Source organism: Microtus pennsylvanicus, chromosome 20, assembly GCF_037038515.1.
Source record: "Microtus pennsylvanicus isolate mMicPen1 chromosome 20, mMicPen1.hap1, whole genome shotgun sequence".
NCBI classification, from domain to species: Eukaryota; Metazoa; Chordata; class Mammalia; order Rodentia; family Cricetidae; genus Microtus; species Microtus pennsylvanicus.
The window spans coordinates 3419316-3490809 of record NC_134598.1 but is presented as its reverse complement, the minus strand read 5'-3'; the positions used below and the strand labels follow the sequence as shown (position 1 = coordinate 3490809).

General features: G+C 45.2%; 1 protein-coding gene across 3 annotated transcripts; it reads left to right on the top strand.

Annotated features, from left to right (window-relative positions):
- The first annotated feature begins 24223 nt into the window (after positions 1–24223).
- Positions 24224–52937, top strand: Mdm1 (Mdm1 nuclear protein). 3 transcript variants are annotated; one of them, XM_075954379.1, is made up of 16 exons: positions 24239–24388; positions 25271–25385; positions 29218–29591; positions 30616–30750; positions 33513–33680; positions 34781–34875; positions 34954–35053; positions 35225–35320; positions 39915–39944; positions 40249–40424; positions 40835–41134; positions 41955–42064; positions 42563–42672; positions 48536–48749; positions 50355–50414; positions 51834–52801. In XM_075954379.1, exons 1-16 carry the CDS (start codon positions 24371–24373, stop codon positions 51944–51946), a joined length of 2214 nt encoding a protein of 737 aa, XP_075810494.1. In that variant the 5' UTR covers positions 24239–24370; the 3' UTR covers positions 51947–52801. The 3 variants fall into 3 exon arrangements, with proteins under 3 accessions (XP_075810495.1, XP_075810494.1, XP_075810496.1); XM_075954380.1 differs by lacking the exon at positions 35225–35320 and having other exon boundaries at positions 24224–24388; positions 51834–52937; XM_075954381.1 differs by lacking the exons at positions 35225–35320; positions 39915–39944.
- Positions 52938–71494: the final 18557 nt, after the last annotated feature.

The following is a 71494-nucleotide window of genomic DNA, read 5'->3' as shown; positions in this document are numbered from 1 at the left end:
TAATTCATGTTCATGTTCAGTTGATATTTTATTGAGCATATATTGTGCACTGTACTCCTTCCTGTTCAAGGCAGTCTTCACATGCACTAGCAACTTGACAAGCACAGGTCCCTGTGAAGTGGGTATTTGCAGAACCAAAGTTGAAGGTCTGAGCTGAACAACCTTTCCCAAGGTTGATGGGCTTGTACTGAGGAAACAGCAATGGGAATTGTATCCTTGAATCTGAAGAGCCACAGCTACTCCCCAAAGTCCTCATCAATGCTGGACTTGAACAAATATTCTGAATACTCTTCTTCAGTGTCCTCAAGACGGGAACATAGGGAACTGCCTAGCTAGTCCCAAAAGTTTCGCATCTAGAGTGGGAACCATGGAATAAGGTGTGACCTGAGGGAGGGTCTTATTGATTTTCACAGTCTCAGAAAGGATTCTTGCTGAATGCTTGATGTATATTATCCGCACACGAACACCAAGAAAACCATACTAACTTAGTCTCACTTTACAGATGGGGAAAATGAAGGTTAGAGACGTAGGTGGTGCCAGGCCACCTTGCTGGCAGATGGGAGGCAGACTTAAGCCCAGCATGTCAGATTCCAGCGCCTCCTAGGACTTCTTCACAGCTGTTAGTGTCCTGCTGGGGACTGTCTAGTGACAGTCACAGGTCCTAGCCCTGTGGATGCAGTGAGACAGGAGGGTGGAAAGAGGTGATGAGAGACACTAACGTGACACATTGTCCAGAAAGAAACGAGCCCCGAACAATGCCATGTGCCATAAAAACAGCGCACAGGGAAGCAGACCCACAGGTCTGATGTGAAAAGCTCAGAAAGCAGTGCTGAGCTGTTGATTAAATGGAATGAGTTTTGCATTTTTTTCTTTCATGTAAGCAAAGGAGAAGCAGAAGTCACTTTGTTAGAAACAAGGGTTATTTTTCTTCTAGTACCCCAACAGAGAATGATAATACATTTCCAAATAGAATTTGCTCGCAAAGCTCATCTTCTCATGAGCACCAATAAAGCAATGTTTATGTAGATTATCCTACAGGTTTATACTTCCAGAATGAAACACAGTCTTTTGAACATAATGTCTATTTAAATTGGTCCCATTTTGGTCTCTAAATCTCCAATAAAAAAACAATGCTCCACACTTCCTGAGAGTTATGCATATGAATGCATAAACACCAGGAGCTTAGGGAAGACTGGAAAGCCGGCCTTAGAAGAGAGCGCTCTCCTACCCTCCTCCCTGTTCTGAAGTCCATGCTCTGATGGGGACAGTCTAGTCATCACCATGGAAACCAAAGCCTATGCCATCTATGGCCTATGCCACTTCTTTCTCTGGGTCCTTCTTTCCCTCCAGACAGCCTAGAGGGCTGCCACCAAGGTGAGCAAATCTTACTCTAACCATCCTTATGCTTCTTTAGCACCTGGGTGATACTTTTCACTACTAGGCATTTCATGAACATGTCCCTAACCCTGTGTCCTGACATATATCTTCCACCTTCCCCTTCCCTCATCCTCGTGGCTGCAGCTCTGAACTGCATAGCTTGCTGTCCCTTGGTTTTCTCTTACTGGGTTCTTCTTTCCACCTTTGCATGTGGGTCCAATCTTTGCTGCTTCAACACGCTGTTCCTCATCCGTATTAATACCTGCATGGAGAAGCCAAGCCAACTTAATTGTCAGCTCACTGCTACTAGTCGCCCAGGTTTCGGTGTCTGTGCTTCAGTTATGAAAAGACTGTGTAAGTGCCTCCTTCTAGGTTCCCGAAGACATGTGACATCAAATTATGAGTTCCAGCTTCTAATCTATGGACATTCAGATGGTTGCTATACCGAGTTTCATTTTAATGCTTGCTTGCGTACTTGTTTGTTAAGGCAGAGCCCCCTAAGTAGCCCAGACTGGCCTTGCCTTTACCAACCCCTGCCTGGGCATCTTGAGTGCTAGGATTCCAGGCATGTCTACCACACCTCTAGGTTATTTCTAGGTGAAACGTGTTGTATATGAATTGAATTTGAAGAAGTGATTTCTCTTCTTTGTTCTCTTGAGAGATTATTCGGCATGTAAAGACAGCGTGTCCTTTAGATGGCGGTTAATCTGGCCCCACAGGGCATTCGAATTAGCTAATGAGTATTTTAAGTGAATTTCCCTGTGTTTTATCAAGTAGTGTTCAGCTAATTCATGGAGACCTGCCCCGCAGCGAAGGAAAACAGTTACCCTGCATGAGAACACCCGGAACTGGTTTCCTAGTAGCTGTTAGTGCTCAGTATGTTGGCACTGAATTGTCTCCACCCTTTCTTCCCTGCACACTCCTGAGTCACTTAGCAAGAGAAGTGGGCCAGGATGGGATTTAATGTTTTTTTTTTCCCCATCCTTCAAATAATCCCCTTGTAAAACCCTTGCTGTCACTTTAACTTCTCTCTCCTAGCAGGAGGCTCTGGAATTAAGTGCCCATCTCCCCACAAGACTTAGAGCATTCAAGAAGAAGAAAGGGACCTTAGGAGCTACCCCGAAGCCTCTTCAACAAAGAAAGAGCTTCAAGAGTGGCTATGAAGTGGGTGTCTGAGGACAAGAGCCCTCGTCTTTAGGAGGTCTGTTCTCGGGGTGGTTCAAGCGGGATGTTAAGCCCCAGCGGGAGCGAATCTAGAGACTGCCTTCAGCTCAGGGGCCTGGGGCTTCTGTCCGGCACCACCTTTCATCTTGGTAGCTGCTTTGGGCCTGGAAGTGGAAGAAGCCTTTATACTGGCATCTGTCTCTAAGTGTGCTGTGGGGGCGTCCTATACATTGTCTTTCTCTCTTTGCCAAGTGCAGATCACCCCTCTAGTGGTTAGTACTGCCAATGCCCACCTGGAGCCTGTGTAGGTACAGATGACCCACACAAGCCCGGTGAAGCCTCATTCAGTCCTTGAGGTTCTATAGCAGCAAAGAAAGAGGAGTTGAGTCCAAAGTTAAAGCTAGCTGGGTGTTGCGGCATTTCACCTGCAATCTTAGCTCCCCAGAGGTCAGGGCAGGAGAACTGCTTTGAGCTTGAGTCCAGACTGCTGCATAGAGAGAGCCTGTCTCAAACAAAAGAAAACAAAGCAAGACCAAACGACACCCAAATTAACTAAACAACTGGATTATAGTAAACCATTTACTTTGGTGGCCTCTGTGATCTTATTTTAACGAACGAAGGACAGAAGAGGGGCCATGGCTCTCAGGCCTCACAGTAGTTCAGGTTCCTTTAGCTTTGCCTACATCTCCCTTCTGCTTCTCTCACTGATGTGAACCCTGCAAACTTCCAAGCCAGCCTGCCATCAGGAATCTACATGGAAAAATAAAGATTTCTCTATTCTTTGTTTATGCTTGTGAACTTGTTATTGCTTTCGGCATAATGCCTAAATGGTTTCCACTCCTTCCAGGTAATGAAGGTTAAGAAAGGAAGCCAGAGGCTAGAGAGATGGCTCTGTTATGCATGTTTGCTATAAACCATGTCCAACCGAGTTCAGATCCCAGCACCCAGGTAACAGGTTGTGTGTGGTCTCATGTGCCTGTAACCACAGCACTGGGAGAGGGGTGGAAAAGGAAGATCACGGGGGCTTGCTGGGTGTGAAGCTAGCCAGAAAGCAGTAGCTCCAGTTTCAGGGAGAGACCTTGCCTCAAAGGCGTGTGACAAAGAGCCATGACGGAGGACACCTGACAGCCTTTACAAGCATGCGCAGATGCACGCACTCGCATGTGATATGCACACACATACGCACACACACAAGACAGACATACACACAGAGAAAGAGACAGACAGACAGACACATCCAGAGAGGGGGGAAAGAGAAAGGGACACAGACAGACAGACAGACGCACACACAGATGGGAGGAGGAGAGAGTGGGAGGACAGAGAGTGAGAGATAGACTCACAAGAGACAAGCATGTGCACATGCTCACACACAGACACACAAGAAAGAGAGACAGAGGGAGAGAGAGGGGGGGTGAGAAAATTATTTAAACAAGGATGCTTCACAAATTGGTCTGAATAAAGTACCAGAAGCAAGCGGGATAAATCCCAGCTCCATTCGGATCACATGTGGCCTCTCACCTGCAATGCGAAGAATACAGTCTTTATTGTAACTCTGTCACTGTATTTCTGCAGATGCTTCCACATAATTCCATGATTACTTTTGCAGATATAGTGCATGGAGATTGATAAATAGATTTTACAGCTTATTTACTAAGCAGACATTTGACAGTCTAAGGAGTTTGTCTCAGCTTGGCAGAAACTCCAGGCTGGGAATAAAGTAAGTGTTTTCTTTCTTTAAAAAAACCTTTTAATTATTCTTTGAAAATTTCATAAATATAAGCAATACAAATACCAAGAGCTGCACACACTTAGGCTATTGCTCTGAGATTCTGAATTTTCTTGCAAATACAGTACACATACAGTAGCCAAATGCTTGATAGAATTTAAGAAAAAGACATCAACATAGCTGTGGTCCGTGCAACAGGACTGACTACAGCAGGCCAGGGGGCAATGCCACCAAAGTCAGGAATGTCCCGGAAAAGGCTGTGTCCTAGTCTGCAGGTTTGATGACTCAATGTGAAATATTTCCTACTTTATTGTAGACTTCAGCTTCCTCAGAAATATCTGTTGACCATAATGGTGTTCTGTGGGCTGTAGTAATTACAGTATCTAGAACCTATAGTTTGCCAACTACTATTTAACTATTTTACTTACATTAGGTAAATGCATTATTAGACATCTCACAAGGTAGGCACTGTTTATATGTGTGCATTCCTGTGTGTGTGTGTGCATGTGTGCACGCAATAATGTGGGTACATGTGCATATTTTGGGGTGTTGATTTCAACTTTGGGTATCTTTTTCAATCACCTTTACCTTATTCTTTTAGAGTCTGAGTTGCTCACTGAACTTGGGGTTCATTAATTTGGCTGGGCTGGCTGGCAATGACTTTTAGGGTTCTGCCTGTTTCTGTCCCCTTACCCAGTATTGGGGTCACAAATCCATGGCACAGCACCTGGCTCTTACAGAAGGCGTAGGGACTTGAATTCAAGCCCTCACACCTGTGTGGCAGGCACCATATTGGCTGAGCATCTCCCCAGCCCACAGCTACTATTTCTTTGCCCGGGTTACAAATGAGAAGATAGGCAGGTGGGCACTAGTGACCTTTCCCAGGATCATACAGAGAGCATAGCAGGACCAGATTCCAAGCCAGGAAGTTGGCTCTAGTATGTGGTTCTTCATTACTAAAGCACATGGCTCAGCAAAGACTGTTCTGGCTGTGTATTACCAGGGGGGAGAGGACCAGAACCCAGAGTCACGGTCAAACAAGGGAGAGAGTGCCCCAGCTGACCTGCTTCTCAACAGGAATCCACAGGGAAAATGAAGATTTCTTCAGTCTCTGTTTACATGGAAGAAATTGCTCCTTCCCATGTGAGTAAATGATTTGCACTCCTGTCAGGTTATGAAACTTAAGGAAGGAAGTTACCTAAGAGGAAAGTCTGGGGTCTTCATATGTTTAACCTGAATAAAAGACATGAAATAGAATGGGAAAATACCAATTCAACTTAGGTCATATTTGAATGTTCTGGAAGGCCTTGTTGCTTCTTACTAATACTTTCACTGAAAGGGAAGCTCATGGGTTTTTAAAAAGCTTTTATTTTTATTTATTTATTTACTTTTAACTTTTATTTATTTTACATATCAACCACAGTTCCCCCTTCCACCTCTCCTCCCGCTCTCCCCAACCCACTTCCTATCCACTCTTGGAAAGGGTTAGGCCTCCCATAGGTGTCAACAAAGCCTGGCACATTACCTTGAGGCCGGACCAAGCTCCTCCCTGCATCAAGGCTGGAGCAAGGCATCCCACCATAGGGAACGGGCTCCAAAAAGTTAGCTCATGTACCAGGGATGTATCCTGGTCCTACTGTCAGGGGTCCCTCAAACAGAACACGTTACATAACTGTCGCCCACATGCAGAGGGCTTATTTGGGTCTCATACAGGCTCCCTAGCTATAGGTCTAGAGTCTGTAAGTTCCCATGAAGCCCATGGGTTCTTTCATGGGTTGGCAGTGGTGCACTTACAGAAATAAGACCGCCTTGTGCCCTTCTTCCCATCTTTTGGCTTGCTGCTCATTGCGAGCTAAGTTTCAGTGAACCAGATGGACTCATTGAGAGAGGTGACAATCACCTATTAGCTCACCCCCTAGGGAAGAAGCAGGTGACAGGATTCAGGCAGGAACATGAGCCTGAGAACAAAAGACGGTGTCATTACTTGGAGCCACAGAGCTGCTTCGGTTCCAGCAGCTCTGATTCCCAGACAGGTTGCTCACGAGGACAATTCTGCCCGCTCCATTTCCTTAAGAGGTTCTGTGCCTACAGCGGGGCTGCTCTTTATGTTGTTGCTTTCTGAGATTTGTTTGGCCTCCCTGAGCTATGCCTGCTCTATAAAATCTGAGAATGCAAACACACAGTACCGTATGGTAATTGAATGAAACGATACTCCTAGCGCAGTCCTCTGGGACCAGTGAGAGTCTTGATTACACCTTGGTTCCTGACTGTCTTGGGGAGCAAACACTTGGGCATTCATATACCTGGGAGGGCTGTAATGATAACATGTAATGATTACAGGCTCCAGCGTTGACTCTTATGAGAGAGAACTCACGGGTGTCAGGCCAGAGGTAGACAGTCTTTTTTGTTTTTCCAAGGGAAATAAAAGATACGGTTCCACTTTACTGTGTGAAAGTAGTCCCAAAGAAATCAGGGCATGATGGCTATCTTTACAGCAGCTAAATGGCAGTCAGTGAGAGAAAATGACAGCGGGAATGACAGTCCTCAGGACTAAGAGACAGGTGACACCTGGGAGTCTCGGTGTGCTGAACCAGCAGCCCACGCACCACAGCCGTCCAGGCTTATATTATGACACAAATGATTGGTAGTAATATTTGACAAGGTTCATTATGCTAAGTGTATAAATCAAGCTTCTGGACTTGAAAATCAGTGACGCTTTCTGTTCTGGGCGCTGCAGAGTTGAAGGAGCTTGATAAAATATGCTGAAGGAGTCCATCTGTTAGCTGTTATCAGGTTTCTTTTGAACATACTGTACGAGCCCCGCACAGGTAGAGAGAGTCTCTCTGAGAGATTAAAAACCATGGTTACATTAGCACACATCTGTCTCTGGGGAACCCTGCTTTTCTTTTGTAGTGTGCATCTGTTTCCTGCGGCTGTTCTGCTCAGCTTGATGTCTGCCTTTGGAGTGTGTGGTGTCCCACGTCTCTTCTGGGAGCGCTGGAGTGTGTAGGCGTTGTGGAGACAGAAGAAATGCTAGAGGCAAGTCTACAGTGTCCCTTCTCACAGAAAGTTTGCTGGTGGTAGATAAAATGTAGGTGGCTTCTGTAAAAATCATCTCATTTGCTTTTTAAAATGAACTCTGCAGCCTTTGCCCATATGGAATCCAACTGAACTTACAAAAATGTTCAAATACTAATGACTTGGGAATAATACTTCTTAAAGTAGCAATGTTTCTTAATTTCCAATTTCATTTTAAAAGAAATACTACAGCTACCAAAGAAAACCCCTTTGAAGACTTTGAAGCTAGATTCCCCAAACCTCCATGAAGCTAGAAGGAAACAGAAGGCTAGCTTCTCTCTGGGCAGTGCTTTCTGAGGTAGCAAGTCACTGTTTCCCCCTTTTTCTTTAACAAACAGTGAAGAGATAGAATTTCCTGCTTGGGTCACAGGAAAAATGACAGAATTGTTCATCCCTGTGATTCGCTGACACAACCTCTCTTTCACAGTATGGGGTGACGAGTGTGAGAACCCAGATTTGGGCTGTCACCTTGGACACTCGCTCCCAAAGAGTGAGACCATGGGATTCAGGTAGGTGTAGACAGGCTGCCACTTGGGGAAACATCTGATTCACTTTATCAAGGACACAGGTTAACCCGGAGAATCATTATTTGTACATGTTCAAAACTGTTTCTGATGACAGCAAGGAAGACATGCTTGAGCATCTGATTCACTTTATGGAGGACACAGGTTAACATGGAGAATCATTGTTTGTGCATGTTCAAAACTGTTTCTGATGACAGCAAGGAAGACATGCTTGAGCATCTGATTCACTTTATGGAGGACACAGGTTAACATGGAGAATCATTGTTTGTGCATGTTCAAAACTGGTTCTGATGATAGCAAGGAAGACATGCTTGGGCTCTGCCCAGCACATGCCACCTCCCGTGTGCCTTTTAGGGCAGGGCAGCTGCCAGTTAAAAGGGTCACTTATTTCATGGTACCCTGAGAGTAATCTCTGTTACTTTATTTACAGAGCAGGGAGAGGTTACTGGTTATCCCTCCTTGCCCAGTTTTCTTTTGATTTATTTAGACACAGTGGTATAAAGGGAGGACAAATTGCATCTTAAAACAATACAATCTCCTTGTTCCTTTCAGTTTACAGGGGGTCCTTGCATGTCTTCCCAATGTGTTTTCACACTGCAGCCTTTCCGAACTCCATCTGGCCTCACCTGCTGTAGCTCAGTCTGCAAGGATCACTTGCGGGTGGTGGTTAATAGTGGACAACTTACTTGACCTCTCTGGGCCTTGGTTTCCTTAGTCATAAATGTGATAGCAGTGTTTTTACTTCATGGAATTATTGTGAGATCAAAGCAGGTTAATAGATGTAAAATTCCTTAGAACAGAATTCAGTATGCGGTGTACTGGAACATTATCATTGGTACCATCAAAGGATTCTGAGCCTTTCCCAATATTTTTAACTTTAAATTTTATTATTATTTTATGTGTATGGGTATTTTGCCTACACGGATGTCTGTCCACCGTGCAGGTGCTTGGTGCTCAGGAAGCTGGAAGAGAGCATCAGATCCCCTGGACTGGAGTTACAGACGGTTGTGAACTGCTCTATGGGTGCTGAGAATTGGACCCAGGCCTCTGGAAGAGCAGCCAGGGCTCCTAACCTCTGAGCTCCCCCTCTAGGGTCAGCAGTGGAGGGTGAAGGGTGCGGTGAAGTGCAGGACCATATGGCAGGGTACAGTCGTAACCCCATAGCGAAACTCAGGGCGGTGACCTGTAACCTGGGCAGAGGCTGGTTTAAGTAGGCTTCTGTACCTTAGGGGCGACAGAGGTGGAGGACCAGGTAGGCTGAGATGGAGGAGGACAGTGAGGAGGGTGATTCAGATACAGACGTGAAAGAACAGGCAAGTCAGAAAGTGAGACTAGTGGGGGGCAGTGGGGAGCAGAGCAGTGAACTGGGGATATTGTTGTTGTTGTTGTTATTACTACTACTTGTTGTGGGAATTCATTCCGTCAATAGATTTGGGGTACGGGCCTTAGGGCGTGGCTTCTTGTCTTCGGAAGTGACCTCATAAGGAAAGAGGAGGGCAGTCGCGCTCTTTCGTGGTGGTGGAGGTCAGACTGCTGCTTCATCCGCTCCTCCCTACAACTGCATCTAACTACTGTGGCTTAAACAGAGGCCGCACATGTGCTCAGCAAGCACAATACCACTGAGCTATATTCCCCAGACCTTTACAAATATTTTACTTTTTATTCTGAGATGGTGTCAAATTAGGTTGGCAAGGCAGGCCTCCGATTTGCCCAGGTAAGCCTTGAACTTGAGATGCTTCTGCGACAGGCTCTAGAGCGATTGGGAACACAGGCTTTGCCTGGAGGATTCCCCACCTCCTGAGGTAATGAAACAGGATCACTGGAAATTTCCTGAGGGAGGGAAAGGATGGTTATCGGCCTCTGAGGGTTTCCTGTGTCGGGAGTGGAGCCTGGAGCCCGCCTGTCTGCCTGCCTCGGGTCTCTCACTCCACCAGTGTTGTTCCTGCTATCGTAGGAGACTGGGAAGCTTTCTGCCAAGCAGAGGGATGAAAAATGAAATAAAAAACAGTGACAGTTCAAAGGGAAAACCCCACAAAACCCAGCAGGAATGATCAAGGCCTAGCTGCCAACTGATTGGATAATGGACTTGAATTGGGGGCCAGGTCAAAGGTCACTGCGCACATTCAGTTCTGTGGGTTTGAGAATTAGAGACAATGGGGGAATGGGCTGAGAATTGACTCAGGCAGGGAGCAAATGAGACCTTGCTCTTGGAGAAACTGAGTCTGTGGCTCCCCCATCCTGCAGCCGCCATGACTTCTGTGAGCTGTTTGAAGAGGGAGGTGCAGACAGGAGAGACGCTGCGAGAAGACAGATGTTGGGAATGATGCCGAGCCCAGGAAGCGGAAGGAGGAGGGAAGTGCGAGCTGAGGACAGAAACTTTGTCCAGGAAGGCAGGGACCAGTGGCTGTTGAGTCATCAAAATGAAAAGTTTCTTTGCCGCTTTTTCCACCACCTAAACAGGACAGACCTAGGGCTAAGTCCAGCATGGTTCAGGGATGGCCCTGACGTGAACTCTCTGTGTAGCTGAGGATGACTATATCTCCTGTCTCAGTCTCCAGGTGCTGGCATTGCAGGCGAGTGCCACCACTGTGCTAAGCATCTACTGCGGTTTGGGATTGAGCCCAGGACTTCCTGGATGCTGGGCGAGCGCTCTACCAATGACGCTTTGTCCCCAGCACGTGTGTTCTCATTCCTGAACAAGCCGATGATGCTGTCACCTCAGGACCCCTCTCATGTTCTCCTACACGGCGATTCACCTCTCCAGTACGTGTTTGCTGACTGCTTAGTATACAGCCAGGGCTGTTTGTAGGAAGTTGCAAATAAAATAGACCCCCCAAAAAAATATGTGGCCTTTCTGTTTGTAAATTATCCCCCTCAGCATCTCTCACTCCTGTTTAGACATCACTTTATTAGAGAGGCCTTTGGGAGAACCTTGTTCAAACACCGATCCTTGCTTCTCACCTCACTGTCCCCCATTTGCTTTGCGTGGGTTATTTTATGTGGTAGTTCTCAACCTGGGGGTAGAATGACCCTTTCACAGGGGTCACCCTAGACCACCAGAAAGCACAGGTATTAACATTATGATTCATAACAGTAGCAAAATTACAGTTATGAACTGGCAACCAAAATAATTTTGTGCTTGGGGGTCAGCACAACAGCAGGCACCATATTAGAGGGCCGCAGCCTCAGGAGGGGTGAGCACCACTGTAGCCACTGTCGAGAGCCGTCTGACACTTCCTGCTGTTTCCTTTTCTTTTCTCTAGTCCCAACACGAGACAAACTCTCTAGGAGAGAGCTGATTTTTGTCTCTGCTGTAGTTCCAGAACAGGGGTATGCACACAGTAGGGGATTTCAAATACGGAAGGAATGAATTAAAGCTGTATTCAGAGAACACTTTTAATTTGGAAGCTTAGGTCTTTATTCTAGAACGATTGCTTATGTTGTGTGCTGTTCTATGGTCATTTCCTTCTCATCCTGTTTTCTTTCCAAACTCCTATCATGGCCTCAGATTCTGGACATTTTCAAGTGCCTGCTGATGTTTAGTAAGCCCCCCCCCCAAAAAAAAATAAACTCTTGCTATCTTTTCCTGGGCTGGACCCAAACTCCTGGACTCAAACCATTTCCCTGCTTCAGTCTCTCAAGAAGTTGGCCCTGCAGGCCATTTCTTGGACATTTAAAAACTTGTACCAGCTGATTGTAAATTCTACTGTCATGTCTTTAGTTTCTAAGAGTGCTGTTGTGTCCTACCGTGTATTGGCACAATCAATTTACAAGCTAGACCGAGCAGGGTTCTTTTTCCAGCTCTCTGCTAAATCCCATTCCTGGCTATGAAACTCACTACCTCATCTAATGCTCAGACATGTTAGTTAGTCTTAGAAAATAAGAAATGCTGGTCACCTTTGGGGACATGGCAGTGATTTCTACAGTCCCCAGACAGCATGCAGCTCTAATCCAGGCCCCTCTTTCCTTCCCCTGACTCAGTCCTGACAGCCATGCCCACTCAGGGCTCAGGTTCATGAAGATGGGACTACATAGCAGGCCTAGCTTCTCTACACCTCTGCCTTCACTTTCCTGTCTACTGTCTAAACCAAGGCTTCTCAAACTTTTGCACTAATGACTTCTTTTTGACTGAGAAATTTTTACATGACCCTGGGTATGGAATTTTTACACAACCCTAGGTATGGGCATGGAAGTACACAAATCAAACAATCCTTTGGTATGCACAAATCTTGCTGTTCATTAAAAAGCAACGTAAGTTTGCATACTAATGAGATAGATGCTATGCTTGTTTTCTTGACACACAGAACTGAACCTTGGCTGAGCGCTGGATGCTGCAGGGCATAGAGCGTCTTCAGTGTTTTCAGGGTTGATTGACATTCTAATCCTGGATCACCAGTGCAGAGACTCACTTTGCACAGAAGAGAAGTACAAAGTAGGAGCGTGCTTAGGGCCGCTTCAAAAGGGTTGGAAATTCTGTCCTAATTCCAAGCTAAAATTTACCTAACTTTAAAACAAATGAAATTCAAATCAGTAACCGAAACTGGAAAAATTTAAAATCCAACACTGTGACACAATTCCATCCAAAGACCCTCATATGTGGAGGAAAGTAGGCAGGCTAATCAAAGTTTGTGTTCTGTCGTCAAACTATTATGTTCACACGAGAGCAGAAACTGCCGTTCATAACATAGAATAGCGCTGACCCTGAGCCAAGGCTTCTCAGGCACCAACACACACAGTGTGGCAAAGCGCACATGCCGTGCATTCGGAACGGAGGGCACAGTGAAGTCATCCGGCACAGTTGGGCCAGCCCCTCCGGAAACACCTTAGGGCCACCATTCTTTGATCGTTGCTTGTCCCCAAATCTTTTATTTGTTCTCAAAATTGTCATGATTTCCACCTTCAGTCAGGTGTCCACGGCTTACGAAGCTGGGTTCCAGATGCCAGCTTCCACATTCAGTAATGGGCCTCACCTAAATTAGGGTTTCTATGGCTGCGAAGAAGCACCATGACCGAAAGGCAAGCTGGGGAGGAAAGGGTTTATTTGCCTTACCTTACTTCATTGCTGGTCATCACTGAAGGAGGTCAGGACAGGAACTCAAGCAGGTCAGGATCCCAGAGCCAGGAGCTGGTACAGTGGCCATGGAGGGGTGCTGCTTACTGGCTTGCTCAGCCTGCTTTCTCATAGAACCCAGGACCGTCAGCCCAGGATGGTACCAGCCACCATGGGCTGGGCTCTCTCGCACTGATCACTGAAAGAACAAGTGCCTCACAGTTGGATCCCTTGGGAGCATTTCCTCTGATGACTCTAGCTTGTGTCCTGTACAGTGCCCCTCCCCTACAGTATTTAAGGAGCTGGTAAGATGCATTTCCAGGCCTAGACTCGAGCCAGAGGGGTTACTGAAAAGGAGACCTTTTGTGGCTCCTCCAGCGTGTGCACAGTTGCAGACCTTGTCCCTGGAGGGATGCTTTGGAGGTCCGCCCATGGAGGACCTCTGACTGCAGCAGCGGTGGGCGGGGCTGTACCTCAGGATAGCACCTGCTCTCATGTCTGGACTGCTGGCAATGCACCCTGGGTCATAGTTCCCGATCCTGCAGTACTATTAGCCGGGCTCAGGTGCGAGTCCAGGCCCTCTCCCACTGTCCAGTTTGGCACACACAGAAACACAATTTCGCTCTTTTGCGGGGGTAAAGAGTTCCTAACACACCCCCTCTCTGTTGCCTTCAGTAAGCCTTGCTGGTCTGCCTTCCTGCAGAACTAGATGGTACTACTCTGTTTCTAAAGTCCAAGGCCACAGCTCAGGCTTTCCTAAGGGTCCCTGGAGGTACCTCACATCCAGCTGTGGTAACGGGAAGTGCGGAGGCTGAAGAAGTGCCGTGTAGGGTACAGCCCTGGCAAACCTAGTGTACTGAGAACTGTGGATGCTGTTTTTCTCCTGCCAGAGGAAGGTGGGGGATCTGATGATACTGGCTCTTTCTGCTAATTCACTTGGTATGGAGGGAAGCAGACATGTCCGAGCTAGGCCTAGCTAGCACACGCCTACTGTGTCATCTCAGCCTGAGAGCTGTGTTCTCTTAGAGTGCCATGGAAAAGTCAGAACGAATGTCTCTAGTGCTCACAGAAACATGGTCACAATGTCAAAAGAAATATGACCTGCAATCAGAATTTGTATCAGTTTTGAAGAGTTGTTCCAGGCGTGATCCTGAGCATCAGACAGGTTTGGGTTAGAGGTTCAGTGCTGTAACAACTAGTATGTAATAATTTGGGGCAAGTTATTTAATATATGAGACTTTTTTCTGTCAGAAAAGAAAAAAGAGAGAAGGTTACTGGGAATGCCTATCTTCTAAGCACAATGGTCTGTGTGCAGGGTGGCTCAGTGCCTCCAGTTTTTGTCCTGTCTGAGGCTGGAACTACCTTCCCCAGAATCCCTTTTACATTTGATTCTGGATTTGAGTTTGTTATTTCAATTTGGAGTCTGTGACTTGTGCAAGATTTGGAAGGCAGAAGTAAAGGGAGATGCTGTTCTTGGGACACTAGTTTCCGAGGCTCATCAGTTAGAGTTTCCAAGGGCCTAGGAGCTCATAGCCCTTCCTGTTTTCTCACTGAATAGCGAGGGCAGGGTTCTCTGACCACCCATGAGCTGGTTTCTCCATCCATGGTCGGGGCTTCAGGCTGAAGTCTCCCATGGCCTTTTCTCTTGTCTTCCATTGTCACCTTCTGGACTTTTCCTCCTAAAATATCTCCCACATGCCTATGTAAGCTTGCATTTCTGTATGAAGCCATAATTCCTATGTCCCCTTCCCCAATTCTGATACAGCACCAACTGTCTCAAGACATGGGGCAATTGCTTCACAAATAGCAATAAGCATACAAGCAATTCGTCAGAATAAATTTGATGCTAACATCAAATTGTGAGGTTCAACTCTAGTTTATTTTCTTATTTTTATTTTATTAAAAATTTAAATTTATCTTACATATCAACCACAGTTTCTCTCCCCCCTCTCATCCCATTTCCTCCCTCCACCTCCTTTCTACCACCCCCATCCACTCCTCAGAAAGGGCAGGGCCTCTCATGGAGATTCAGCAAAGCCTGGCACAGTAAGCTGAGGTAGGCCAAGTCCCTCCCTCCTGCATCAAGGTTGAACAAAGCACCCCAGCATAGGAAATGGGCTCCGAAGAGCCAAGAACAGATCCTGGTTTCACTTCCAGGGGCCCAACACACAGACCAAGCTACACAACTGTCACCCACAAGCAGAGGGCCTAGTTCAGTCCCATACAGGCTCCTCAACTGTCAGTCTAGAGTTGGTGAGCTCCCACGAGCTTGAGCCAGCTGTCTCTGTGGGTTTCCCCATCATGGTCCACCCCGCTCTCTTCAGCAGGACTCCTGGAGCGCAGCCCAGTGAATTGAACATACATTTTATATGTACAGTGATTGGTTATCGAGCTGTGTGCTCACTAGGTGAAAGTGGTAGTGTCTGCTTTATAAATTACTGCCAGTGGAATTAACTTTAGAGAACCCATACTATTTTTCTTGGTTCACTAATATCAGCAATTTTTCTTTGTACTGTGTTTTTGTTCACCCCTATGGGATAGCTCTTCCAATCCAATTCCTTTTCCAGTTGTTCGCTTTGGATTTTAAACCCTCAGTTCCCACCCTCCTTTTGCCTGTGGAAACCATAAACAGAACACCCTGCTTTTCCATGGATCTGCCATTCGTAGTTTGAATGGTGCCAACATCTCTCGATTCTCTGGAAGTGCCAGGCTGTGGACTAGCTGTTCCAGATCTAGGAGCAGGAAAGAGCCACAGGGTAAATCCAGGGAAGGGAAAAAATGGGATTTAGAGCTAGTGCTTGGTCCCTGGGGCTTGACCTCAAGCTAAGGGAACAGAGGCAAGGACAGGGACTCTTTCTCAGTCCTGCTGGGCCTGGGAATCAGGACTAGGCAACACTTGATTGACGTTTCTGTACAAGAGCAAAAGCAACCAGTGCTGGTAAGAATCCTCCACTCCCGCATGTGGTGGACGCAGACGGCATTGAGATTAGTTCTCAACAGAAGCAAAGGTTTTTAATTTTGGTTAATGGCAGTGATTCTCAGCCCATGGATCATGACCCCTTTGGGGTTGAAGGACCCTTTTGCAGGGGTCACATATCAGATATCCTGTATATCACATAGTTAGGTTATAATTCATAGCAGTAGCAAAATTGCAGTTGTGAAGTAGCAATGAAAATAATTTTAGGATTGAGGGGATCACCACAACATGAAGAACTGTATTGAAGGATCTCAGCATCAGGAAGGTTGAGGACCACTGGTCTATGGCTTCAAATAGGTGTTACTTGTTAAGAATACTGGCTGCTCCACCGGGATACACAGGGGATGACACACTGTCCATGTCCTACTTCAAGGAAGGGTGTGCTGTAGTACTTCCCGGAGGATTCCCTGCTGTCCGCCCCTGTGAAGGGTGTGCTGTAGTACTTCCGGGAGGATTCCCTGCTGTCCGCCCCTGTGAAGGGTGTGCTGTAGTACTTCTGGGAGGATTCACTGCTGTCCGCCCCTGTGAAGGATGACCTCCTCCTAAGAGAGGGGAGACACCTTGCCCAAAGTTTCCCAAGGAAAAGTCTGTCAAGCCGCCTTAGTTCAGGGTCCTTCCTCTGCCTGGCTGAGGCTGGGATCAGGCCTAGTTTGTAGCTTGCTTTTGTCTCCCCCTTTTCTCCTCTTTTGCCCTCCCTTCCACAGGGTTGATCCCAAGGTGGTCAGCATTCAGCTTACCATCTGCTTCTCTGAGAACCCGGTCCACAGCAGACCCTGCTCTCCAGCTCTGACTGATGCCTCTGCTTCTCCAGTGGCTCAGCTTCCAATCGCTTTGACTTTCCTACTTTGCGCTTGATTTATTAACTTACCATCTTTTCGTGGAGTTTTGAGAGGGACTCGAGAGAAGAAACAATCGTTCGGTGGAAAGAATCATTAGGAGAACTGAAGGACCACATCACAGAACACTCATGAGAGCTGCACTTGGGATATAGTAGAACCAGAAAGCTAACTGAGAAGCCATTGCTACAAGCCCTAGCCTCACCATGGTTGCCTGCTCCAGCGCCACCCCATGGTCACTGCTGATATGGCTTACACCATCAGAGGCCCTAGTTCTGCTTCTCTTCATTACTCAGTGTGAGCCCTTCTGATTAGCAGGCTGTTGAGTTATACCTGCGAATCTGCAGCACCATTGTCTAAGGTCAAAGGTCAAAGGGAGGTTTAGTTTCCCAGATACTGCAGGTGTAACGGATTTGGACTTTGTCATTTTCACTGTTTGCAGCTTCTACCGTTAGCTAAGATGAACACGCCTTCTAAAACTTATTCCATAGCCGGTGCTTAATGATACTGAAAAAATTTCTTTGACTTTATAGGTGCAGTGTTTTACAGCTGGGCATTTTCCTGTCTGTACTGTCCCGCACCATTGACTTCATATTGAGAGACTGGAGGCTGAGCAACACAGAACTGAGATTTCCTGAACTCACTAACTCATAAATCTGTTAGGATCACCAACCATGAGAAAACAAAGGAGAAAAAACTGCTATTATGTCCTGAAAAATTCTTGATCACTTACTGACACTTACTGGAGCATTACCAATAGGGAGAGATACGGTCTCAGACAGAGCAAGGAAGCAAGCTGGCCTTGAGCCACAGCCACTAAGTGAATACACATGAACTATGTGACAAAGAAATATTTCAAAGTTAATGTTAGCCTAAGGATAGACATTAAGGGGATTGGTGGATCGCACCCTGTGATAATGCCTTAAGAGAGAACCTCTTGACGCTGGAGGGGTGGCTCAGTGGCTAAGTGTGTTCACGACTCACAGGGGGAGTGGGTTTGCTTCCCAGCACCTACATGGTAACTAGCAGCCGCCTGTAACTCTGCTTTTAGAGGACCCAGCGCCCTCTTCTGTCCTCCTCAGCACTGCGTGCACATGGTGCACAGACGTACAAGTTACCAAAACATTCACACCTCTAAAATAAAAATAATAAACCGTTAAAAACAGACTAACAGAATAAATGGCATCTGGGCCCTAGACCCACAAGTATGTGGGGAAACCAAAAGAGGGGATGAGGAGGTGGGAGAGGATCTGGGAGAAGTTGGGGAGAGGAGTGAGATTCAAGTGGTGGATATGCTCAAAGTGCGTTGTATAAAATTCTCGAATAATTAATAAAAACATTGTGCATATGCACACACACAAGCATACATACATACACACAAATTGATTTTATGTGTCAGAGAATGAATGCTTCCAAATCTACAGTTAGCAATGGGACAGTGACTTAAGACAATGAGTGATTAGGGAGAAAATCATCAACAATGTAGGTGCTAAATAAAAGAAATTTGCACCCCCAAGTTTTGTTCCCTGTCTGTTCACCCGAGGCACGTTTTTATTTTATTATGTCTACTCATGGTGGTTTCTGCCCTACTAAGAACTACTTTTCTTGGCCTTGGCCTTGTAAGGTAAGGAGTCCCTCAGACTCACCAAGAGGGAAAAGTGCTTGTCAAGAGAGCCTGGAGTTCCAACAAAAGTCCCCCAAAGTTGTCCCACTGGTACAAAAGCCACACACACCCTGTCAACAAAGGCACCGTACAGTTAAAATCCAGAGGACAAATTAGTAAATCCTAATCATAGAGGCGTTTATTCAGTTCTGACTAACATTACTGTCAAGTGTCAGCTACTTTGCCTCCAGACGGAGAGCGGAGAGAGCTGACTCGATCATCCAGTTTCTTTCCCAGTAAAACGTTCAGAAGTTCATTGGTCTGAGAAAGGTGAAAACTCAGTTAATACCTACAAAAAAATGCTGAGGAGGGCATGAGTCAGAGCTGTTTCTTTTCGGGAGATGTGGAACTCAAATTTTACTGAGGAAATCCAAAAATATCGCAGGGCTGAAGAATGGGGAGCGGGAACGCCTAGAGCGCCAGTCACTTCTTAAGGTGTTTAAGGAAAGGTTGCATGTCTGCAAGCACAGGAGGCTGCTCGCTCTGTCAATGGGTTTCTAAACTGGCTTCACTGGTTTCTGAAGTAGCAAGGAAGGGGGATGGGATACGGAGACACAGACAGCAATTTCATTTTGGGGAGCAAATGTTAGTTACATCTTCTTCCCCAGGAAGGTCTGGCCCTGACTCGCCACTCAGGGCAGAACAAAGGCAGAGTGAAAGGCCCTGGATCAGGTGGCTCTGGGGGTGGCATTTAAAAGCAGCTTCTTTGTCCTGCCTACTCTATAGTCTCCTCTAGATGGAACTTTCTGGCAGTAGATTTAAAAGCATCCCTAGCAAATCCAGGAGCTCACAGGCAGCCCCTGCCGCGTTTCATTTTACTCCCTGCATTCTTTGTGCATCGGTTTGACAGCAGGGCTGTGTCTTACCCATCCACCTGGCACCGTTTCCCGCCCCTAGCCTTGTGGTATTTTACTTGTGTAGAATTTTGTTTTGTTAAATAAAGCAAATATATTTAGACGCAAATGCAAATTCCCTAGCATTTCTGCCGCTCCCACGAGAGGAAGGGCATTGTAAGGCCCTTGGCTCCTGCGTTTAGCTGAAAGGCAGACAAGTCATTTCAAGGACCATTAAAGCTGCTTTCAAAGGATTTTTTGTTACTGTATAGAAATTATGTGTAGTATATGCAAATTAGATGACCCTAGAGAGGGCCTGTTGAAGGAGTTAATTTATATAAGGAAAACAGTCCCAAAGTCAACTATTAGTGTTGCCTCCAAAAGCCGCCCTCTGACCTCTACGCACACGCCACAGCACACATGTGCTACTCCCCCCATAAAAATAATTTGCATATCCTTGTAAGTGGGTTGAACAAAAATACTTCTCTCTAGTGCTGCGGATGGGATTAGAGTCACCCTGTGAATGTCCCTGTACCATAGCAGATGACACAGCTTCTCTTCTTATGATCTTCCTGTGTCCCAACTATTGGCAGATCATATGCATACCCGGCTTTTCCTTTTATCTTGGAGAGTCTTGAATGCTAACTCACGGAAATGTCTTTCTCTTTAAGGGTTACATGATGTGTGTGTGTGTGTGTGTGTGTGTGTGTGTGTGTGTGTGTGTACACGCTAGTCACCTGTCAGTTCCTGTTATCTCACTTCAGACCCTGCAAACCACAAGGCCAGCATTCCGCTAGAACTGGCATAAAATTTAAAAAGAGTCCTAAAATCCTTGTTGATGGAAAAAAAAAACCAGTTGTAATATTGTCATCATGGCCTGTATTATTTTGTATTTAAACATATGTGTAGTACGAATGAGAGAAAACTAATAATTCTTCCTCTTTCTAAAGACAACACCCGAAGTAAACAGTTTTTTAATTATTTTTTTCTTAATGAAACAAATGGTTATTTAGAGGGACATTTCCTATTCTACTTGGGGGACCAAATTATCCTGTTTATTTTTATTGAAGGGTTGAGTACAAGTGACCTCATGCCCCATGGTGGCAGTCCACCGCAGGCTCCAGTTTCCCCATTTTCTTTTGCCTCCTTTGGCCTTGCCTCATGGTGTTCCCCTTAGAGCACTGGCACCACCTGGGCAGTGACACTTTCTCAGAGGCCTGGGCAGTCCAGAGGCTTCTCCTGTAAACCTCTGTTCTCTTCTTCCTTTGTGCTCCCAGCCCCAGGGTATGAGCTGCTTTCCAGAGCTACTATTCTCTGTTTCTTCTTTCTGCTTTAAAAGTTCTTGGCCGGACAAGTGGTGGCACGTGCCTTTAATTCCAGCACTCAGGAGGCAGAGGCAGAGGCAGGTGGATCTCTGTGAGTTCGAGGCCAGCCTGGTCTACAAGGGCTAGTTCCAGGACAGGCTCCAAAGCTACAGAGAAACCCTGCTTTAAAGAAAAAAGGTTCTCAGTAAGAAAGAAACAAAAGACTGGGAATGTCTCTTTGCAGAAATGCCTCGGTGCTTTCTGTTTTCCTGGCTGGACACTAACAGATACAGGATTCAACACCAGAAGGCCCAACACGCTCGGGGTTGCTGCAGCAGCTGTGGCAGGGCACCGGTCTCTTGTGTGGCCGCTGAAAAGCCTGCTCTTTCTCTGGCCTTGGATGAACCACGGCATATTTAACTTGTTCTCTTTGAAGGACGGTTAGACCGTGCCTTACCGTATGCGTTACTCTTCTCAGGGCTGTAAGCTGTCCACTCTCTACTGCCCACACCTCTTTGTTGTCGACAGAAGCAACTTAAAGGAGGAAGGATTTAACAAGGGATGCACAGTTTAGTAAGGGATGTAGTCTATCATGGCGGGAAGACGTGGCGGTGGAAACACGAGGCAGCTGCTCACATTTTGTCCACATGCAGGAAGCAAAGAGAAATGAATGCTGATGACCGTACCCTCGTCTTCCGACTCCTCCCTGCTTTCCTGACATTCCAGCTATGGGATCCTGCTTGCTGCCCTTTCTCTGGAAATACTTTCAGAGATACAGGTGCCCTTCCGAGGTGGTTCCCACCCAGTAGAGTAAACAAAGTAACCATCATACCTATCTTTTAGTATCAGTAACAAGAAGAGGAACTGATTCACCAAAAAGGATTGTCAAATTGTTCTCATCTGGGGTTATAGTAACTCTGCTTGTAGGAGAAACAGAGAGTCACACGGGGATGCGGGAAGCAGGTATGGTACGCTGGTCCCATCCATTGCGAGCGGTTGTGAGAGGCTCCTAAGGGAAGAGAGAAGCATAACATAAAATCTGTTTTAAGAGGAACTGCCTCTTCTCCCATCAACTTCATTCTGAGACCTTTGGAAATAAGAAGGATCAAAACAAAGCAACAGCTGTTTAAGATGCTTCACCATTCTCTTACTAGGGGGAAAGAAAGAAAAGAGGGGTCGTCTATCCATAGCCAGACTGAACAGCTTAAACAGGAGCTTTGTCTCGTGGAGACTTAGTACCCAGCTAATGTAGTTGTAGCTGGCAGTAAGAGTGTAGTGCTTCTATAGACGTGCGGCTATTGGAGAGGCCATGCTGCTGGGTGTACTGTGTACAGCTCTAAGTCCCTGTGAGGCAGTGCCTGTTGAGTCCTGAAAAACATGCGTGGAATTTTGGAAGCCATCCCACTCTTGTGTTTTTTTGTAGTGGCAAAGATGGCAAGAGTTGGTCACACAGATTGCACAATTCATTCGCAGAATCCACACTTCTTCTATTCTATATCTTTGATTCATTTCGGGGGCATTGATTTTTGCTTAACGGTAGTACAATAAAAAAAAATTCTTCTTGAGTCCTTGTAATACACCTCTAGCAGACTTGGCCTCAAGTCATTTTTCCCATTGGCCCTTTGGTTTTCCTGCCTTTGGTTCCCTGCCTGGCAGAGCTTTAGCAGGATCCTCATTGTCCTTGTTCAAGCAGACAGGCCGTGTTCTTTCAGTTCTGCGTGCTGACTTCCGCCTGGCATTGTGTGGTGACAAAGCTTTGTGTGCAAGCAGAATGGGGTCTTCCCTACCCTGTAGTCTGGGCGCTTTCCTGCAGGGGCGTTTTGTTTCAAGTTCCACTGGGCCTCACTCATGCCGTTCTTAATTCACACAGCTGAGGTTTGTCATCACCAATTAACATTAATGAAAGGCCTCCTGGATGCGTGGCTGCTCGGGGACTTATTTAATATGCCCTTTGTTTTGTACAGCAGGTGGCTTTTTCAAATGAATTTTTAAGTGTCTCAGGGATGATGAAGATGAACGAAGACATCAATGAGGGATCAGAAAGGCAAGTCCACAGAAAATACTTAAAGGAGAGGATGAAGGGTTCATGTGATCACCCCAACATTTAAAAGAGGTGTTTTTTGTTTTTTGTTTGTTCTTTCAGTCAACAAATGACAGAAATAACAGGTACATTCCTTATTCCTGGAAGAACCCCGGCAGCCTTCTAGCCAGACTTCTGCCTTGATCATCTGGTTTCCTTGCAGTTTTCAAGGGCAAGTCTGAAATGCTCCCCCCCCCCATTCTTTTCTAATTATTCCAATCCCAGGGAATGACTTCTCTGCTTCAAACTTTTTATTCATGCTTCCTATTTGGGAAGTGAACCTGGGACACATTATACTATTATTAAATAAATCTATGTGTATCTTTCCCTGGCATGCCCGAACAATTTCTTTCTTGACTTTTAGAGTGAGCAATTTTAAGAATATTTAGGATGATAGGTAAAATAACCTATTTAAGTCAGAAGGACATTCATTCATTCATTCATTCATTCATTCATTCATTCATTCATATTCAGGGTTTCTCTGTGTAGCCTTGGCCGTACTGGAAACATAGACCGACCAGGCCATCCCCGTACTCAGAGTTCACCCTATCACACCTTTAATTACAGCGCCCCCAAGGCAAAGGCAGGAGGATCTCTGTGAGTTTGAAACCAGCCTGGTCTATAGATAGATTTTTTTTTCATTCTTTTTTTTTCCCGTTTATTTATTTATTAAAGATTTCTGTCTCTTCCCCGCCACCGCCTCCCATTTCCCTCCCCCTCTCTCGATCAAGTCCCCCTCCCTCGTCAGCCTGAAGAGCAATCAGGGTTTCCTGCACTGTGGGAAGTCCAAGGACCACCCACCTCCATCCAGGTCTAGTAAGGTGAGCATCCAAACTGCCTAGGCTCCCACAAAGCCAGTACGTGCAGTAGGATCAAAAACCCATTGCCATTGTTCTTGAGATCTCAGTAGTCCTCATTGTCCGCTATGTTCAGCGTATAGATAGAATTTTATTTTTAAAAATGGATGAGAGAAAAAACAAGGCTGAAGGACTAGTAGTTGCGATTCACAAACATAATGCCCTCCCCTTAAGGCCTGATACGAATCTCCCCCCCCCCCCCCCTTGGGAGAACACCATCGAAAGACCGCAGTGCTGGTTTCGTGGTCTTAGTAAGATTTATCTGAATCTGCCTACGTCATGTGCAGTTTTGGACCTATCCTTTTTGATCGGAGGCTAGCTAGTGTAACGCGGCTGTTGCTAGGAACTGGTTTTCAGCCAGGCCCTCCTGGACAATTTCCTTTCAGGAAAAAGAAACTGTGGGTTCTGTCGTGCATTCTGGAACGCCAGGCGCGCGTTCAAGATCTGTGATGCCAGACGCCTGGAACCAGCGAGGTGGCGGAATTCGGCCGGCACAGGGCTGGCACCCACTCCGGTCGTCAAGCAGCGCCAGCACTGGTGCAGCAGCCTCCCCCGGGACCCAGCTCCAGCGGGCCCCGCCCACCGCAGTTCCCGCATCCTCATTGGCTGGTTCTCCGCCCGCCATTCCTTCCCCCGCAGCAGGCCGGAGTGCGGGGCGGCGCCCTTGCGAGCGCTGGTTGGTCTAATCGTAATGACGGTAAGGGCTGCCATTGGTCTGCAGGCTCCCAAATGGGCCGAGCAAACCCGAGCAGGGGGCGGGAGGGCGGCGAGGAGTGCGCCGGCGCGTCGTCGGGGACGCCGGCTCCGGGATCTTGCTAGGGAACCGGTGTTGTCGCCCCGCCCCTCGTGGCTTTAGGTCCCGTTAACTGTCGGCAGGGCTGGCGCCGCAGCGCAGGGCGACATGCCGGTGCGCTTCAAGGTGAGCTCGGGGGCTCGGCGTCTGGTGGCGGGGTGCGCGCTTCGGCCTCACGGAGGCTCCTGGCTTGGAGTCTGTGCAGGGGCCGAGGATGCTCCGACCCGTGGTCCAGCGCGGAGGTGCGGGTGTGGGAGAGTTCTATGGGGTCCTCATGGGGTCATTCTGGGGGGCGCCAGGAGCGGAGACGGAAGGAGGGCACTTGACAGTGGGACGAAAGGCTGCTTTCAGTGTAGGACACCCGTGGTCCCTCTGATGTTTGCATTCAGCACTCCCTTTCCAGCAAACCTTAAAGTGTGTGTGCCTTCTAATTGGGAAACGGGCCCTCAGTGAGAGGAGAGCGTGGGTGGATATGCAGCGTGCCTCGTTGTACGTTTGTTCTAGGGGTTGCTAACATTTCCAGGTAGCTGTCTGTGTCTGGCACCCTTCCACGCAACAGGTGGCCATAGTGTTCCAGAAATCCTCACTAATTCTTCAGGGCTTGTCGGCGGAGTGGGAGGGGAAACTTGTTTTTCTGCAGTTGTCTTTTATTAAAAGGTTAGGTGGAATCCATAATATTATGCACTTGGTGGGGATTTAGAATACATCTCTAGGGATGATGAGCCCACACTTTGGGATTAGAGAACCAGCTAAGGGCAGCCTCTCAGAGTGGCAGACTCCTGCTCCCATCTGCCTCAGGGTGGTTGTGAGGATTAAAGGGCTACTTAGCCACGGCTGGGTAAATATTAGCCATTATTAAGGAGCTTGTCTGGGTTTAATGATCATTCTTAGGCGCTTCAACACTCTTTGGAGGTTGAGATTTTCTTTGTTTTTCCTTTTTTGATGCTGGCTTTTAAAACACTGTTCATTACACGGTGCTCAAATTGTACTTCGCACTTGGCATTGCAGGGGCTGAGTGAATACCAGAGAAACTTTTTGTGGAAGAAGTCATATTTGTCAGAGTCCTACAACCCCTCAGTGGGGCGGAAGTACTCAGGGGCCGGACTTAGATCGGATCAGTTAGGTAAGTGGAGCAAACCAGTAGCTGTTAATAACCTGAATAAACCTTGGGTTTTGTTTACAAAACAATTAAGATTCACTTGTCTTGACTGACTCGTTCATGTAGTTGGCAAATATTTATTGATGCTCTACCGTGACCCCAAACTCCTTTATGTACAGAAAAGAAGAAACTCAGTAAGGCATTTCAGGTTGTATATAAAATAGCACAATAGCAAACAGGTTGGAGAGTAGAGATGAAGGGAATACACTTGAGGTTTGCCGTCCTTTCAAGGTACTTCTGGGGGTGTTTGGACTTGAGCCAGAAAATTGAGAGGGGTGAGCATGGGGAGGAAGACTCCCATAGTTTTGAGGCGCAGAAGCGTAGGTAGAGCAGCTTACCCAGGTTCAGGTAGCATCAGAGCCGTGGCTTGCACTTGTCTGTTTTGGCCAGTGCTCATGAGTCCAGACCTGAGAGAATTGAGCCCTGGAGTACCACATCTCTGAGCACAGCCCTCTTATCTCCTGTTTGTCAGTGGAAACACAGGGCTCTGGGACTCTTGGCTTCCTTAGAATACTTTTTATTATGCTTGTATGTGTGCAGGTCCACGTATGTGCATATACCCGCAGAGGCCAGAGGACCATCCTGGGTATCATTCCTCAGGAAGATCGCCCACTTCATTTTGAGACAGGGTCTCTCATTGGCCTGGAGCTCACCAATTAGATTAGCTTTACGGGCCCGTGAGCCCCAAGGGTCCACATCTGTCTCCACTTGCCAGTGCTCACGTAAGAACATGCCACCACATGTGGCTGTTTTTATTTACATGGGTCCTGGGGGTCAAACTCAGGTTCTCATGCTGAGGAGGCAATGTCAGCCCAAAAACTCATTTTCAAATTGATGAATCAATCTGAATTTGAATATACAAATAACTATAACTTTGAGCAAGTCAAGCCTTGCCAAATGGGCCTTAGGAAGACACATTGCACATGGTTGCTGGGTAGGGCCAAAGGAGGCATTGCTTGGTGAGGGCTTTATGTACATAGATCAGTACTTATTGTCCTATAGGTGGGGTGTGACAGTGACTGACGGGTAAGCCCTCAAATGTGAGCATCTGAAGCCAGGGGAAGACTTACAGTGAGGGCTCCAAGCCTTGAAGGCAGTAAAATAGGGGATGTGTTTAAATTAGGTTTGGAGAACAGAAGGAAGTGTGGATAGCTCCTTAGGGCTCCTTGCAGCATAAAGATTCTTAGTCCAGGGCCTGACTTCAGAGCCTGGTTCTCAGGCAGTACCCTGGAAAACTTCTCTCCTCCTGTGTTCTGTATTTTGTAGGGTTTGTCAGATCGAGAATGCAAACTAGGGCTGGAGAGATGGCTCAGAGGTTGAGAGCACTGGCAGCTCTTCCAGGGGTCCTGAGTTCAATTCCCAGCAACCACATGGTGGCTCACAACCATCTGTAATGAGATCTAGCACCCTCTTCTGGCAAGCAGGAATACATGTAGGCAGAACACCATAATAAATAATAAAATTAAAATAAAAGAATAATAAAAAAATTAAAAAAAAGAATGCAAACTAAACCGGTCTTCAAGTCTAACCGTCTTCACTGAAGGCCAGAGGGTCTGACTGGACACTGGACAATTGGTTAACTTGATCCATTGCCTTTTAGCATTTTAGCTGCGATCAGCAGTATTCAGGGGACCAGTGATGAGAAGAGACCATGTGAGTGAAGCCGCCTCGGAGCGGGGTACATTTTGAAGGAAGTAATGGTTTAGGGGAGGGAGGCTCGTAGGAATTTTAGGTAAGCACAAAGAACTGCACAAGGATTCCAGGGTACTCAGAAATGGAAGTAGGAGGCCACCAAGGAGCCATGGGCTTACCTAGGACTGTGGTCTGTTCTCTCAATACAGTGCAAACCAGGGGCGTTTGTTTGCTGGAGCTGGGAAGACAGAGGGCAGCTGATGAGAGACTGGTCCTCTTTGCTTGTCACTAAAACCCTCCCCTCTGTTCCAGCAGAAGTCTAAAGCAGTGGTCTTCCATTTTTGTTTTGATTTATTTTCATACTTCCTATAATAATTAGAGGGTCTGGAAGAAATGGCTCTGAGGTTTCGAGCACCGCTGCCCCTGCAGAGGACCTAGGTTTAGTCTCTGGTACCTGCGTGGCAGCTCCCAACTATCTTGCCCCTGAGGGCACCAATTATGCATGCACTATACATACACACAGGCAAAATACTCAGGTACGTCCAATAAGAATTAAAAAAAAAAAGATTTAGAGGGCAGCAGAGTATAGTTCAGTGGCAGAGCTCATGCCTAACCTTGGGATTGGTCCCTACTGGTCCCCCCAAAGTTAGAAAGATCTTGTTAACTTTCCTTCTATTATAAAATTGATCTTTAATTTTCCCAAGCTCTTCAATTGCCCCCAAGGATGTTTCTGTACTTTAGAGCTGCCAGCTCAGCTCAGTTCAGTTCGTAGAAAATATAATTTGCAAAGCCACCCTCATTGGCGAATTGACTTACCAAATCGAGCGATTTCCTATGCGAAGAGCTAACTGTGTGCTGTGGTTCAAGGTTAAGGTGCAAACGTGCGTGGCTTCCCATGTCATCTCCACACTTGAACTGTGGGGCGTCCGGGAAAGCATGGAATCAGCTGCAGCTCCTTCGTTGTTTCTAGCCTTTGCTTTTCTGTGAGACAGTGTCCCTTAGTGGGCGGGCCTTGTGCTCTCTTGTCCCTTTGTCTCCCTAGCCCTGGGTTACTGGAATATGTTCCATAGGTCACATCGGGCTGCTGGAGATGTGTTCCCGTGTCCTGTAGAGCGAAAGTGGGACCACGGTAGGCTGCAGCGGATAGAAACAGATGGCAGATAGAGCAACATCAAGCAAGAGCACACGCAGAATTCGGGATCTAGAAAATGCCCCTTTCTGATCACCCCACTCCCTCCATATGTTTCTTTGTGTCTGTACAGTGACATCATCAAGACCAGGGAGCCCATGAGCACGGGACCCTTGCTTCAGTGCAGAGCCGCTCAGAGAGAGGCTTGGGAAGGTTGGGTTTACCTCACGCCAGCTTTCCTGCCGCCTTCCCTTCCCTTCTGCTCTGGTCTTTCTCTTCTTAGGTGGAGCAAGGGCCCGGCCCGAACTAGAGCATTAGCTCAGTGCTGCAGACTCCACCTCCCTCAGTAGAGGCTGAGGTCCAGTTTGGTCTGTGTGCCTGCTGGACAGTGATGTGGAGAAACTGTGTCTTAGCTCTTGTTAAAGGGTCACTCTTGAATTCTCAGGAAATCAAGGCAAAGGAGAACCAGGATCTCGCGTGGTGACATCTCATCCTGATCATCTTGGTCTGTTGTGCACAGGAGAAGCTTTGTGAAAGTTCTGGATCTCATAGACCAGAGCTTATTGTTCTAAGTAGCACAGGAAAGTAACCAGAAACGGAGGCAGCATTCCTGACCTGCCTGCCTCTCACCTTGTGATGCCCGTGGCTTGTGCCAGGAGACTTCGGACACTGTGACCTCCGTGTTCAATTTTAATACTACTTTAAGGCAGAATAAATATTTGATGTTGAAAACTTTACCTAGTTAGTTTTTTAAAGTCCTGTAATCTGGAGGACTCTGTTGTGTGTGTGTGTGTGTGTGTGTGTGTGTGTGTGTGTGTGTGTGTGTGAGAGAGAGAGAGAGAGAGAGAGAGAGAGAGAGATTGTGGGAGTAGGTTGTCCTTTCTACCTGGGGATTTAACTCAGGTTGTCAAGCTTGGTGGCAGGTACCATCTTGCTCTCTCTCAATTTTAAGCTCTGTCTCTCTCCTTGCAGGTTAAAAGCACTTCCCAACTGTGAGCTTTGGTAGTAGCCACTTTTATGTGCTATGTTTTGTAGGGATCACGAAAGAGCCAAGTTTTATTTCAAAAAGGAGGGTTCCTTACCATGACACTCAGATTACAAAATCCCTGGAGTGGAACGGAGCCATCACAGAGGATGCTATGGTTGTCCCACCTGAGCCCCAGACCCTCCCAACACAAAACCCACAGGAGCCAGAGCCAAAGGAAGATGCTAACCAAGAAAGAGCTCTCTCGTTAGAGGCTTCCAGGGTTCCCAAGAGAACTCGATCTCATTCTGCAGACTCCAGAGCTGAAGGGGCTTCAGATGCTGTGGAAAAGCACCAGGATGTAACAAGAAACCACGTCCTGGATCCCAAAGAAGCAGAGTTGGAACCTTCTACCAAACCTCCTGCAGAGCGTGTAGATCCCAGGGTAGGAATGTCCATCATATTTCCTTAGAAAAGTGTGACAGGTTTTATTGGTTTCATCATCATTTATTACTACTACATTGTGTATTTGAAATTTTTTTTCTTGATATTTTCTTGTTTCTCTGGCCTAGATGCACCAGGGTGCTGAAAGTTACTAAGAATGGCTTTATTCTTAATACTCACTATTTTGTACTATGTACTGGTTGTACTAAGACATTGCCTTCCCGAGATGAACAGCTGCCTCTGGATTCTATTCTCCAGAGAGACTGGCACCAGAGTCCTGAGGGATGAGGTCAAATTGAGGCATAAGGGGAGCAGGCTGTTTCTTTGGCTGGGGCGCTCAGCTGACTTCTGCCTACCCTCGTTTCTCTTTCTTACTGTGACCAGCAAGGGAACAAACAGCATCTCAGTTGACAGGAAGGAGAGGAAGGAGCCTTCTGGCCTGCTCTCCAAGTGCTCTGACGTCACAGCTGGCCTGTAGCAGGCACATAAGTGGAGGCTGCAGGGGTGTGTGGGAACCTCACCTCCTCCCACGGTCAGTTCTGTTGCTCTTGCCCGAATTTATTACTTCAGCCACTGATCGGAACCCAGGAACCGTTTGGGAGTGCTGGAGGAGCTTCTGTGACTTGTTAAGAAAGCCAGAGGATGTAGGGGGACCGTGGAAGGTGATGTGTGAGCTTGGTGGGCATAGGGAAGGGTGGCCACAGAAATTGGGGATAGGGCAAGGGGCTGTGATTTTTTTTTTTGATACTAGAGTTGTGAATGATTAGATGGAAGGAATTGAGCAACGCTGTGTTTTAGATGTATAATACTCCTTGACACTATTATTAAGAAAGGAATTTTAAATATTTTGACAGTTAAATGTGATTAGAAGTTAAAAGTTTGCTATACTGTGTGCATATAGTTGACAATACTGTAAGGAACACTTAAAACTTAAGGGGATGAATTTCATGTTACATGGTTTATAGCACACTTTAAAAAGGAACAGATTTTTAATAGCTTTGCCTGGGTTTTCTTCTCCCCAACAGTTGGATAGGCGTCTTCGTAAGAAAGCTGGATTGGCTGTTGTTCCGTCGTACAGTGCCTTGAGAAATTCTGAATACCAGAGGCAGTTTGTGTGGAAGACCCGTAAAGAGACTGCTCCTGTGTCTCCAGCCAGTCAGGTAGTGGAGCAGCTGTGATATGTTTCTGAACATGCTAGCCTGGTTTAGTAATGCAGGCTCATGTGGAACTAAGAGCTGGGAGAAAGTTGGGACTGACCTAGGCCTGGGTCTAGGTTCTGAAAGACAGAGTGAGGGTTTTGCTGGACTCTTGCTTTCTTTATGATTTATATAATAATATTCAGGCCTGTGCTACTGATGGTCGCTGTGGCCTGACCCGCTAAGCAGGAGGCAGAACAGCGAGAACGCCGGGGGTGGCAAGTGTTCCCACACCAAAAGGGCTTTTTAGGTCATTTACCTTTTAAATCATTAAATTAGGTATATTCTAAACTGTTGTTTATTTGACTAATGTTTTTGTATGACATGTATTTTTTAAGAAAGATAGCTGTTTTGGGTAGTGAACAAATGCACAGTTCATTGACAGTAGCCCTTGGTGTGATTGTTCCCTTGAATCCGCTGAATGATGACAGGAATCGAGCTTAGCTCTATTTGTTTGTCATTATATTTAGATTCTTAGATTTCATTATATTCTTGTGCAATTTTAGTATTTTATTACCTTGCTAATAAACATTCTGTTAGTTGCTGCTGTCTTCTGGAGAGTTTGTTAGCCTCTGAATTGTTACTGATGTTTCTCACTTTCAGCCCCCTGACATGGCAGCTTCATCTTTTCCCTGATCTTTGTGTTTTTCTTTATAAGTCCGTGCCCCCTTCCACGCTCTCCATTCATTCTGCCTGGATTTCAGTGCTCATTGCCCGCTCTGTACCCGAGCACGGAGAGGGCGGTAGATGCAGCGTGGCTTAACCTTTGTGATTTTACACTGGCATCTGCACACCTCTGGCCATATAAACCGTGGCAGCCTTGTTTACTTGTTATAGGTTTTAGGATCCTGTGAGGTGTAACACAAAGTCTTGTTCTCTTTTTAGGACCTAATAAATAAGACCACCATTTCTTCTTGCTTGCTTTCAAGTGTTCTTAGATCGGAAGTGTTCCTAAAAAATACCCGTGACTTGAAAATGGAGTTTTGTTTTCGTAGAGCCTTTGACCTATAGCTAGAGCTGACTCAAATCCAAGATCTCTTCACAAATTTTACGTGCCACTGAAAGCATTTTGCAGAAATGGTTTTTCCATAGGATCAGAAGGACAACGTGGAACAAACCGCCAGTGGTGTCTCATCAGCGATCCGATTGCTTTCATTAGCGAGGCTTTCAAAGGGTTTCTTTGGGAAGCAAATGCTCTTTGTAAGTTCAAAGCTTTGAGGCCTGGTGGAGCTCGCTGGTAGCTTTCAGGGCTCCTCTAAAGGAGCTGTCTGCTTTTAATCAGGTGCCTCATCTTAATAAGGTCGTCATGTTAATATTGAAGAGAGCTGGAATAGTTTTGGCTGAAAAGCCCTGAGGTTGTGTTGTACTGAGATGTGTTTGGATTGGGTCTACGTAAAGAAGTGCTCTTCAGTGTTGCAAAGCCGTAGTGGTGTGAGTCCTACCTGGCCTCCTGGGATTTCATTGTCATTGGAGGTAATATACTGGTGCATGGAAACCATATTGAATATTATGGATGAAAGAAAATGTTTAAAAGAGAAATACAGTAACTGTTGGATGTTCTCTCTTGCCTTAATGAAAATGCTAAATCTAAGCATGCAAAGGGCAAGGGAAAAAAATCCCAGATTGAACAAATCAGGCACCATTTTATGTTATTTCAGTAAAAGTGGGATTCTTTTCTTTTAATTGATTCTATTGAGCTCTACATTTTCTCTGCTCTCTTCCCTGCCTCTTCCCTCCCCTTCAACCTTCTCCCATGGTCCCCATGGTCCCAATTTACTCAGGAGATCTTGTCCTTTTTCTACTTCCCATGTAGATTAGATGCATGTGTGTCTCTCTTAGGGTCCTCATTGTTGTCCAGAATCTCTGGGATTGTGGTTCGTAGGCTGGTTTTCATTGCTTTATGTCTAAAAACCACTTATGAGTGAGTACCTAGGTTAATTGTCTTTCTGGGTCTGGGTTACCTCACTCAATATGATGTTTTCTAGCTCCATCCATTTGCTTGCAAATTTCAAGATGTTGTTTGTTTGTTTGGTTTTTTTTTTTACCACTGTGTAGTACTCCATTGTGTAAATGTATTTTCCTTATTCATTTTTTGGTCGAGGGACATTTAGGTTGTTTCCAGGTTCTGGCTATGACAAACAAAGCTGCTATGAACATAGTTGAGCACATGTCCTTGTGGCATGATTGAGCATCCTTTGGATATATACCCAAAAGTGGTATTGCTGGGTCTTGAGGAAGGTTGTTTCCTAATTTTTTGAGAAATCACCACACTGACATCCAAAGGGGCTGTACCAGCTTGCATTCCCACCAGTGTAAAAAGGGAAATTCTGACAAGGAGAAACATAATCTGTAGAGCTGACAACAGTTACTTTAATAAAGCTCATGTCTGTTCTATTATGAAAATATACTTAGTTCATTATCTCACTGGTGGGAGGAAGCAGGGAACTCTGGGAAGAGAAAATCAGACAAGGAATGTGGTTTATTTTTGCTTAAGTAATATTTTGATCGTAATTTGACTATTTGGACATAGTAATAAGTATAGAAATTTGACCTTTGGCTACCAATGACTCATGTGAAATGAAATTGCAGTCATATACAATTTTGCCTTTTTGTGTATTATAAATAATTCAACTTTTTATAAGTTTTTAAGAGCAATTAAACACCTAAGTTCTGTGTCACTTTAATAACTAACCAAAAACTGAACTATTTTTTTTGTCTGTTTTAAGGTTATCCGTAATAAAAGCCAAATTGTTCCACAATTCAAAGGGAACGCAGTCGTCCATGAGACTGAATACAGGCGGAATTTCAAGGGTTTGTCTTCAGTGAAGGAACCAAAGCTAAGGGAGGGTTTGAAAGGGAACAGTGGCCCTAAGACATTGTCTCCAGAGAAGAAGGTATCTGCCAGCTCCTCACGGTCTCTGTTACACTGAATTCCCTGCCAGCTGCTAGCATTAACTCATTTGTTTGTTAAATGCCAGATGTTCATTGGCTGCTTACAGACCCAGGTCCTGTGTGTGTGCTGAGATGCAGCTGCAGACTCAGCAAGGCTCAGCAGCGCTTAGGCTGCTGGGAGAAAGATGCATAGGTAACTAACACTGATAGAGCATGGCCATACTTAGCAGTGCCCCAGGTAAGTCTTCCGTGTCTAATGTCACGTGAGTGGCCTTGCAGAGAGCTCCAGGGCAGCCGGAGGGATGGAAAGGTGTATTTCAGGGTAGTGCCCATTAAACATAGCACATACCTATCTTAAGACAAGCTTTTTATTATGCTAAATTATAGTTAGTAATTCATATCGTTTACTTCAGTGAATTTACATTCACTGGGTTTGTGTGTGAACTTACAGGTATTCTAAGTTATGGGTGGCATCAGAATAAAATCATTACAGATTATAGGAAAATGAAATGTAGAATATTGTTTTCAGTCTCCTGTAGTAATGTTACCTGCTACTTTGTGGTTTTTAAAAATAGAAAGTATGTGACTGAAAGTAAAGGTATACACCTGTGTACGTGTGCATAGGCGCAAATGCTCACTCACATGTACTCATCATTCATGTGCATGCACACGCATGCGTGTGCACACAACGCACACTTATGCTTTCTTTTCATGACATTCCTGGGGATGGAAAGTTATTCTATTAAGCACTGTGGTAACTTAATTAGCAAAACTTTAATAACTATAACACTGGAATGTAAATTTAAGGATTAATTCAAAATCTCTGTTCAGTATGTAGTAGCGTCATTGGCTTAATATTTAGATGGCGTTGGTTAGTCTTTAAATTACAAAAACAAAACAACAAAACCCTAGTCAGGGGTCTAAACTCATCGGTTTCAAAACTTGTTGACTTTTCTTGTTTTCTTTAGTAGCTAAAACATCTAAAAAAGCAAAAATGTATTTGGATTTGCAAGCCTACCTTTATAACAGCTGGTGTTTTTACTTTAATGTATGACATCTCTAAGCATAAATGCTGAAATTATTTCCATTTCAATATAACAAGGCAGACGAGCCTTTAGAATTAGAAGTAGAGATGGCATCAGAAGACACAGACCAGCTTAAAAGGAAGCTTTCTTCGTGGAGACACCAAAGGCTTGGGTATGTGTTTGATAAGGCGACAGTCAGTTTTGGGTGGTCAGCACGCTGAAATACTTACTTCCGTTCTGTTTTTCTTAGCAAGGTGAATTCTGAATATAGAGCCAAGTTTCTGAGCCCAGCTCAGTATTTATATAAAGCTGGAGCTTGGACACACATGAAGGAGAACGTGCCAAACCAGGTGAGCCTACGCACCGACAGTAACAGCATGCCAGATTCCACCCTCTTAATTGTAGGTAGTAACTGACAGTGTGGTCAGTTATTATCAAAGTCATTTTTTACCATCAACTAACTACCTGATAGTTTTAATCAGTTCAACTTACATTGTTGATTTGTTTCTCATGACATTCAGACCTCCAGTCTCTCAACTGAAGGTCATTGTCCAATCAATGATGTATGTGATAAGAAAGCTGCTGACAGTTTGTGCCATTGCTGCACGAAGGAAAGGGTAGGTGTAGTCTGAGCTCATTCAGTTTCAAGTGGGGTGCCCTGACATAGGGGAGGAACTGGGGACCTAAATAGGCCAGAGGAAAGGACAGTTATTTCCCAGTACAGAGAGCTGGGGCTTCAAGGACAAATAGCAGAACGTTTAAATAATTAGTATCTTAAAACTGCATCCTGACAGTTTTTGACCTTTTCCATGTACACAATCTAAATTAAAACATTTTTGGTTAGATTATATAATAACAGACATTCTTCCCCATCCACCTTTCCAAAGAGGATGCATCGGATGGAAAATGCATTTGCTTAGCTCAGGGCTGAAGACCATGGCTGCAATTGTGTATCAGCCTCCGGGGGCAGCTGGGGGCAGCTGTTGGCCCCGTTGAGCTGCTGCCCTTCCCAGATAAACGTCCCACCATTCCTGCCTCAGCATTCTGTTTCAGGAGGTTTCTGGATCTATTGCAGCCACTCTGAGTATTGTCTGCCGGAGCCTCGTTCAGGCCACACGCGACAGAAGAGTCGGGCAGCTCCCATTTCATCTGGGCCGTTTGTCTGTTCACTCTGCTGAAATCAAATAGAACAACTGAGCATCCAAAGCAGGACAGGGTGGAAAACCCCAAGCTCTTGTCTTAGCACAGAGAATATCTGGGAAAGTGGGCAGGGCAGGAGAAATTGGGGAGCACAGAGCAGTGTGGCTGCTGAGGGCTTGTGGACAGGGCCTGAGGCCAGGAGAAAGTCTTGTGTTAGGAAGATTCCTGGCTTGTGTGGCTCCTTTAAGTTGGTATTTAGTCCTCAACTCTAAATGTTCAGTGGATTGAGAGGGCTGTAGAGATGTTGAAGTCAAATGAAATTCCTTATATTGCCCCAATGGAGGAGAATGCTGTGTTGTAATTTAAGGTCTCTTTTCTTGGTTTTACCTAATATGATATCTTGATGCTGTAACCTTTTGTGGGTTGTATTACTGGAAGTTATAGGTATATAAATTAGGAGTGAAGTTTGTATTAACCTCTTTTTTCAAAAAAACTAACAGAATAACAGTTCTCTATGGAATCAGTGATCAGTTTTTATTAACCAGGTTCCAGACATTTATAATACTGGGCTGTATTTTGCTAAAATGCTAGATTTTTTTCTGGACTGTTATTTGTGGTACCTGACTATCAAGTATTCTTTATTTCCCTCCTTCCTGGCATGCTGTGGTGTGTATCCTATGTATGTGTGGTGTACGCACTGTGCATACTCGGCTGTGCTGTGGAAGCCAGAGCTCACTGATGGGCTAGACTGGCTGCCGTTGTGTCCCAGGAGCTCTTTACTGACCGGTGTCGGCAGGCACTCTAGGCACGGAGCCGCCACTCCAGCCTGCAATCCTTACAGTAACTCAGCTTCTGGCTCATAATCTTCTATAGTTTCAAAATGCTGCTCTTTTGGAATCCATTTTTGCAGCTTTACTGGGTGTTCTATCCTAAGTCTCATATGCTTATTCATGGAGTGTTGGTGTGTGTGGTTTGAATGTGGTTGTCTGTTCCACACCTGTGTGGTGCTACCATTGCATGGATGTTTTATACCATTCTTAAAAGAACATTATATATTTTCTTTAATAATGAATCTGTTTTAAGTTAATTTGTTTTTGGAAAAGAGTATGACCGTGGATTCACAGCAGTCCTCCTGCCTCAGTGTCTCCCATGTAGGCAGCACAGGCATCTGTCACAATGGCTGGCTGGCAAGAAGTCTTTTTGACTAGTTATTGATTTGACTGTTGAGGACACGTAGGCCTTTGATTTTAGATAAAGATTCACATTTGAGAGCTCCTGTAATTCAGCAGATGCTATATAAGAACCATCTATGAGATTGGTCCTCATTTGGGGGCAAGATTTTTGAGAAAAAAGTTGTTCTTTTCTCTCAGTTTTTCTGAATTTGATTTTTCTGCATGTAAATTTTAAATGACTTAGTTCAATTTGGGAAAAATAGTTTGGTCATGAAAATATTCTACTTACAGTGTTTAGATGGTGTGTGTGTGTGTGTGTGTGTGTGTGTGTGTGTGTGTGTATGTATGTGTGTTTAGGCCAGAAGAGGGCATTGCATACCCTGGAACTGGAGTTCTAAGTGGTTATAAGCCCCTTGATGTGGATTCTGTACTATGTAAGAGCAGCAAATGACTTAACTTCTGAGCCATCTCTCTGCCCACTGCTTAAGGTATTTATGTCCTGTCATTGAATAGCATTGCTATGTAGACTGTTTAGTTGGGAATAATTTATTCCTATTCTTTATAGTGGTCCGGTCATTGGTCTTAGGGGTTATTTCTGGAGTCCACATTCAGTGCCCCCCTCATGTCCATAGACCTGTGAGAGATGCTGTGAGTGATGCTGGCCTCTTCGCCTTTCATCTGAGTTTAGGATTTAGACATTTAAATGTCAGACACTGACATTATTAGGAAGAATGGCAGATGAAGATTTGTGAAATAGAACTGAATGGTTGTACCGGATTTCCATAAGTGTCTGCTCTCCATCCTTCTGAATAATTGGTATCCAAAGGGGTTCGCTGTATGCAGAGGGCTCTTCATCCACCTTCTTAGGCGTCCTTCTGAATAGGCTGCAGCCTCCATGACTGCTCAGCCCTCAGGTCTGTGCTGATTGGAGCCCCCATTGAATCCGCCCTTCAGTGTATACCTCACTTGTTTATTAGGGCGCAGACTGTGCCAGTGTTAGGGTGGTCGTGTAGATGCAGGCCTGCGTCCTTGGTCACTGTGAGCCCACTGACTCTGAGAGTTCTTGGCTCTGGCCACTCTCTTCCTCTGCTGCCCAGTCCACACTCTGGACAGCTGCAGAGTTCCTGCTTCGGCACTGCACGGCCCCTCCCTGCCGCACGTTCACAGGTTCCTGGAGAGAGACCGTGAGCACACAGGGGAGTGATCATAAGGCTTGCGGGTGTTACATCTGATACATGGGCACTTCGTAGCGGGTTTCCTGCTCGCTCGGAATGCCCTGTGAGTTGCTCAGCACATTTAAACCAGACGACCTAGTTCTGCCGCTGGTGTACAAACTGCTGGTGCTGATTCCCCTTGAAGTATAGGAGTTGGTAGAACTGATTATACATAGTTTATTTTTGGTGGTGAAGACAAGTAGGATTTTAGTTTCTTCCTCAGATATTTTTAAGTTCTCCTGCATAAGAGCGGTCTGCTGGGGTTGCGTGGTCCCTTATCTCTGTGATGGCTCTTCCCCTAGACGGGCAGTGCTCTCCCCGTTACCAGCTGTCTTCTGAGGAGCCGTGGGGAGTTTCCCCAATGGCTTTTGCATCACAGATTTCATTGATTGCTTTTCTCTTTTGCCTTTAAGTGAAGCAAGCAGTTTTAGCATGAAGTCCTGCAGCAGTACAAGAGTCTCAACCTTTATGGTAGAAAGTGAACAAATTTTAGGGCTGGAGAGAAGGCTCAGTAGGGGAAGGGCTTGCAGCCAGCCCTGACCTGACAGCCTGAGTTTGGTTCTGGGGTTCCACATGGTAGAGAGAGCTGAATCCCTAAGGTCAGTTGTCCTCACACACACACACGCACATGCACACGCTCACACGGATGCATACACTCATACACGCATGCCCGCATGCACACACTACTAAAGAATGATGCAGTGATGATAAAGGCGTAATCAGTTTTTTTCCCCTGAAGGTTAAAACATGACACTGTTAACAGTCATACCTAAAATAAATTGTCAAGGGATAAAGGATTTTACAGAAATATGGGAATTCTGTGCTTAAAATTACAGAATTATTAATGGCAATAAAAATTGTTAAATGTAATAAACAAGATTTTTAAAGCCGGATTTTAACGATTTAGCTTTTTGTGTTGTGGTTTCTATACAGTTTATTCGCATTTAGAGAAGCCAGCAGGTGGCAGTATGATGTGTGGGGTAAAAGGCTTTCCAGTGGGCAGTTAGGGTTCTTTTCATAGGAAAGCAACTTACTTGCAGGTTAGGGAATGCGAAGTATTCATCATAATTTTTAAAGAATAATCTTGCTACTTATGAATATACAACCATTATTTGGTAGGGATTTTTACTCAAATATATATTTAATTAGTGCTTTTTTTTTAAAGTTGAGATTTTGCTGACTCCAAGGAAAACTGAGTGGTTTGGAGAGGGAACCTCAGAACTTTCAGAGGATCTTCTGTCACAGGAGCAGCTGTGTAGAAAGCTGGGGGAGTAGCCAGGCGGGGAGTTATGACATGTCAGGACTCTTCTAGAGGTGGGGAGCTAGGGACAGCAATCAATCACCTGTTACAGCACCGTCACAGCCAGAGACTAGGGATAACCATCTGTTACCCGTTACAGCACAGTCACAGCCAGAGGTGGGGAGCTAGGGACAGCAATCAGTTACCTGTTACAGCACCGTCACAGCCAGAGGTGGGGAGCAAGAAATGTGGCTGATCCTTGAGGCAGCATTGAGATGTCTTGGTTACTGAGTTAAATGTTACTAAGAATACAAGAAATAGTGATTGACAAGTTTATTTATGTTTAGAAGTACGAACAATAAGGTACAGTATCTCACTGACCCCCATTAATACTTATTTATGGCATTAACCTGTCATTAAGTGTGTCTCTGTATTCCTCCCCTAGGGTTCTCTAAATGCCATGTGGTATGCAGAGGTTGGTTGCTTTTGAGTTCTTAAAAACTGTAATAATGCATAGAATACTTGTACAATTTCATTTGCAATAAAAGTATGTTTCAGTATTTTTCTTAGCTGCCACGAATGTCTCCTTGCCTGCTAGTCTGAAGTAAAGTAACTGCACTGTGCTTTAACTTAATTGTCTTAATCTCTGCTTCAATGCATAGTCTGAGGAGTTCTGTGGCTTTATTCTTGCCTTCCTTTCTCATTGGCTTTGATATGTGCTTGCTGACATTCTGTAAGAGCGTGACAGTAACAGGCGGCATCTGCACTCTTTGGTGTAGGTTAAGGAACTCCGGGAAAAGGCTGAGTCTTACAGGAAGCGAGTTCAGGGAACACATTTTTCTCGGGACCATCTGAACCAGATTCTGTCCAATAGCAACCGCTGTTGGGACGTCTCCCCAACCACGAGCTCAGAAGGAAGCATTAGTAGCAACATCCGAGCACTGGATCTTGCTGGGTGAGGTATTCTTTGTGGGTGGTGGGAAGAGTGTGTTGTAGCTTTAATAATGTTTAATAATGTAGTCTTTAATAATGTTTTAGAAAAATGAATATATAAAAATTTGAATCTGCATACTTGTTCACATGTATATTGTACATGGATATGAATTTAGTTACAACAAATTAGCCTAGTTGGGGTGTTAGTCTTTTTCATGGTGAGGGTAAATAATGGCTTTGTCACTAGAAGTGCAAGCATATATGTGTGAAGGTAGGCAGACGTAACTTCCATGTAATATTCCACAATAACTTCAGTACCCAGACAAGGCCTTGTTGTGGAAAACAAGTGAAGGAAGGTTATGAACTCACTAGACCAGTATAAACCGAAACACTCGAATGCACACTTACAGCGAAACTTTCTCTGTTGTGCAGCAATCTTACAGGCCACAAGACTCCCCAGAAACATCCTTCTCCCAAACTAGAGGAAAGAAAAGTTGCCTTGGGAGAGCAGTCCCCGAAAAATACCACTGGGAAGCAGGCCCTGCAAGAGGCGGCCACCCTGCCCGTCAGGAGGAAGCTGGCTTGGGACTCAGAGAGCCCCAACGAAGACACACAGGAGCAGCCCACGGGAGACGGGGAGGAGGAAAGGGGGAGAGACAAGCAGTTCTACGTGGGCGAGTCCGAGAAACTGGACACACAGGACAAGTCTAACGCAGACAGAATGAAAGAAGGGTAAGACCCAAACTTCTCAACATAGCGAACATACTAGCACATGACTAATGTGTGTTTGCTTCGTCACAAGGTGTAGGGCTTTGCCCCTGCAGCTGTATGACTAATAAAGAGCAGGGTTTGCTTTGACGCAGTGAAGTCGGCACTGCCACGTGGTATATGCTATGCAGTGGCTCCAACTGATGCTCATGGAGAACAGAAGCAGTGGGGCTCCTTCAGGAGGACACAGACGTTCTCAGTGACACCCTGGTGGGGAGGACTTATCAGATTTGTAATGTGTCTGGAAGGATGGCTTCGTGGATCAAGCTGGTGTTTACTAATTTCTGATGGTTCTGCCAAGGAGGGGAGGCTACTGGTTTGTAGTGTTTTAAAGTGGGTTCTGAAAATCACTAATAACAGAGGTTGTATGCGTAGACCGCTTGGGGGCAGTCTTGGCTCTTGCTAATGGTCCATCTTGGCTATAGTCAAACCCTTTGTTCACGCCTGGGTGTTGCAGGAGTATGTAACTTGGTGCTGACTAAAGGGAAGACAACTTAGCCATGGATTGCTGACTTACAGTGATCGCCCCTCCTTTCTAGTACTCGTCCCTTTAACTACAAATGAATTAAGAATTTTTAAAAAGATTGTTTTTAGGGCAGGGGCTTCCCTGAATAATTGAGGCTGCCTTGGAACTCATGACTCCATGCCCTCCTCCTAATACTGGGATTGTAGGAGACGTCTCTTAGACAGCTTATGCTTTATTACTATCTACATAACTGATGACGTAGTTTTGATCGTAGTTTTCTGGAAGAGAGGCTTCCTAATAGATTGTTTCACCTTTTAGGTCGGAGTCATCTTCTGTTTCCTCAGGAAAGGGGGGAAGGCTTCCCACTCCGAAACTGAGAGAACTGGGCGTGCAGCGGACCCACCATGACCTCACGACGCCGGCTGTTGGTAATGGTCAAACCTGCCATCCATAGTCTGAAACATGAACGGGCCTGGCTTGTTGTTGGGGTTTTTGTCCTGCCCGGTACCCCCAGCTGTTTAGCCCCAAAGAAAATCACACATAGGTCTCTATAAATTATAAGCTGATTGGCCCATTAGCTCTAGGCTCTTGCTGGCTAACTCTCAAATCTTCATTAACCCATTTTTCTGATCTATGTTAGCCATGTGGCTCAGTACGTTTTTTTAGTGAGGCAGATCATATCCTCCTGCTTCGGTGGCCTGGGAAGGAGTGGGAGGAACCAACTTCCTCCTTCCCAGAATTTTTCTGTTTTCATTACATCATTTTTATTTTTTGTTTGGTTTCTCCGTCTATATTTTTTGTCTGGCCAATCAGCGTTTATTTATAACATGATTGACAGAATACAGACAATTTTCCCGCACCAATAGTCTGCCTGTTTAGAATGTAGCTTAGTGTGATTGACACTTGGTTTCTGTGGGATTTTCCAGGTGGGGCGGTCTTAGTGTCACCATCTAAAGGGAAACCTTCAACCCCAGAGCAGAGGAAGAGAGCATCCTCCCAGGATGGCACAGATGCTCCGAAGAGAGACGTTCCTAAGGTAGACACGTGTTTCAGAGGAAAGCCTCTCTTGGGTTCACATGGTCTCTTGTAATAGGTGGCGTCTAGACCGGGTCCTCAGAAAATCCCGCCTACTGAATGTAGAAATATTGCTGTTAATCTTTTGGTAGGGCAAGGCAAAGGCACTGGGTATTTGACCGATGTATTTGGTCTTGACATTGTATTGTTCTCACATATTCTTAGTACTGACTCATCGGGAAGGAAGGAGGAAAATGCGATCTGTTGTCTGGTAGTTGTATTCCGATCATGTTTCAGGCACTGCTGAGCTCTGGAGATAAAAACTAGACAGAAGTCTTAGGGCTCAGTGAGGTTACTGTCCAGTGGAGGGTGGGGCCACAGTCACGAGAGTGAACGTAAAACACACGGGTAGGCGTCAGTGATTTGAGAGGAACAGGCAGGGGGATGAGCAGGAGGTGGTCCAGCAGGTCCTTCCCAAGAGGGAGGTGTTGAAGCAGAATCTGAGGAAGGAAGACTGACCCTGAGCATGGCTGAGGTGACGTCACAGACAACAGAAATGAAAAGTCTACGGTGAGAGGACACCTAGTTCATTGAGTACCAGCCCCGTGTTCTTGTCACCTGGGGCAGAGAATAGCCTCCAGGGTAATGTGTCCTGAGACAGAAAGCTGTGCCAGGTTGTGTAGGGCTTTGTAGGTCATAGGAAAGACATCCATGTTGTTTTCAATGACATAGCGTTGGGTGGCAGAGGAGGGGCATGCTCTCCGTTCCAGAGAGGATGGACGCAGGGACCGGGCACGTGTGAGAAGCAGCCCGTCTCCAGACTCGGGAAGACATGATGGTGACTGGAGTGTGGTGAAGACCAGTTCTGGATGCGCCCTGAAGACGTCTGCCAAGAGTCGCTGAAAGCTGGGATACGGCATGGGAGGAAGAGAAGACTCAGGATGACCGGGAAATGCTTGGCCTGAGCAAGAGGGGCTGAGTTGCTTTTTAAACTGAGATAGGAAAGATGGATAGGAAAAGATTTGTCAGAAAATAGCAGGCGTTCTCTTTAGGATGTATAAGATTTGAGAAGCTTATGAGCTGTATGCGCAGACATGCTGATGGTAGCTGACTATGTTTTTGAGAAGTGGGCTAAGGAGAGATACTGGATGCTCTGTGTTTCACACACATACACACGTATATCTACATGCATATGTATATATACACATATATACACATATGTACATTAGCACACACATACATGTACATAAGCATATACCCAAACACACAATACACATGTGTACATGCACACATATATACACACAACAGATATATATGTCTATAATATACATGCATATATGTATGTATAACACGTATGTTTTATATGTGTGTTATAAATATCTATATATTTTACAGGTATTTAAAGACTTAGGTGATATCAACAGTGAAGAGGAGGTGTAGACATGTCTGAGCCGCAGGGTTTTGATGTTAGGAAGTTGAGAAGTAACCAGGCAAAGCAGACAACCAGTGAGACGGTGATAGTCAGCAGTGTGCTGGAGGTCACAGGAAGCGAGCATGAGCTCAGTGTCTAACTGCTTGCTGTCCTCCAGAGCACCTGAATGTGGGTCCCAACACCCGCATCAAGTCCCTGGCAACAGCTGGGAACACCATCCCCTGGGGATCCAGTGCTGTCAGCTGGCCGCTGCATTCACAAGTACACCCAAATGAGGGCACACACAAATAAAAGTAAGAAAAATGAGTGTTAGTGCAGCTAAGTCAGGATGAGACTTAGAAGTAAATTAGAATCTTGTAAAAGCCTAAATGCAAGAGATTAAATAGAAAAGAAAGGGGAGAGTTAGAGAAAACCACTGCGGGTCTGTCTATCTATCTATCTATCTATCTATCTATCTATCTATCTATCTATCTATCTATCTATCCATCCATCCATCATCTATCCATCTATCTATCTATCTATCTATCTATCTATCTATCTATCTATCTATCATCTATGTATTTATGTATGTATGTATCTATTATCTGTCTGCCTGTCTATATTTGGTAGTTGCAGGAGTTGATCCCAGGGCAGTGGGCATGATTAGCAAATGCTGTACCATTGACTACATTCCCAGCCTCCAGAGACAATTCTTTCCAGTGCTGTCTCCAAGAAAGCAAAGAAGGAGCTGTGGGCATACAGTGACTCAAAAATGGGAAAGGCAATAGAGTGCTCACCCATGGGGGGAAGGCGAAATTGTTGTAAAGTTGTTGAGTAGAATAAAGGTTTTAGGTGCCTGGAGAGCAGCAGGGCGGTGTCAGGCACACCCCAGCCCCTTTGCTGTTACAGAGGGAGGAGCAGCTAGGCGGAGAGCCGGTGAGCACAAAAAGCTCTGAGAGGGAGCATGAGAGAAAGAGTCTTCTGAACATGTCTTGGGGGTGTGGGGAAAATATCCTTGCCGTGAATGAGTTTGAGAAAGAGCCAGTTGATCTTTTAGACCAAGAAGAGGAGGCATTAAAGTGTCAAGTCAGAGAGATTGAGAGAGGAAGCCAGGAAAACTGTGTGGCACTGTTAGGGCCATTTGGGCTAGTGGTCACACATTCGACGGAAAACAACTTGCATTGTTTGTGCCTTTTCTCCTGATGTGTCTCGTTACAGCGATGTAGTAAGTTGGTTTAACTGGACTTGTGATATGTTTTGCCAAGAGCAGGACAGAATGACAAAGGAGATAAGAAAATTGCAGGATATTGAGGGCAGCGATGGCAGTGATTGACTGTGGGAATCGAATAGGCTAGGGAGGAGCACTGCTCAGAGTGGATGGGAGATCAGTGGAGGGAAGGTCTTCTCAGACTGAAACTTGCCAGATTGCAGTAGCACCAGGGATTAACAGGACTTGGTTAACGTTTGCTCCTTGGTGGAGTTCCATCTACACCTGTGTAAGGGCACACCCACACGTAAAAGGTCGCGAGTACGGTGAGGAACTGATAACGGAGAGGTAGTTTCCCAGGAATGCCGGGTGTCACGTAGAGTGAGCGGCTGAAGTGTAGTGGAAGTCCTTTTGAGGAGATGCTGAAAATTGTGTGGCTTAGCTGCTGGTCAGCTCCAGAGGGCAGGGTAGAGTTTTGAGGGCGTGAGGAGAGGTCTGGGATGGGGTGGGAGCATCCTAGATGTCACTGCTTAGACAGACAGACCCCGCTCATCTGTGACGTGGGTGCTGTCGGAGCGACAGACCCCACCATGTGTGACGTGGGTACTGTCAGAGCAATAGATCCCAGCATGTATGACGTGGGTGCTGTCAGCAATAGATCCCAGCATGTGTGACGTGGGTGCTGTCGGAGCGACAGACCTCACCATGTGTGACGTGGGTGCTGTCAGAGCAATAGATCCCAGCATGTGTGACGTGGGTGCTGTCAGAGCAATAGATCCCAGCATGTGTGACGTGGGTGCTGTCGGAGCGACAGACCCCACCATGTGTGACGTGGGTGCTGTCGGAGCAACAGACCCCACCATGTGTGACGTGGGTGCTGTCAGAGCAATAGATCCCACCATGTGTGACGTGGGTGCTGTCGGAGCGACAGACCCCACCATGTGTGACGTGGGTGCTGTCGGAGCGACAGACCTCACCATGTGTGACGTGGGTGCTGTCAGAGCAATAGATCCCACCATGTGTGACGTGGGTGCTGTCGGAGCGACAGACCCCACCATGTGTGACGTGGGTGCTGTCGGAGCAACAGACCCCACCATGTGTGACGTGGGTGCTGTCAGAGCAATAGATCCCACCATGTGTGACGTGGGTGCTGTCGGAGCAATAGATCCCAGCATGTGTGACGTGGGTGCTGTCGGAGCAATAGATCCCACCATGTGTGACGTGGGTGCTGTCGGAGCGACAGACCCCACCATGTGTGACGTGGGTGCTGTCGGAGCAACAGACCCCACCATGTGTGACGTGGGTGCTGTCGGAGCGACAGACCCCACCATGTGTGACGTGGGTGCTGTCGGAGCAACAGACCCCACCATGTGTGACGTGGGTGCTGTCGGAGCGACAGACCCTGGCTGTTTCATTCGCACATCGGCCCCCAGAAGAGAATGCAGCAGTAGGGATTTGGGGGTGGAGAAGAACAAGACGGGTCGCCATTTGTCTCAGGTGCCCTCTGTCCACTGGAAGGCCATGCTGATGTCCAGCTGAGGCAGCTGGGCACAGAACCTGTCTGGCCTCTGTGGGACTGATCTGTAGGTGTATTTGCATGTATTTTTCTCATTGGTTGTGAAATTAGTTTTTTCAATGAAGAGTGGACTAACACTACTTTAACGTTTTAGTGCCCTCACAGGGCACGCGGTACAATTCATGTTTGTACCATCAACTGGATAGAAAGCTGCATGTGAATTCCTGCCACCCACATGCCAGGGCTGCCCAGGAAGTGGATTTGGCTCTTTTATTGCCTGGGTACAGGAATCATGGAGCTTGGTACATACAGTGTCTTCTTGATTTCTCATAAGACCTACTGTTACATAGGAAATTATAGTCACAGCCTTGAAAACAGTTCCATTATTCAGTTATCCCTGAGGAGAACATGATTTTTACAACAGGGATTAGGAGAACATATCATAGCATAGGAACGGTTCACTATGGACCTCACATTCTATACCTTACACTGTGGGTGTCCGGAGTAAGGGGAGGTCAGTGGGAGATCTGTCTTCTACTCGGGAGGAAGCCATCCACTCTGCAGTCACGGAAAATGATTCCTTGGGTTGGAACTGCATAAATGTCCCATCCATGAGCTCAGATGAGGGGAGGAGGGGCGCTCAGGGGGTGACTAGGTCTGTGCCTGTGTTTGCAATCTGTGGAACTCAGGGTTAAGCTGCGCTGTCACTGTGGAAATCAGGTCACAGTAAGAAAAGGATTGCCTCCAATGCCCGCTGTCTGTGAGGTCATCAGTGTTGAGCTCTGAGGTACTTAGTAATAGTGTATAAATAATTGCTATCTTACAGGCAGGGTTTCATAACTTATTTTTTTTATGTGCTAGTTTTATTTCAGATTGTATACATCTTTTTCTGATTACTTTTTGCTTACTTAGCTGCACTGCAAACATATTTTTGCACCATTAAGCATCATTTATTTTAATCTATAATTAAAAATTCTAGAGCCAGATACTTTTATCCAAATATACTTTTCAGATGTATATCATTTCATTTTTATTTATAATTAATATAAAGAAATCCATCTGTCAGCTACATTTTGGTTTAGATCACTATTATCCTCTCAAGTCATTATTTCCCAAGTATTAACATAGCATTAATGCAGGCACAATTGGTTTTGTTTTGTTCTTTGAGACAGAGTTTCTCTGTAGCTTTGGAGCTGTTCCAGAACTTGCTCTGTAGACCAGAGCAGACACAATTTAAAGTTTATGTTGTGTCTTTCTGGGCTCTCATAAAGGGTGAGCCCCAGTAAGTCTGTAGAAGGTTCCTGTCTTTCTACGTCTGTGTCATTTCTGTAATATTGTGTTCAATTAACTTTTACAGTGGTAAATGAACAGTTAGGGCTTCAGTGCTTTTATTCTGTGATTTACTCTCACATCTGTCTGAATCACCGGCGAATGTCTTCTGCTTCGTGATGAAGCTTGCCTCTTCCTGCTTCTAAGGAGGGACAATTGGAGTGTGATAATAATTCACCATTGCTCTGTCTTCCCGCGTTTGTCTTTTCAATGCGTTGTTAATGTACATTTTGTCTTTCCGTCAGCAGGTCTGTTTCTCTATGCTGGTGGTTATGCACGTAGCCTTCTCTCCATGGGCTCTGTGTCCCTCTCCCCCATCTTCTGTGACTTGTGATCGTTCTGTGTTTGAACGCTGCCCCTTTTTTTACTTTTGCACTCACATGTGCATCTTTTTTTAAATTCAATTTCTTCTTGTCATCTAGACAGGAAACCACCGTGCTATGTCTCTGCTGACTTCTCCTGCTGCTGGCATCAAGACAGTTGATCCCCTGCCTTTGCGGGAAGACTGGGAAGCCAAAGTTCCAGAATATCAGACAAACACCCCCGGGCAGCATTCCACTCCGGGTTTCCTACCTTACTGGTATCCTTCCAGCAGGATCCAAGGCTGTCTGCGAGACCCTCAGTTTCAGCAGAATGGTGAGTATTTTAGCTTTAATTTCTTGTCTTTTTAAAATAAAAGTGTTGAATGACAGCAAAATGCTGTAGGAGAACCGCATGCCAATAGAATTCTGTTGTTTATCTGTTTTTCGTTTCTTTTTTTTTTATAGTTTATAATGGCTCCCGCAGTGTCTCCCTCCCTCCCTCCCTCCCTCCCTCCCTCCCTCCCTCCCTCCCTCCCTCCCTCCCTCCTCTCAGCAAGGCCTCAGGAGGTAGCCCAGACTAATGGATTTCTGTGAACGGCAGATCTCCTTCCTGGATACCGGACTGTGCTGCTGTAGCCAACTCCACATTTCAGTTTTATAAAGTGAGAGGAGCCGCTCATGTTCTTCCCAGGGCACAGATCTGGTTGCTCTGCTGTTTGAGCCTCCTCCCGTCACAGTTGGGAATCCTGCGGTCTCTATTCTGGAGCTTTCGAATGTGGTGTTTTCTTTCTGAGGCCTCTGGGATGCTCTGTTCATACCCCATGCCACTGATTCTTTACAGACAGCATAAAGGTGGCCCCTGTAGACCTTTCAGCCTGGTCAGTTCCTCACTGCTCTGCCTCTCTGCTGCTCCTGTTCTCTGGCTCCAGGGCATCTGGCCACAGCAGCACTGATGACCCCTTAGACAAATCTTTAGTCCACTCTTGGGCGACACGGTCATCAGCTGTGCAGGTGTAAAGACATTGTGATATAGCTATTGCATAACAAGGTTTTCAGAGTCCTGTGTGTCCCTCCTCCCACCCCTGCCTGCTCCATCCCAAACCCCACATCACTGGTGATGGACAGACGTGATCTATGCGTCTGAGTTTCTCTACTCTCCCCACTTAAGACTTAAATTGTGTACTGGCCTCTTCCGACTCTTTCCAGTCTCTTAATGTGGTGGTTGTTTCCTTGTCTTTCATTTTCTTTTTTCTGTGGGCTTCTGCTCTCTCTCTAAATGTGTATATTGAATTTTCCATCTCTTACCAGAGGCCTATGTTTCTTTGAAGTTACACCAATATTATCATTGTGAAGAATTAGGAGCTTATTCACAGTTTATGTACTTGCTAAACACATTAAAATTACCCATTGGCCCTTTGATGTAGTAGTTTCTATCAATATACAAAATTAACTGATAAGTATGTCTCTAGAACAGTGGTTTTCAACCTGTGGGTCATGACCCCTGTGGAGTCATATGACCTTTCCACAGGGGTCACATATTAGATATCCTGCATATCAGATATTTATATAATAATTCCCAACAGCAAAATTATAGGTATGAAGTAGCAACAAAATGATTTTATGGTTGGGGTCAGCATGACATGAGGAACTGTAATAAGTGACAGTGTTAAGAAGGTTGAGACCCACTGCTGAAGAAGCTGGGAAGTGCATGATAGAGAGGGGCAGCTTCTAGTGAACATCTCCTTCTCCATCATCTCCTGGCAAAAAGGCGAGAGAAGGAAGGACAGACCGTCCCTGGTCCTGCCTTAGGCCACGCCTTTATCACAACAGCAGTTCAGTTTGACCGTGAATTTTGGAGGGGACAAATATTGAAACAGTTGAGTTAACATGTGATGTCTGGTGGCTAAAGAATAGTGTCTTCTGCCTTTCTTTCTTTAAGTGGGGAAGCCGAAGAGGAACAGTTTGCAGTTACCGTCACCTGAAGCCTTTAATGACGAAGGTATTCAATACTTACGATCAGCACGAGCTCTTCTGTCAGGCGGTCTGTAGCTTATGATCTCACATTTGGCTGGCTCTGCACAGACCGCAGAGGACTCCTGTAGACGTTTTTATATTAGGTCTTTGAGACCTTATTTATGACAGGGATGGAATTATTCCCATCTTACACAGGAGCCGTGTGGGGCTGTGTGCTGAGCAGTCTCCCCAGCAAATGTGTGCCTCCCCTCAGCGGAGGCCATGGCTCTGCCTGCTTCCATCTGTCTGTCTCAGAAATTTGGCCCGATGTTAATCCATATTTTTTTCAAATGCCTACATAGTCTTATCATTTTTCATTCCAAAATATGTGTAATTAATAAAAATAGGCCTCCTTTCCTCTTGTGTACTCCTCCTTTTTCATCCTATCAAATTTTTTGATTTTAATAAAGGAAGGAGGAGTTTGGGATCTTGAGGTGAACATTCACAATGACTGTTGTCCCGTCCTGAGCCCTGACTGTAATCTGTAAAGTACCAATAAGTTCCTGAAGGTTTTAACTTTGAGTTGGGAAATTAATTTGAACTTAATGCTCTTTACACTGGCAGCTAGGTATATTAGAAGTGGTTTTTTTTTTTCTTTTAGCAAGTTTGCAACTCCTTATTCAGTGAGCACAAGTTGTGTTTTGGATCTAATTCTGCCTTTTGTCTTGTTGATGAAGAAGAGTGTATGTAACCTGATGGATTTGCTCACTCAGAATGTGGGGTTTCAGTGCCTAGAGGTGGTAGCTTATTGCCAAATAATTTTTTTTTTTTTTTACATTTAGTGAGACTCTCAAAAAGTGACATCATGGCATGTTAAAATATAGCATTTAAGTAAGACTTATTTTTATTATTCTTGATAATGTATGTGAGCATGTGCATTTGCATACAGGTACCCTTAAGGCCAGAGGCATGGCGATCGCTTGCAATTGGAGCTGCATGTGGTCGTGAGCCGCCTGCTGTGGGTACTAGGGATTGATTGAACTTGGGACCTCTGGAAAAGCAGTCTGTGCTCTTAGCCACCGAGCCATCTTCCGGCCCCGGCAGTCTGCTTTCTTAGTTGAAAGTCTTTTCAGGACAAATAGCCATTCTTTTGAAAGTAGGATAAGACATTTCAGGATGAGTTCTTTCCCAGTAATACTGAAATCATAAGCTGTGTGTAGCTAATGACATTATAGAATTTCAAGGATGTGAAAGGTTTCTGGTCACGTCGTCATGCTTGACCTGTGATCACTGTAGGAGGCCGCCCTGAACTATGATGAGTTAAACTCTCCATTTACCAGTTCCCTTGTTTTCTGATAGATCCAGCGTTGCTATTGATGCGGTAGTTTTGATTTCTGTTACTAGTACATTATTGTTCTGAGGCGATTTCCACCGGGAATGTAACCCTGGGATTCTCTCGTTACAGATGCAGACAGACTGTCTGAGATCTCTGCCCGCTCTGCCGCTTCCAGTCTCCAGGCCTTTCAGACTCTAGCGCGAGCTCAGAAAAGAAAGGAGAATTTCTGGGGCAAAACATAAACCTGCTCTTCTTGTCTGGAGATGTACCAGCATCATCTTTCTTTCCTGCTCACTGTGTTAGGATGTTCAGAGGGTTTTATTTCCTTCTGCTACTTCCAACTTCATTATTTGATTTTTAAGTAGCTCATCTTACTCAGAAAGTTTTAATGCAGGAGTATCTAAATTTAACTCTTTGAGAATTCTTTCCTGAATTCCTGTTTATCTGAATACGAAGACATGGATTATGTAGTTTCTCACACATTCTGCCTTTTATGTCAGGTGTCGGGGGTGCCTGGTGGAAGTGTGAATATCACCTGTCCAGAGAATATTCTAAAGGGATAAAATTAAGTCAAAATTAAGATCTCCCAGATTATATTCCCTCTCAGAATGGTTGTAGCATTTGTAGCCGTAGATGTCGTGAAAGGAATCTGCCATTCCTTTGACTTTTACTTCAGCGTTTTTATTAGCACCTTCTGTACACAGTGTTAGGAGAATTGTACTTTGAAATCCGGCTGTATATATTTTTCTTATTTATGTAACAAAATTTGCTGAGAGAATATGTATATTTTTGATCCTTTTGTGTATTCTGTTTGTACAATAACTGACATACATTTGAATAATGTCTAGATTTTGAGGAATTATTTGTGTAATGGAGAATTAAAACTTTGTAGACTTTTAAAAATGAAAATTAATTGTGCTTGGCTTCTCCAAAAGGTTATCATGTGGAATAAATGCCTTCTAGAAGCATCTCCTAGAATTGGCTAACTAAAGATTACACTATGTTTGCAGCTGTCAAATGCAGTCGGACAGTCTGCAGTATCTTTTTGTACAAATACAGGATTTTAAAAGCATATTCATTAAAAACAACTTCTCATCAATTTTGTGATTCTGTTTTTTACTTCTAGGACATTTAACAGTTGTTTACAAATCAGTATAGACTTAAGTTTCTGATAAGAATGGGCTTTATAAACATGTTATTCAAATCTCTAAAATAGTATGAGTTTCTTCATTTATTGTTTGCTCCATTTATTTACCAAGAGATGGTCTCTCTAGTTTCTAAGGCTGGCCTCAAACTTGCAATCCTCCTGTGTAAGCTTCCTCAGTGTTGGAATTACAGGCAGGTGCCATCTTGCAGTCACATCCCCCAAATGACGTGTTTGGAAGTTTGGAGCCCATCTGATAGTACTGTTGAGAGATGATGAAGACTCCAGCAGGTCGGGCCTAGCTGAAGAATCAGCTCCCTGAGCTTTGCCTCTGAAGGGTGTATTTTGTCCCAGCCATCCAGCTTTGCCGACCTGTGCAGATCTGCGTGGGAGACCTGGGATTTAAAGACCTGGTAGAATGAAGCTGACTGCGGTCTAATACTGCAGACAACACCAGCTTCATATTCTTGTATACATGGATGTAATCAACAAAGAAAGCAATGGTCCAAGGAAGGTTGTCTGAGTTCAGAAAAACGCCAGAAAGCACATACTAAATATGAACAGAACAGCCCTTTTCCAGAATAGAGCAACTTAAACAGATGTGCTTGGCACGCACTATGGGTTATATCTGGGAAGCGCGAAAGCAAGGCAGAGGACATAACCAGATCCAGGGTACACTGGGGCTAGCACCCAGCGCATCCCTGTACCAGATTGGGTCCTATAGCTGTGTTCTGACATCCAGCAAGAATAAACATGTCTTAGAAATCAAATGTAAATGTTTAACACAGCGGCATGAAATCACATCCAAGAACAAGCCTGGCGACAAAATGCGTCTGAGGTAAAGAGCTGCCCTTCTGGAGCCTCTCACAGTTCAGCCCTGGGCATTGTTCATCGTGTGTCGTTCTTTTGACCGTGTTCTGACACCCAGGTGCTGGCTTTCATGGTCTGTGCTTCCTGGCTGCCAGGAGGTGAGTTCTTGGCTCCATCACGTCTGCACTTCCATGATGCTGTCTCGCTGTGGGTCCAAAGCAGAGGAGCCAGCCTACCATGGGCTGTAACTGAGTCAAAACCAGTGTTTTCTCCTTTTTGTCGCAGTGGCAAAGTTGACAATAGAGTAGTGTAGATAAAATATTCAGAATTATCAATGCCCGTGGATTAGAAATAAAGTTGTGCTTGGTTTGATGAAAACTACTTTGTAGATTAGTGGTTTACACTGAATTGTTAGTGATCTTATGTTGTTATAAAACTGTAAAGAACTATAAGCATGTGAATATTTGCCTCCATTTCACTGACTTCTGAAAGGACTGGTCATGAAAATTTCCTGAGCACTAAATACAGAAGGAATAAGGACTTCGAATCTGGCACAACTTGGCTTTCAGTGCACAGATTATATCTGTGCAGCTGGTTTCTGAGGCTTGTGGGCTCTTAGTTTGAAACTCACTGTTGCTTGAGGCTCAAAGGTGTTTATTTTCTTCCTCAGAGGTTGCTTCATTTTGTTGGTTCCTAGTGGCTGGGAGTGAATCTGTAGTCAGTACAGGCTAATATTTGGTTACACCCATCACAGTGAATCAGGCTATCTAGCCTCAGTCTATGAGCTATCAGGTTAGGGACTGGTCTCACAAGCCTAGCACGACTCTGTGATACTTTGGATCTGCAGTATATCACTAGCTCCCTCGATCTTAAAAGCTTCTTAGGCAGCCCCAGGGAGAAGAAGTTTTGGAATCATCATTGTTTCAGCACTAGAGTAGGTGCTTGAAGGGCACACATTTGAATTGGCTGTGTAGTCTTAATAAGAGGCCACGAAGTTTCTTAGTACTGAGAAGGGGCCATGGATGGGAATTTATTTTCAATCGATTTTATTTAGGTCTACTTTAATAAACTGATGCTGTTATGTCTCGTAGAGTTTGGACAGGTAAACACACCTGAAAACAGTGCAGCCATCAAGATGTATTTCTAACCTGTGTGTCCTGATTTTCCTTTTGTCAAGTCTGTTCCATGGCAGGTCCTCCAGGTGGCCATGAATCTTGGGTCCAGAAAAATGTTAGTCTTGTTTTCTCTTGTATTCTTGAGATCATTCATGTTTTGGTGTGCATGCTTTTCTAATTTATTCACCTTCTGGCAAACTTTGGATTTCTTGCAGTTTGAGGCTAGACAAAACACATTTGCTATTCACATCATGAGCCCTTGTGTGGAGCTATGCTTTCCACTGTCTTCAGGAACACTCAGTGAATCCTGCCTTATTTGTTGTTAGTATGGTCTCCCTCCACCCCTGAGACAGGGTCTCTCTATGTAGTCTTGGCTGGCCTGGAACTCATAGACTCGCCCCAGCCTTTTCCTTGGACTAGATACGTGGTACGATGTCTGGACTGAGTCTGAATTCGTTGAACCGTATGTGTTAGAGGTACAGGATAGCCAAATGGGTATTATACCTTGGTGACTTGGCATTTTTGTCAAAATTGGCACTTCATGAGCCATACTTAGAAGTGAACATTTAACTCACTGTGTAGGGTTTTCCCCAAAGCTCCCACTCCTCCCCCTGCCCCACTCCCAGCCCCACATTCACTCCAGGAGCTGGAGTTCTCCATGTTCCTCTTGTTGAGAACCCAGTACAAGTACACACATGTGCGTCTTACCTCTGGTTCCTATGGAATCTGAATTCCTACTTAAGAACATTTGAGGAATGATTAAGAACCTGATAAATATGTTTGGTATGTTGTTAGGAAAGGTTTTATAATTTCAGCAGAATCATGTTCACTTTATAGATAAAACAAGTTTAATGACTTGGTCCAAGAGCCCATTGGCTCGTGAGTTATGTCTAGATCTTCTTTCTTGAACTCCACCTACACTCCCTTCTCTGAAGCGTTCGTGCTCAAATGTAATACCTACTATGAATCAACTACTTCTGGTTGATTCATTCAGGAGTTGAGTTCTCTCTTTGTCTTCTTGGAAGGTAAAATATCTTTCTGTTTTGAGTCAAGAAAACAGGACAATGTGGGCAGGGAATTATGAAATAGATGGACTCAACCAGAATGGAAGCAAGTTAACACACGAAGCCAGCTGTCCTATGGGGCAGTGTCCAGGCTGGCCTTCTTCTGTGTGCCTTTGCTGTGGCTGTGTATAATTGCAGTAGACAGCATAGTTTCAAAAGGTATTGATCCTTCTGAATGTTTACCAAAGGAACAAACAGTCTAAATGGTACCTGATCATAGAAGTGTTCACATTGGATCTGGGAATATGTTTAGCATGCTTTTACATGTGCTGGGCCATAGTCTGAAGGTATATTTAGGAGCTACTCTTTGTCAGGCTACCGTAATATAACCGTTCTATTTCCCAAAAGTATTCGCAGGGAGCAGCACAGTCCCAGCTACTGGACATTAGGGCTCTGCCCGTGGTGCCTCCTAGCTCGCCCCTCCAGTTGACCTTGCAGTGCAAAGTCAGTGGGCGCTTCAGCTTCACGCTGATGAGCTTTCATGGCAGCACCGACCTTGACCAAGGCTAGAGACACCTTTTTCCTATGTTGAGCGTAAGCACAGAAAGACCCACCCGCCACTCTCACTTTCAGAGTCAAGTTTCCTTAGTCCCATTCCATATTTCTTTCTACTCTGATGCTTCCAAGCAAGGGGCAGCTCCCCAGTCCCAAGAGCTCGAGGCGGCATTTTCTTTCTGCCAAGGGCTCATTCACTAGTCTAATTCATTTTATGATACCCCAGACTCTATCAGAGCATTTCCTTGGGAACAGTGAGAAATAAGGACTTATGGGGACACTAAACTACCTTTGAGGTCCTGATGCCAATAGGTATAGTGTTATTGGAGGAATTTGCATCAAGTTAAACAATGAAATGCTCAGATTATGCTGTGAAATTTCACCATATATTCTATGTCTGATAGTAGGCTAGAGCGAGCTACAGACCCACTGTTAAGTCTCTGTAAATCTGTGATAGTTGCTAAAGCACCAATAGTTTGAGACTGCCCACATCAGCAAGCTGTGTAAACCATCCTTTCTATCCCCTCCCAGAGAAGCAGTGTAGGTGCTCCCCACTGTGTTCTGTCCGTCACTGCTACTCCTGTGTCATTTGCCTGATGGAAAACATCAACTCCAGGAAATAAGCAGCAGCTGTAATGTTTATTACACCACACACCCCTTGGCATATACAAAGAAATGCTTTAGTTTTCTTTCTTGGGTGAAATCCATCTAAAAAATAAAACAAGCCAGGAGGACATCCATGGTAATCCTATGAACCAGCCCAGAGATGGGCCCGAGATTCTGTGTGTATAATCTAGAGGGTGGTTCTCACCCTAAGTCTGTGATTCTCATGTTGTGCTGACTCACAACTATAAACTTATTTTCATTGCTACTGCATAACTTTGCTAGTTACAAATCGTAAACATCTGTGCTTTCTGATGGCCCCTATGCTGTCAGGTGACCCATGTGAAAGGGTCACTCTCCCCTTCCCTTACAGAGGTCACAATTCACAGGTGGAGAATCACTATTCTAGATGATCCTTTGGGAACCACAGGCTTTGGGTTTATAACTCCTCCTTGAATAAGTCTATTCAGCTTTGTGCCTGGGTTCTTCCTTCTGCCAATGAGCTCAAGTTCAGTCTTCAGGTCGAATGGTGTGTGGTGTTAAAGGAGTTTTACATATGCTATTTAAATGTTCAGCTCAAAATATTTTATTGGCAAATTTTTGTTAAAACAGTAGAAGGAAAGGAGCTTATTTCAGAGACACTCAGGATTAATCTAGCAAGCAGGAGCCATAGCGCCCTGAAACGAAACTGTGGCGCATCTCAAGCACAGAGCTGTCTCTCCTGACCTACATTCAGCTCTCACGGAGAGGCAGTTTTAGGTAGAGATGCTGAAATGATTTGTCTATTTCCGTTATGTGGTAAAGAAAAAAGCAGTGTTGTGACTCAGCGATTGTAGAAGGCGGAATCGATTACCTAGTGTGTACAAGCCAGGTTAGTGTAACCATGAATTGGAGATGGTATCAGGCCTGAGTCAGGAAATGCCGACATACAGGAGCCCTGCTGATAACTGATAAAAGGAAAGATTGTCATGCCTGGTCCATGAATGAGTGTGTTCAATATCAAAGGCTTCCTATATGCGCTGCAAGATACTTCTAAGAGGAACACAACAAAAACTAAGTTTTGTGATTCCAAGAAGAAAATAAAAACTACCCCTAGCACCGTATGTTATGGGAAGATGTTGACGAGCGGCTGCTCTCAGACTGCAGTGAGAATCTGGGTTCGGGCCCTTTCCACACTCAGGAAAATTGCCCACAATGACTACCTTAGCGTGTGATGTTCCCATTAAAAATGTATTCGGGTCAAAGCAGATGACAGGAAAATCAACACAAAATTGAAAATAGGTTGCGCAACAATGCTGTCTGGTTCCGTAAAGGACCCATCACCCTAGAGCCTTAGCCTTGTAATTGTGCAAAGATGGAGCCGCCAAAATGTGTTAAGAGTAGAGAGAGAATGTATACTCGGGAATAACAACATTCAAATTGACTTCTATGACCGTGGCTGAGACTCACCATATACCTCGCTGCATGTTCTAAGAACACGCGGTGTCTACGATCAGTCACAATCCAAGTATGGAGACCAAGAAAAGTTTTGTCCATATTTATTTTGTAATTTGGAACAGGTGAGGCACAAAGGAGTCGAGAGAATTTCCACTTACATAACTCCTAGTAATGAGGGCGCTAAAACAGCAATGGCAAATTTAGATTGAGAAAGCTTCTAGAAAGACTGGATAGCATCCTCAGGCGGATCTAGCGGAGAGCTTTATACATTCACACACTCAAACTACATGCAAAAATCCCACAGGTTTCCAATGTGCCCAACAGTTAAGCCACAGACAAGTTGAAGATTCACTGTCCATTCTGCCAATGGAGAAAGACCACTTTCCACTTACCCATCATGGGAGATTGGTGACAGGAAATTTGCATTTACTCCCAGTCCCTGAAGGTCACTGGAATCAGCAAGCCTTACTTTTTCCTGTGTCACATTCCTCTTGTTAAATGGCCTGTTACCTGCTTTGACAAAAAGTCCATCTAAGCCACAGTCATGTATGCACGGTTTGGGTGCGTGAGAATGTGTTTGCGTGTGTGTTAGGGACTCACTACACACGCTCCTTTGGTCACAATTGCTTGGTCTAATTACACGTACCAAAGTGAGATGGAAATACTGTAAACCTTTAGTGCATTTTTCTCCGGCAGTGTACTTGCTTTGAAGATCATGTGCCTTGCCTCTGTCCTGCTGCCTTGGTAAGCCAAGGACATGTTTCCTTCTGGGTCTCAAGGTCTTAGTTGCTTTAAGATTCTGGAACTGACCTTTCCCTGGCTTCTGAAGGGATCCCCAGGGACTCTGAAAGCCAGGAATGGCAACGGCACACAGTCAGATGTATTTAGAAATGTACGAACTTGTCATCCCCTCTGGGTGAATGATTCATTCTCCACACTATCCACAGCACAGCCTTTCTCAATCTGTGGGTTGTGACCCCTCTGGGGGGGAAATCACAGATATCCTGCATATTGGAGATTTATATTACAACTCATAAAAGTAGCAAAATTACAGTTTGAAGTAGCAACAAAATAATTTAATGTTGTGGGGGTGGTCACCACAACATGGGGAGCTGTATTAAAGAGTTGCAGCGCTAGGAAGGTTGAGAGCTAATGCTATAGCAGGTGTTCTGCAACTCCCTGAACAGACCACAAGAAAACAACCCAGAAACAATTATAATCAGATAATGGTGTGCGAATCTTAGTTCTGCCACTTGGTAGCTGTGCAATCCTGGCAAAGTTACTTGACTTTTCTGAGCTTTTGTAGTTGAGGGTGCTAAATATAGTTTAGTAATCTTAAGTCATCTCAGAAAACATCAGTAAACATGATGTCGAATCCTTATTGTCACTTGACCACATGTAGACTCAACCCAAGCATCTGGGCACACTCACGGAGGATTTTCTTGGTTGGATTGATTGAGGTGAGAAGACCCACCCTAAATCTAGGCTATCCCTACTGGTGGCACCCTATAGAAAAAGACCTGGAAGAGGGAAGGTTTTTTTTTTTTTTTGGCCTGTTTGTCTTCACTGTCCTTGACAAGTTCACCTACCCTGTTATGAGTCATTCTGCTCTGCGTGTTAGGATCAACTTCAGGATTCTAAATAGACAGCGAACCGGCAGCTCTCCAGGACCTCCCTGGGACTCTGGCATCAGACTGAGATTGAGACTGAGATCCAGTCTCCTGGACTGAACAATGACCACATCCTTGGCCTTTCTGTCAGGAGACAGCCCTTGTTGGACTACTCAGACCACAACCTGTATGGAAGCCATGCTCACCAATCCCCTTTTAATGTATCTGCATACTGTCTTTTTATGAGTTCTGTTCCCTTCGAGAACTCTGACTGGTACAGAGAGTTCAAGAGAAGCAGGATTTTGAGAATGAAACGGTTAAGTGTCTAGAACAGGCTTTGCGATTCGCCCACACGGTTACTGTTCTGGTAGCATGGAGAACTTGGGAAGCCCATGTTTTCCCACAGCAAGCCCTTAAATATTTCCAACCATGGGCTTTCACTGTTCTCCATGCTACCTTGAACAAACATGAAAATAATGATATTCCTTGGCTGCTTCTAACAGTTCTCAGTAAACTGACAAATGGCACAAATGAGCTCTGTGTTGAAATTCACCAGCTCCTGTCAGCTCAGGATACCAAGACAAAGGACAAGGACTTGATGATGTAATTGTCTGGATCAGATGTGCACGCACAGGCTAGGGTTTCTAAGTGTGTCTTCAGAAGCCATCACGTTTAGGTTGCAGAAAATCAAACTGAAGTCCTTATTCTAAGGTTGGCTGTAAAAATTCAAATCTTAGCCTCTGTGGATGTTGGTGGTTAAAGTAAGGAAATTGATTGGTACAAAATGGGATTCTGCAACTTGGGATGCATATGTTTACTTTGGGGGAACCCTACTGAGACCAAGGACTTTGAATCCTTAGGTTCTAAAAGGTTTATCTCACCTGAGGAATTTGTCTCTCCACCCTTAGCAGAAGATAGCCCCTTCTTCTGGAATATTGCCCACTCTGCCTTTGTCTGAAGGAATTAATCCCTCATTGTCTCCCCAACCCTGGGTAAGTTTCTTTGAGGTAGATGCCAGGCAAGACAATACTGATGCAGTCAACAGACTCTAGACCTATAACCAGATGTTGTACAGTATTAGGTAGGCAAAGATATGTTGCATTTGTTTATGCTGAAGAATATCACTTTAACTGTGTAAAGGTGTGTTACTTTTGTTTTTGCTGCATTTGTTTAATTATGTAAAGATGTGTTGCTGTTTCACCTTGCCTGTCTAAGGCACCTGATTGGTCTAATAGAGAGCTAAGAACCAATAGCTAGGCATAAAAAGGATAGGTGGGACTGGCGGGCAGAGAGAATAAGAGGAGGAGAAATCTAGACTCGAGAGGAAGAAGAAAAGGAGGAATGAGAGAATGAGGGAGACACCCTAGGGCTAGAAGCCAGGCAGACCTCCAGCCAGCAGACATGAGAAGCAGTGAAAGCAAGAGATACAGAGAGTAAAAAGTATGGAGGGAAAAGGTAGATACAGAGAAACCAGGTATCTTAAGTGAAGGAGCTAGCCAGAAATGAGCCTTGCTTCACAGCCAGAAGAGTCATGGATCCCACTGGTCTTTCCATGTTCCTCACCATCCTAAAGCAACTGGCCTGACAGAGTGTGATGTAACGGGTGGGCTGGAGCAGGACTCTCCAGAAGGTACTATGTAAGTACCACATCCAGAAGATGTTTTGAATCAGCATCCAGTATATGATATGGTTTCTCTCTTAGTCAAGATTCATGGGTATAGGAATCTAGGGTTGGAAATGGAAATGGTTCTAATCTCTATCATCCTTAGTGACACATTAGAAAAATTTTAGCTCCCTGTTCCCATATCCTTAAGTTCTGTTAGCCTAGAAGTTTTGGTTCCAGATGGAGCAGCACTCGTGGTTGGGGGCTGTGGACCTCCAGACCCTGAATTTCCTGTAAACAACTTGTTTTGCTTGCAGCTGCTCTGAGCAAAACAACTTGTTTTCCTGTGTTTGCAGCTGCTCTGAGCACGAGACCCTCAGGAGTTCCTGATGTCAGGGGAGTGGTTTCTGGTGGGTTTGGTTGGGGAATGGCTATCAGTTAAAGATCCCTATATAAGCTTCCCTGGAACACAATAAAGGGGGCATTCTTGGGGAATTCAAGGTTGATTGTCTCCGTCTCTGTGTGTCTCTGTGTGTGTCAATCTCCAGGCCCTTGCCCGAGACTCGTGAACCATCTTGTAATCCAGGCACTACAGGACCATAGTACACTTAGTAGTATAAACTATACGAGTGGAGGCCCTCAGCGAGATCAGGAACCAGGGATTCACTGAGAGATCATCCCGGGGAATGGTGAGGGTGGGTTGAAGATGGGTATCTGTCTTTGTGTCTTTGTTTGTGTGTTTTTATCCCCCGATTCTTGCCTGATAGTGGTTCTGGGTGGTACAGGTGCCACAGCAGAAGGCACCATGGAGATCAGGAACTAGAGACTGACTCTGAGGGACTTCCTCCAGAAAGCTGGCCAGCAGGAAAGTAATAAAAAGGAAAATAATACAGAGGAGGTGGGGGGGTGAATTGAAGGCCTCACAAAGAATGGAAGAAAAGGAGCAAATTTTTAAAGAGACAGAGTGTAGACAGTCAGATTAAAAGGAAGAATGGAAGGAAAAGAGTAAGTCTTTAAAGAGACAGAGTGTAGACAGTCAGACTAAAAGGAATAAAGAAATAAGTCACGTATAAAGATGGAATACGCACAGAGAATCTGGATTATGTATATTATTGTGGTTTTTTTTTTTGAATTTTTCTGACTATAAAGGAGCTAAGTTACTAGCATATATGTTCTAAAGGTATCATGATTTCCAAATTTAGGTCTAAGGATACGTTGCTTTGGAAAAGAGGTTCTGCTTTTGTTTCCACAGAGGATGAGAACCTGTGGATTCATTCCAGGCTAACATGGTTTGATGCACCAAGACCTCCCCAGAGGTCACCGTGAATACCCTCAAAGAAACTGTACTTAATAAACAGCAGGAAGTAGTATATAGAACGATGCCCAAATCCCAAAATTGTTTGCTAGAGGTTGTGGGGCCAAGGGGGACGCAGCAGCGGTGCCAGGAGCATGGCAACCATGGCAACAAGTATGGGAGCCAAGGCAAGCCAGAGCTGCTCAGACCCCATTGGGCTGTCAGTCTGCATGCGGCGTATGCAGTGGTCAGACAAGGAGAAGGCAGCTGTGGTTCCCAGCTCTGCACACCCAAGAGTCTGTGTGTGGCCCCAGTGGCAGGCTCAGTAATTATAAATGATGCTATTTTCTATCTTATTTCCTGGGGATAGCTCTATTTCACAAAGCTGAGAGACACCAGGGAAAATAAAAATTACTTCAATTTTGTATTTAAAAAAATTTAACTGGTGAGAAACACAAGTCGGTGACTGGGGGTGGGGTATTGTAAACCATAAAGGTGTACAAGCCAGTGGGCTGGCATCTTTTGTCTGTTCCCTGAGCACACCGTCTCACCCACTGAAGCTCGTGGAGTCTGTATCTGACACACACACACACACACACCACAAAGACACACACACATAGACACACACAAACACACAGGCACATACACACACACCACACAGACACACACAATAGACACACACACAGACACACACACAGACACACACCACACAGACACACGCACACATAGACACACACACAGACACACACACAGACACACACACCACACAGACACACACAGACACACACAGGCGCACACACACAGACACACACGTACCACACAGACACACACTCACATAGACACACAGAGACACACACAGGCACACACATAGATAGACACACACTCATGTATACAAAGTTAAAAAGAAAGTAAGACTATTAACATGGTTAATTTTTGAAAACATCTCTATGAACAATGCACTTTTTAGGCTATGGACTCCAATGAACTGGGTCCCTGCCTCTGCTTTGAGGTATGACGAAATTTTAGGCACGTTACTATGCATCTCTAAACCCACAAAGCACAAAGATTGAATAAGCAGGTGCAGAAAGCATCCTTCTGCAGTCAGCCATACACAGAAGATACTCCGTAGCTACTGCTCTTAGGAAATAAGACAAGCCGTGGGCGAATGTCCTCTGCCTACACTACTTAGTTCAGTTTTCTGAATGATCTTATAGGTACTCTCCCACCTTTGCCAGTAAGGAGATCTAGGCTGCGATACCTCAGGTCTTATTAGTTTAAAGCTGTGTAGGCACTTCTTCATTGCCATGGAGACAGGGATGATGGACACCCCCTGACTCCACTCAGACAGGGGAGTAGCAGACCATTTGAACCATAAACTCTTCAGGACCCAGCTGCAAAGGGTCTCTTTACTGCTATTCAAGATAGATGTAAAAAAATGCAAATATTTTTGTTAGAGAATAACCAAGAAAACGAAGTTTGTTCTTCATAAGCAAAGTTGGCTACTAGCCAGGTGTGGTAGCATATGCCTTTAAATCCAGCACTTAGGAGTCGGTGGTAGGTGAATCTCTGTGAGTTTGAGGCCAGCCTGATCTATAAAGCCGGTTCAAGGAGAGCCAAGGCTACACAGGGAAACTCTGTTTCAGAAAATGAAATAAACAAACACAAAGTTAGCCATTTATTTCCATATAAGATGGCGTTACAATGGCTGCATGCATATCACTCTATTTTATACTATGTTTTTACTATGGGAGAAATGCTTGTTCAATTACATTATGTATCTAAAACATGCTGATTTTAACTATTGTGTTTGCTTTCTGTAATACTGACAAAATGTACCTGGGAAAATCAAAGGAAGGAGCCTCCCCACCTCCCCACATCACCAGCCCTGTTGTTTCCTGTTTCTGATGAGGCAGTACCTCCAGCTGATACGCGCACATCCCACCTTCCCTTCAGATGAAGGTGACCTTTGATCCATTGCTGTGGTACAGGATCCGCGAAGAGGTCAAACCTGAAGTTAAAGAGCCTTGTCCACTACTCTTGAGGTCACCCTTCCTTGTGTGGGAAAAGGGACTCAGAATGCTGTCCCCAGGAAAGCTCCATTCTGCCAGGCTTGGGCAGAGTGCCTGAGGTTGTGACTTAGATATGTCTCAATAGAAGGAGGTGACAGAAGTGCTTTTCACTCAATGCCAACGACTTATTTCTTTATATATTTAAATTAGTGTCTTAAAAACAAGTAACATGTTCATATGGTTCAAAATCAGAGCAATATAAAGTTATGAATACACACATTTCCACCTTCGTTTCCACCTACTCTGAGTCTAAATTAATAAATCTTTCTGTTAGTGTCTCACGTGATCATTTTCATGCTTTCAAAATGCAAATACAGGCAAATACAAAGATATTTCTGCTCCCTTCCCTTACGCTAAGTAGGTACTCCATGCTCGTAAATTCTGGGTGTTCACGTATCCGCACAGATAGCACCTCTTTCCTCTTCACGTCTGCACAACACTGCTCTGTGTAGCTACAGTGTTCTTATCCAAGAGACCCCATCCATTGGCACTTAAATTGCTCTCAGCCCCGTAAAGGACATCAGGGAGTTGGAAGGATGGTTCAATGGTTAAGAGCAGTTGCTGTTTTTTGTTTTTGGGGGGGTTATTTTTGGAGGACCAGAGTTCAGTTCCCATGTCAGCAGGCTCACAATTCCTTGTACTCCAGCTCCACAGGCACGTGTACCCATGTGCAAATGCCGACACACAAACAGATACTCATACACATAATTAAAAATAAAATAAATCTAGGGAAAAAAGATAAACACGTATAAATGAGTGTCTTTGGGTCTCCATTGCTGTGAAGAGATGCCATTACACCATGGCAACCCTTGTTTTTTTTTTAAAGATTTATTTGTTTCATGCATGAGTGTGGGTGCTTTATCTGCATGTCCACATTTATGCCAGAATAGGGCATGAGATCCCGCCAGAGACGGTTGTCTGGGAATTGAATTCAGAACCTCTAAAAGAGTAGCCAGTACTCTTCACCACTGAGCCATCTCTCTACCCCACCATGGCAATTCCTATAAAAAAAAACATAGTTGAGGGGGCTCGCTTACAGCTCAGAGGTTTGGTTTATTATCGTCATGGTGGGAGCATGGTATCTTGCAGGCAGATGTGCTGGAGTAGTAGCTGAGAGAAGCTGAGAGACCTACATCTTGCAGGCAATAGGAAGCCAACCAAGACACTGGGTAGTATTCTTAGCATAGGAAACATCCAAGCCCACCCTCCACAGTGACACACTTCCTTGAACAAGGCCATACCCACTCTAACAATAGTGCTACTCCCTAAGATTACGGGGGCAAATGACATTCAAACTATTGCAATGACTTTTTCCTTCTTAGATAGACATTCTTTTAGATTAAATCTCTAGAAGTGACGGCTATGGTAAGAGGGTTGTTTGTAGGCCTTGAGAGGTAGTGCTGGATGCAAGTATCTCCCCCTCCCCTGCCCAGACAATAGAGTACTGGATTCTTGCCAATCTGATGGGCAGGAAATGTCTTCATGCTCTGATTTACAGTTTGGTTTTGAACGGAGGTTCAGAAATTTTCATATGCTTAAGGACAATTTTATTCTTTTCGTGAAATAAAAAGTGTTCTCGGGAGAGCACCCAAGATGAGGTAGCTGTGTTTTTGCAGACGATCCCTTATTTGCTGATTTTGCTTCTTGGGCTGTTTTTACTACTGCTCTCCACAGAGAGCCTTTTCCATATGCAGTTGGTGCATAATTTCCCCTCTTGACCTCTACTTTGAGCCTCAGTTAGAAAGGCGTCCTCAGCTGTATGTGTTCCATCATTATTTTCTAGTTTCTCTCCATGCTGAAGCTTACCATTTATTTGGAGTGTCCTGGTATATAGTATTTTAGATATGGATCCTACTTTGCCTTTTGGGGTGATCTCCTAATTACCCCCACATGGGTATATTGAAAAGTCTATCATATATCAAGTCCCTTTGTCTCTAATGCTTTCTATTCTTTTCAATTGACCTATTTGTGAACACATCTAGTAGTACCACATTGTTTAAAGTATTGAAACAGCATATTTTAATAATTTATGAAGGATTCCATTTGAGACAGAATCTCACATTGTATTCTAGACTTGTCTGAAGCTGATTGGAGTCCATGTTGGTCAGTAACTCCTACAAAACTCATATTTTAGTCTCCTGAGTGCTAGAGTCACATACGTGAGCCACCATGATTGTCAATTTTTTATAGTATTCTATAGTATTTATAGTATTCTGTAGGGAAGAGAAGAAGCCCTTCTCTCAGGCCTTCCACGAGGAAAAGTTTGTCTTATGTATAAAGCCCACACCTTTCTTTAGGTATCAATATACAGCAGCACCAGGATTTCACTATCGTCAATAACTTTATGAGGGAAATGGCCGTTAGATGTCTGGAGTGTGGGTGACACTCGTTTACCCAATGAGCTCTGCAAGGCACGTCTACTCGTCCACTAGCTTCTCAATGAATGACCACTGTGGGGAAGGTTTGCTGGCCTCAGCAGCAACAGCAGCAGCGGCAGCAATAGCAGCAGCAACAACATCATCAACAGCAGCAGCAGCAACAGCAGCAGTATCAGCAATAGCAGCAGCAACAACAGCATCAGCAGCAGCAGCAGCAGCAACAGCAGCAACAACAGCATCAGCAGCATCAGCAGCAGTATCAGCAATAGCAGCAGCAACAACAGCATCAGCAGCAGTATCAGCAATAGCAGCAGCAACAACAGCATCAGCAGCAGTATCAGCAATAGCAGCAGCAGCAGCAGCAACAGCAACAGCAGCAGCAGCAGCAACAACAGCAGCAGCAGCAATAGCAGCAGCAACAACAGCATCAGCAGCAGTATCAGCAATAGCAGCAGCAACAACAGCAGCAGCAGCAGCAGCAGCAGTATCAGCAATAGCAGCAGCAACAACAGCAGCAGCAGCAGCAGCAGCAACAGCAGCAACAGCAGCAACAACAGCAGGACGCATGCAGAAGCAATGATTCCCATTTCTAGACAGGGCTATAGAATGAAGCTTACTTAAAAGAAATATACAAAGGGGATGGAGAGATGGGTCAGATGTTAAGAGGAATTGTTGCTCTTTGCAGAGGCCTGGGGTTCAATTCCCAGCACCCACGTGGCGGTTCACAATCACCTACAACTCCAATTCTAGATGTGATACCCTCTTCTGATTTCTTTAGGCACCAGGCACCCAAGTGACACACGTAGGCATGCAAGCAAAACACTCATACACATAAAATAAAACGAATAAATCTTTTCTAAAGGAGAAATATACAAGTAGCATAAAATGAATTTGGGAGCTCCCCCGAGGTGCATGCAACGTGAGGTTGCCTTTCCATTGGATTACTGTAGTGATTGCACAAGACTCATCTCCGTGTGTCGCTCCATGGACTCCTCAAATGCACTGATGAAGTTAGCACAGAGAGGCTTAGTGATTCCCAAACTGAGCACGCAGCAGGAGCGAGGCATGGTTGCTGTGCGTGCTTGAGGGAGTGTGAGCTGGGCTGGGAGGTGGAGGAGGCAGGAAACCCTCTGTTCTTGATATTACAGATCTCAGAGTCACTTTCTTTCTCGGTAGGGACCTGGCTTGTTAATCGCCGTATTATCTGTGGTTTGTTTTTGGCACCCTTCAGCCCCCCACAGTGGGAATACGTCCCTCTTTTTTCTCACTGTCTTCTGTTTCTCCCACTCAGCTGTGGCAAACCTCTCTCTTCACCCTCCTGACTGTGTCTGGTGTTTGGAAGTTGACTATTTTTCACGTTAGATATGTCCTTCAATTCACTTCTAACAGCTATGAAATTTTTCCTAAAAATGCTTATTTTCCTCTTCCCAAAGGCAATGCATACATACAATAAAATGAAATAAAACAAAATAAAATGTGCGGGCAAAGGCAACATCCCCTGCAGAGAAAACTACTTTAACTGTGCAGTGACTCTTAATATTTTCAATACTGGTTAGCTATTTTTATTCTACAAAACTGGTGTTATGCTCTATATACTACTTTTGTGAGCAGCTTTCTTCATTTGGGAGCCCTCCCAACCCTTCCTAACAGAGATCCCTATTGTAATGACTGGTGTGGGAAACGTTTTGGCTCCATTGCTTCCAATAACACCAAGTTTTGCCCGTGTGATGAAGAATGGATGCCGGAGTAAGAGCGAGGAGTCTGGAGTTTCCAGCATAATCCTGACATTAGCTGGCAGTGTGATTGAGACGCAGAATTCAACCTTTTGGCCTCAAGTTTGCTTTGTCAATTAAGGCATTGGCTTGTGACTTTGAAAGCCCCTCCTAGTTCTCCTAGGCTGATTGAGACCACCGGGTATGGATTAGAATGTTTCAGGCACTGATCTAAGAACTGGGTAACCAGGACAAGAGAAAAATGCTCTTTCAACGCCCCCAGAGCCTCCACACCAGTGCTGACTGTATCCCACTATGAATAGTACAGTTGGCTTTCCTAAAACAACGGTCTTTTCTCCCTCCATTTCTCTGGCTCCTCATCAGCCTCCAGCTATAGCAACCAAGCTCCTGTTCCAGCCATGTCTGTGAAAGATACGTAACAAATGCTGACAAAGGCCTTCGTTGGGTGCCATCCACTGGATTCTACTGAGTCTTCGTTTTGTTAGGTGGCCTGTGAAATGTAATATTGTTATTTGTCTTGTCATTTTTCTAAGAGTCCCTGGAAGTGGTGGGGCCCGAGAATGCCCACTCTTTTCCTTGAATGTATATGCAGTCAGCTCATTATGTGTGATTCCAGGTACAAACCCATCTCTGCTAACATTTATCTGTAACTCTGCCATCAACCCTGATGAGGCTTTTCGGGTTATTTGCAGAAGTGGGCAGAGCACAGAGAACTGTGCATATTCCCAGCTGCGGCTGTATATTTCTCTCTTTCTCTGTTTCCCTTGAATACCCTGACAGAAGCAGCTTTAGTGAAGAAGGGCTTGCTCTGGCTCACATTCAAGGCGCCTTGGTAAGAGAGTCAAGGAATCCGGAGCCCGAGGCAGCTGCCAAGTCACTTCCACAGTCAGGAAGGTGAGAGCAACAGATGCATTCAGGCTGTTCCTTCCCTATTCTTTACTTACTGGAAGGAGGATCCCAGCCAGGAAGCGGCCCCACCCACAGGCATACCTAGAGGCCCACGTTCCAGGTCCTTGCTAAATTCTGTTAAGTTGACAATACCTGCCATTAATATCTTCTCTGCCTTCTTGTTCCAACTCTCAAATGATTAAAAAGTTGTTTTTTTTTTAAATTGCACTAAGTTTTGTGGAAGTGTTTTATATTCTGATGCTTTTTGGTTGCTGTTTAGAATTTTATTATTTAAAATGCTTCCAGGGCAATATTTGGGAAAACTAAGCAGAAGAAACCTTGCTGTGTCTTATGGAGAAAATGTATTCTAACTCTCGCCCTCAGTCAGGACTTCTGTGCCTTTGGTGTCTTCTACTACAAGGCCAGAGAAGGCATCCCAGCTACACATTAGGGGACCTGGACTTCACGGCCCAGACCTTGTGTTAGAGGTCATTTTCTATCACGGTATGCACAGTTATACCCACTAGAATGGACATTCCCAAGACTCATGGGTAACAAAACCCTCGTAAGCCCTGGACAGCAAACCCTTACCCTTTGTGGTTCAGTCTCTGGCTACCCTGCCAGCTTCCTGTGTCGATTTCCCTTGGGTTTCTGCTCACCTCCACACCACTCTCTGCTGTGCTCTCTGCTCTGGATCTTGTTTCTTTTATCTGCGTGCTGAGCACTTACTCAACTGACCACACTTGGCTTGCACATCATCTCCTTGAAGAAAACTCACAGAACTTTCCAAGTAAAGTTGACCACACCCTGTCTGTTGTCCCTACTACTAGCTCTAGAAGCTTCCGCCAAAGCCCCACTTTACCACATTTGTTGTGTAAATGAGCTCATCCTTGCTTATGACTCTCTCTTTACGTGCCCCGTGAGCTCATCCTTGCTCATGACTCTCCCGCCATCTGCATGCCGAGTCCCTGGTGTATTACTGTAGCTCCCTGGCCCCTGCTTCACCCCTGTTCTTGCCTCTCTGTGTCAGAATGACCTAAGCCACTTAGCAATTTCTTTCCTTGCTCTGTTCTATCACCAGATGCCGAGTGAAGGGGACCCCACCAGCCTACTGCTCAAGCCAGGGAGTTTGGAGCTGTGGCCTCTCCTGTCCCTCCACGTACCCCATCCATCTCTCAATCTCTTTAGCTCAGTTGATTCTACTCATTCATCTTTTGCATTCTTTCCATGCCAGTGATCTACCTCAGGCCACTCTCTCCCCACTATCTCACCAGCCTGCTGCCAGAGATCTCTTCCTCATTCTCATCAGAATTGTGTCTCAGGTGGGCAGACGGGGCGTCAGTGGTTCACACCATTGTCCTCCTTTGTTGCCTGACTGGCTCCTGTAGCAGGAAGTGTAAGTCCTGAGAATGACGGAGCCTTCTGTTTTTTTCTCTCAAATCTTATCTTTTTCTACTTCCCTCTCTGGGGCAGCACAGGCCTTTCAGCCTTGTCTACTCATGGTTGACCAAAGCTGGATTTGTGCCTGCTGATTCCTCCGGGAATGA

What these genes read in the sequence shown, in the direction of transcription:
- Mdm1 (XM_075954379.1), top strand. An exon ending in AGGAGAACGTGCCAAACCAG is followed by an intron (nt 35,054 to 35,224) that starts GTGAGCCTACGC and finishes CATGACATTCAG; the next exon opens with ACCTCCAGTCTCTCAACTGA. An exon ending in ATGCCATGTGGTATGCAGAG is followed by an intron (nt 39,945 to 40,248) that starts GTTGGTTGCTTT and finishes TCTTTGGTGTAG; the next exon opens with GTTAAGGAACTCCGGGAAAA.